Consider the following 57626-nt stretch of genomic DNA (forward strand, 5'->3'; position numbering starts at 1 on the left):
TCTTTTCATTTTCTTAAACCAAACAAATCTAACCCTAATTATTATGTGGTGCGTAAAACCCATCCAGCCATTTTATTGCCAAGGCTACATGTGCTTTCAATTTTCAAATTCTTTCTTTCTAATATAATACATTTTCCCCTTTTTTTTCTTATTTTAACTCAACTCCTACAATTTTTATCATTCAAATTTGAATTTTATTATGTGTATTTATACATGTGACGATTCAAATTTTATTTTAATTTTAAATCTCATTGCATATATGCTCTGTTCGAATATATTTTAATTATTACTCAATTTGGTTAAGCGGTATTTAAGTATGGTTGTAGTTATACAAATGTATTAATTGTGTTATTATAATAGTTATATATAATGGGGAATATTTTTTATTTTGTTTTTGCTTATTTAAATTTCAAAAATAAATGTTTAACTTGTACGCTAATTAAGCAAATTAATAGTAGCGTACCATGAATTCATGCATCAAAGTGAGTTTTCTATTTTAATATTTTGAACCAAATTGCATTTATTTTTTTAGATGATTTTAAAAATTGAGGACCATTTTTTGTTTCAGTGACAATGGGGTAGATCTAACATTAAAATTTTTTTGATAGCTTATTTATTTGATTGGTTTTTGTTTCTTTTAATATCACAACTACCTTCGTTTTCTAAAACTTGTTCAACTTTAGAGATGTTTGTAATATATATATATCTAAACTCTATTTTCAATTTTATGTCGGTTGTTATGGAAGAATCGTAATCATTATGTTTTTTCTAAAGGCAACATTAGTATACAAGATGTGTTGGATACAGGTTTGGCATGGGCAAGGGATTGTGATACATCCAGGTCATGAGTTACAGTCAAGTCCTATGGTGACAATGTCTCATTGGTCTCCACTAGAGAGTGGATCGTTCAAACTTAACATTAATGGGGCAATATCATTAACTAATCAATAGGCAACAATCGGAGGTGTTTTCAGAGATGCAGATGCGAACCGGATATGTGACTTTTCTATGGGAATGGGTAAGAATAATATTTTCAAAATGGAAGGGAGAGCTATGCTAGAGGGTTTGCGTGTTGCATGGGGGAGAAGATTGTGACAGGTTGAGATCGAATGTGATAATGCACTTCTAGTTGAATCATTGTTGACCAATGGATATGCCAATAGCAAAATGGTGGAGCTACTTTTGATTCATAGTATCCTTAATCGTGAATGGAAGGTGCGCATTCACCATGTTCCTAGATTCCAAAACATGGTTGCTGATCATATGACAAGACTTGCGATTTCTAGTCTTCCAAGTTTAGTCGTTTTTGAAGAACCTTCAATTTCAATCCAAGGACTTCTATTAGCTGATAAAAGGAGCTTTCATAGGTCCTAAGATGTCTCTTTTTCTTTTTTCTTTTTTTTTTGTAATTGCTTTATGTTGTTATTTTGTACCCAAAAAAATACATCTTTCCGTAAAAGTATAATGTCAAATTTAACCCTTAACGTTTATATATTATGTCAATTTGATTGTGTTCTTTTTTTAGCAAAATCTGATCATCAACTTTTTAAAAAAAAAATCAAATTCGATCTCAAAAATAGTTGAATTATTTTTTTAACAAAAATATGAACTAAAACATTAAATTTTTAAACATGATAGCTTGCATGGCCATCCAAATGTATTTCATGCTAATTTTTTTTCTAATTTTAAAATTTTTTATTGGCATGACATATAAAATAAATAATATTATGTTAATATAAAGTACGTATGGACTACCACACAGATTACCACGTCAATATCGTTAAAAGTTAATGCTTTAGTCAAAATCTTCGTTAAAAAAATTATTTAACTCTTTTTGAATGATTAAAGGTCAAATTTAACCAAAATATAAGATTTAAATTCACAAAAAATATACATTAAGAACTAAATTTGATATTATACCTTTCACAAATATATTTTAAATGTCAAAAAGAAATAAAAAAATTCCATAAAAGTTATTTGACAATAAAATTTTAAAATGAAAACTTGTAATTAAATACAAGTTGAAAAATTCAAAATATATTAAGGTGAGAATAGTACAGTATGAAGTCTCGAAATTTTGAATAGAAAAAAGATTTTTGTTTTTCCAAGTCTCAAACTTGATCGAGAGAGGTCCAAGTGGATATAGTGGGACTTGTTTTACTATTTAATAAAAAATAATGGAAAAATCCAAGACGGAACCCGTCGTCTACTGCAAACAGAATCACAAATGAATTCAAAATGTTAGAAGAGTTAGAGTAGAATAGTAAATGGTACAATAATATAAAACGGAAGTCAGCTCACACAAAACAAGGCAGTGAGTGAGAACTGAACTCAGCTGACTCATACTGTTATTATACATGATTTAACAACCCATCCCCCCCCCCCCCTTAATAAGGTGGTCCGTCCCGTTATTCTATGCTCTTTTTATATAATACAATCACGTACAAACTACACTATCAGTGATAGATGAACTTTGAGTTAAACTACAATTATTCCAAACATACTACAATATCATGGAGATGAATTTTGAATTCTTATGGTATAATCTATGACTTATATTTGCTTTAAAATTAAATTGCTTTCTTTTTGTATTATATATAAAATTAGATTTTGAAACCACCAATTCTTGATTCAATATGACATGACTATGTTTTGTGAAGTTAATGGTAGAACCTCGAGCACTCTATAAAATGTGACATGCGAAGATTTTAACTAGATCCTAATGTAATCTAGTGGCGACCCATGTGAAATTACATGAAAATTTTCAATTGGCTAGCCCTTTTTTAGTCAAAGTGGCTGAATTGGCAAAGTCCTTATCCAAGGTAGTTAACAGGTGCAACACATTGTTGTTGGCAAGCTTGAAAAGACAAACAAAAAGCCTGAAAAAGTGAGCTTGTAAAGATGAAGCTTAAACATGCAAATGGATTAAAACATGATTTTGGAAAAAGAGATATACTGTTTGCATAGTTTCTTACACTTAAAAAACTTTCAAAATTACTTATTCTAAGACTGCTTACTAAAGAGTCCCTTGAGACACGTGCAATATGTGCGATGTAACTAGTTCATTGCATCTCACATTCATACAACTTTGCACTAATGAAGGTGCAACATGTCATAATCTTATTAGGGATTGGAACAATGTGTTAATGATGGTTTTTTTTTTCATGTATTGATTGGCTTTGGTTCTCGTGTTCATTCAAACTTTCTAAGAACAATTCATAAACGAGGGTTTCTACTTCCATCCACTTGGTAAAATATTTAATCACCACCACAATAAACTCATTCTACACTTTCACCATTAAAAAAAGACATAGAATACCTGTTAACATTATGATTAATGGCAGACAATTTTAATGGAAAACAATCTAAGTGGTGCAAGTTTAGCACCCTAAAGTTGACTTTGAAAAAGTGGCATGGGATAATTTTTTTTGGTCCTTGAGATAATGGGCTATTTATTGTTCGGTCCTTAAACCTCAACTATAAATAGGCCTTCTCATTTCTCATTTCAATTCATCCCAACCAACCTTTCTCTCTTAGTTTTCTCTCTTCTCCCATTTGAGAATTCTTAAGGAATTCTATTTGTTTGTAGTACTTTGGAGATAGTAAAGTTATCATCTGGTGTTAGTGCCCGAGGACATAGGTATAATTTACCGAACCTCGTTAAATCTCTTGTGTTCTTTCTTGTCCTATTTTTCTTTCAATATTCGAGGGTATAATAGTAGTATTTAATTGTGCTATTAAATTACTATAGAAGGGATATTCTGTCTAAGGAAAGACTTGGTATTTAAGAGATCCACGTGATTCACCTTTCTTCCCTGGGAATTGAACTTTGTGTGATTTTTTAGTACAATAATTTACACGCTTCCGATCCTATTGGAACAATAAGTGGTATCAAGAGCCGAAGGTTAATCGTAGTATGCTCTGTGGTTGCAGTTTGAACTGATCTTCCACATCAGAAAAGATTTCCTTAGGTATATTGAAAGATTATGGAGAAAACGGTTGGTGTAGGAGCTTCAACATCGTCCATGTGGACAAGACCGACAATTGCAAATGCAAGACTGGCCGTGGAGATCTTTGATGGCACGGGCCATTTTGGTATGTGGCAAAGTGAGGTTCTAGATGCCCTTTTTCAGCAGGGTCTAGACATTGCCATTGATGAAGAGAAACCAGATGATGTACAGGAGAAAGATTGGAAGGCGATCAATCGGTTGGCATGTGGCACAATTCGATCATGCCTTTCTCGAGAGCAGAGGTATGCTTTTTCAAAGGAGACTTCTGCAAATAAGTTGTGGGTGACACTTGAAGAAAATTTTTTAAAGAAAAACAGTCAAAATAAGCTCCACTTGAAGAAAAGACTGTTTCGCTTCACATACGTCCCAAGTACCACAATGAATGATCACATCACCAAATTTAATCAGTTAGTCACTGATTTGCTGAATATGGATGAGACATTCAAAGATGAAGATTTGGCTTTGATGCTGTTGGGGTCACTTCCTGAGGAGTTTAAGTTCCTAGAAACTACTCTACTTCATGGCAGGAGTGATATATCTCTGAGCGAAGTCTGTGCGGCCTTATACAGTTATGAACAGAGAAAGAAGGACAAACAGAAAAACTCAATCAGAGATACAGAAGCTTTAGTAGTCCGAGGTCGTTCATACACTCGGAAGAAAACTCAAAAGGGGATATCAAAGTCAAAGTCCAGACTTGGGAAAGATGAATGTGCTTTTTGTCATGAGAAAGGCCACTGGAAGAAAAATTGTCCAAAGCTGAAGAATAAGGGAAAAGCTGCTGTAGATGCTTGTGTTGCAAAGCATGATACCAGTGACTCTGAACTATCACTGGTTGCATCATCATCGTCGTTCCATTCAGATGAGTGGATATTGGATTCGGGTTGTACCTATCATATGTCCCCTAACCAGGAGTGGTTCTTTGATTTAGTAGAACTAAATGGAGGAGTTGTTTATATGGGCAATGACAATGCCTGTAAAACTGTTGGGATAGGTTCAATCCAATTAAAGAATAAAGATGGATCAACCAGAGTTCTGACTGATGTTCGGTACGTGCCCAGTTTGAAGAAAAATCTCATCTCATTGGGAGCCTTGGAATCCAATGGTTCAGTTGTTACTATGAGAGATGGGGTTTTGAAAGTGACATCTGGCGCACTTGTGATATTGAAGGGCATCAGGAAAAATAACTTGTATTACTACCAAGGTAGTACAGTTATTGGAGCAGTCGCTGCAGCTTCCGGCAACAAAGAATTGGACTCAATGCAGTTGTGGCATATGAAGTTGGGACATGCCAGCGAAAAATCCTTGCAAATTCTGGCAAAGCAAGAATTGTTGAAAGGTGCAAAGGCTTACAAATTAAAATTTTACGAGCATTGTGTTCTGGGAAAGCAAAAGAGAGTGAAATTCGGTACTGCTATCCATAATACAAAAGGTATTTTGGAATATGTTCACTCAGATGTGTGGGGGCCTTCCAAGACACCTTCATTGGGAGGAAAACACTACTTTGTTACTTTTGTTGATGACTTTTCCAGAAGAGTTTGGGTGTATACCATGAGAACTAAGGATGAAGTGCTTAGAGTTTTTCTTAAATGGAAAACTATGATCGAAAACCAGACTGGCAAGAAAATCAAGCGGCTTAGGACGGACAATGGAGGGGGATATAAAAGTGATCCGTTCTTTGATGTGTGCCAAGAGTATGGAATTGTTCGACACTTCACAGTTAGGGATACACCACAGCAGAATGGATTGGCAGAGCGTATGAATCGAACATTGCTGGAGAAAGTTCGATGTATGTTGTCCAATGCCGGGTTGGGCAAGCAATTTTGGGCTGAGGCTGTGACATACGCTGGCCATCTTGTTAATCGTTTGCCATCATCTGCATTAGAAAGAAAAACTCCTAAGGAGGTATGGTCTGGAAAACCGGCTACAGATTATGATTCCTTACATGTGTTTGGAACCACTGCATATTACCATGTGAAGGAGTCAAAGTTAGATCCGAGGGCAAAGAAAGCTCTCTTTATGGGAATCACTTCTGGAGTGAAGGGATTTCGTCTTTGGTGCTTAAGCACAAAGAAAATGATCTGTAGCAGAGATGTTACCTTTGATGAATCTGCCACATTGAAAAAGGTAGCAGATAAAGATATTCAGACGAGCAATACTCCACAGCAGGTGGAGTGTACTCCAAAACAGGTGGAGTTTGAGCAGATGGGGATTTGCCCAGTTAATAAGTCTAATTCTCCAGCCACAATGGAGGAATTAGAGGTTGAAGAGGTTCTGACCCAAGAACCACTAAGTACACCAGAACCAGTTGCAGTTGCAAGGCCACGGAGAGAAATTCGTAAACCTACTCGATTTACTGATATGGTGGCCTACGCCCTTCCCGTTGTTGATGATATTCCTATCACTTATCAAGAAGCAATGCAAAGCTTAGAAAGTGATAAATGGAAAAGCGCCATGGATGAAGAAATGCAGTCTCTCCGGAAGAACAATACTTGGGAGTTGGCGCAATTACCGAAAGGTAAAAGGGCAATCGGATGCAAGTGGGTATTCGCAAAGAAAGATGGATCTCCTAGCAAGAAGGATATTCGCTACAAGGCAAGATTGGTAGCTAAAGGCTACGCTCAGAAGGAGGGAATTGACTACAATGATGTATTTTCCCCTGTTGTGAAGCATTCCTCCATTAGAATTTTGTTGGCCTTGGTAGCACAGTTGAATTTGGAGCTAGCTCAACTTGATGTTAAGACGACTTTCTTGCATGGTGAGTTAGAAGAGGAGATCTATATGATTCAGCCCGAAGGATACACAGATGCTGGTGGTAGAAATTGGGTTTGTAAGCTTAACAAATCGCTATATGGATTGAAGCAATCCCCGAGGCAGTGGTACAAGCGATTTGATAGCTTTATGAGAAGGCAGAAGTACACAAGAAGAAAATATGACAATTGTGTATATTTGCAGAAGCTGCATGATGGATCTTTCATTTATCTACTCTTGTATGTTGATGATATGTTAATCGCTTCGAAGAGCCAAAATGAGATAGATAAGCTGAAGGCTCAGTTGAATCAAGAGTTCGAGATGAAAGATCTAGGTGAGGCCAAGAAGATTCTCGGCATGGAGATAAGTAGAGATAGACCGAGAGGCAAGCTCTGTTTAAATTAGAAGCAATATCTGAAAAAGGTATTACAATGTTTTGGTGTAAATGAAAACACAAAACATGTAAGTACCCCACTTGCTTCTCATTTGAAACTTAGTGCTCAATTATCTCCGAAGACTAAAGATGAAAGAGAATATATGGCGAAAGTCCCATATGCTAATGCAGTTGGGAGTTTGATGTATGCGATGGTGTGTACGAGGCCTGACATTTCACAAGCTGTTGGAGTTGTGAGCAGGTATATGCATGATCCTGGAAAAGGACATTGGCAAGCTGTGAAATGGATTCTACGGTATCTTCGAAAAACCGTAGATGTTGGTTTAATTTTTGAACAGGATGAAGCACTTGGTCAGTTTGTAGTTGGATATGTTGATTCCGACTTTGCTGGTGATTTAGATAAACGTCGTTCAACTACGGGGTACCTGTTTACTCTTGCGAAAGCCCCAGTGAGTTGGAAGTCTACCTTACAGTCTACAGTAGCTGTGTCTACTACAGAGGCAGAATATATGGCAGTTACAGAAGCTGTTAAGGAGGCTATTTGGCTTAATGGATTGTTGAAAGACTTAGGAGTTGTTCAAAGTCACATAAGTTTATATTGTGACAGTCAGAGCGCTATTCATTTAGCGGAAAATCAAGTCTATCATTCAAGAACCAAGCATATCGACGTAAGATATCACTTTGTGCGGGAAGTCTTTGAAAAAGGAAAAATTCTACTTCAGAAGATTCCAACAGCAGATAATTCCGCAGATATGATGACCAAGGTGGTAACAACAATCAAGTTTAATCATTGTTTGAACTTGATTAACATCCTGAGAATTTGAGCACCTTCAGGTGTATGGCGCTCGAGAGTGCATTTGGAGGCACTACAAAAGATAGCTTTATCAAATTTAGGGAGTTGAAGGAAGTGTGTGAAGATGTGATTATCCTAATCAAATCTTCAAGGTAGAGATTGTTAACATTATGATTAATGGCAGACAGTTTTAATGGAAAACAATCCAAGTGGTGCAAGTTTAGCACCCTAAAGTTGACTTTGAAAAAGTGGCATGGGATAATTTTTTTTTGGTCCTTGAGATAATGGGCTATTTATTGTTTGGTCCTTAAACCTCAACTATAAATAGGCCTTCTCATTTCTCATTTCAATTCATCCCAACCAATCTTTCTCTCTTAGTTTTCTCTCTTCTCCCATTTGAGAATTCTTAAGGAATTCTATTTGTTTGTAATACTTTGGAGATAGTAAAGTTATCATCTGGTGTTAGTGCCCGAGAACGTAGGTATAATTTACCGAACCTCGTTAAATCTCTTGTGTTCTTTCTTGTCCTATTTTTCTTTCAATATTTAAGGGTATAATAGTAGTATTTAATTGTGCTATTAAATTACTATAGAAGGGATATTCTGTCTAAGGAAAGACTTGGTATTTAAGAGATCCATGTGATTCACCTCTCTTCCCTGGGAATTGAACTTTGTGTGATTTTTTAGTACAATAATTTACACACTTCCGACCCTATTGGAACAACAATACCTAGTTTCTAAATTACAAAAGGCCAAGGATTCATAATCAATTAAAGAGGCTCAACTAACATGTGATGCATATTGGCTCTTTTTTTTTGTAGAGATTACACATGTAAACAAGTTCTACTATATCATTGGTTATGGTTCACTATTAATACCCTACCTTAAGACATTTTGGTCCATAGTTCTTGCTCTCATAAGATGACCGCAAATGCCCTCATAGACTTTGCAAAGGAAGTAATTATTGTTATCTAACCCAATGAGACTTAATAGAAATGTCTTTCAGACAATTGAAGTCTACTTTACTAAGATTAAGAGGACCTGTAGCCACTTGGGTGTGTAGAATCAGATTAGACCTCTATTCTGGCAAAGCATCATTGAGATTCTTCTTGGTATCCTATTGAAATTTTCTGAAAGTTTCGTAATGGATTGGTGAAGACTTTTTAACTCTGCTTTGTGACTTTCCTCTTGAAACTTGAGCTTCTCCTCTAAGATAAACTTTTCATCATTCAAATGATTAACCTCCTCATTATATTGCTCACACTCAACTTGTTCATCCTTATATTTACCCTTCAAAGTTGTGACTCAGGTATCAAGCCTCCTAATAAAATCAATAGACTCTTGATATTTTTTGTGTAATTGGGCTAAAAAGTCCTCACCAATTTTTATAGTTTTTTTCCAACTTTGCGATTTTGTCATGTTGACGCTTACTAGCATCTTCGAGAGCACTACCCCAAAGACTGAGTTCCACTGATAAAGCCTTATGAACTCTTGTTATGAGTGAAAGAGGAGACCTTGCAGAATTTTTGGAAAGGTAAGAGGAAAAAGCCTCCATTATCTGTTGAGGCATTAAACTCTATTGTTGTTGAAAAATGGTATCAAAGTAGAAAAATGTTGGTACTGACTCCAAAAGATCATGCCAAGGAAAGTTCTTTCTTGTTCCAATAGAGGGAGCATCTTGTGGTTAAGTGAGAGGGATAGTTGATTGAATTAAAGGAATTACCTCCGTAGGATTCTCTGACAGTAAGGCATCAGAAATGTGTATGGAAAAACTTATTTGTTGGGCGAACGTTTTAGGAAATAATGAACCTTAAGTAGAGTAAGAATTGAATATGAGTGGGTAATTGCAGCGACAGGCTCTTTACCTAGTTTACACCTTTTTAATGGACGGCACTCACAGCTTTCAGACTTTTGAGTACTTTCTTCTATTCTAATCCTTTTCTTCATTTTCTTTCCTGCTATCATATTTGATGGAGTAATAGTAGTCTTCCCCTTAATACGAGCTTTCTTAAGTATAGAGGAAATGTCTATGTTCTGGGTATGAGAAAATGGTGAAAACCCTACACCATCAATAGGATAATTAACCTGATTTGAAGATGAGGTAGAAGTTGTAACAAGATTAGTAATAAGGTTCCAATTTCGTGGGTGGAGACCACAAATGTTATAAAAATAGAAATGAGGTTTTATTTTGTGCCCCAAAAAAATAGCTAAATCAATATTTGAACTGTATGGTCAAGCTTCAAAAGTAAAAGGCGCGGTGAGATCATTCAACCACTTCATAGAATCATTTGACCGATAACCATTGGTCTTAATTCTTGTAAGCAATATTGGAAAACATTTCTAACTGTAACAAGTTCCACCAAATCAAGTATGCACCATTTTCTTAACCATTTATATTGACTATTAGTCAACTGAGAATCCACTGACTGAATTTGTGCACAAATATTTTCCTTATGAATGGACCATATTGTGGGAAAGCCAAACCCTGATTTGAATTTACAAATAAGTCTTATAAACTTATCTTTCCTCTGATGAAGCCAAGTTAGAAATTTGGTGGACGAAATTTTGTTAAGGGAGGAGAGTTGTAACACCCCAAATCTGGTGGGTCCAAAGTTCGGCATATAGCCATAAATAGTCTATCTGGCGTAGTGTTATCCGCCAAAAGATTGTTTTGGCGTATACGTGTGGGCGTATAGCAACTGCCACAAAAGTGAGTAAGAATTTGATTTTTTGATATTCTGTCATGTATTAAAGAGAAGTTCGTGTTAAGAAATTAAGGATAAGTATAGGAGGAGTTCGCCAAAAGTATAGTACACCTGTTTTGTATGGAGTACATATGAAATTTGCATTGAAATTAATAAACATAATAAACCTAATACGAACTTACCTAAACGAAGCAACTACCAACACTATAACGGGAACTACTCAACAACTTTTCCTTTCCTGTTTTCATCAACTGGTTGATCCGTTTCATATAATAATTTAGCTCAATTAATCAATTCAATACCTTAAAATATCTAAATTCGTGTATTTGACCCTTTAATGACATTTTACATTATTACCCTGAGCTTTTACCTCTTATTCAAATTAGTCCTTTAAATCGAACCTTACACATTTATCACAATTAAAACAAAACTAAGCTAGTTGAATTCTCTCCTATACATTCATAGTCCATAATTATTGAAATTTCACAAGAATCTCATGCTAAATTTATTATTTATAGTTTTATCATTTTAGTCCCTAAACTTAAAACTAACCAAAATTACTTTACAAAATAATCCTTACTAACAACCAAATTTTAAATCTTTCATTTAACTTCAGGAACATAAAAAATCAACAATTGCAAATATTAAAAGCTTTAACATATTTACCAAATAGTCCCTAAATTAGCTAGATTAAGCTACAACGATCTCAAAAATGTAAAAATTACTAAAAATAGACTTGAATTACACACCATGCAATTGAACTAAAGCTTGGCCGAACTTGAGCTTTAGCTATGGTGTTTCTTTCTTTAATTTTTGGTGGGAATGAACTAAGGAAGATGATAATATGTTTATCTTTCTTTTGTTTATGTTTTATTTATTAATTTACTATTTTCCTTTAAAAATTAACTAAAATCTCATGAATAATTACACCTTAATCGTCCACTACAACGTTATAAGGTTTAATTATCTTTTAAAACCCTAACTTCATGTTTTTATAACCATTAAGCATATATAAACTAATAGTGATTAACTTTTACAGCTTTTATGATTTAGTCATTTTTACTTAATTATCTACATGTTAAAATTACCTAACTGAATTTTAATACGACATTCTAATAACCTTATAAATATTAAATAAATAATATTTACTAATTCACTGGTCAGAATTGTGGTCCCAAAACCACTTTTTCTGACATCATTGAAAATGAGTTATTACAAATTTTGATATGACACTCTAATAACCTTATAAATATTAAATAAATAATATTTACTAACTCATTGGTCTAAATTGTGGCCACAAAATTACGATTTCCGACACTACTGAAAATAGGTTGTTACAAATTTTAATACGAAATTGTAGTCCCAAAATAACTGTTTTTTATACCATTGAAAATGACCTATTACAAATTAACAATACACCAGCACTTGAATCATCTTTCCCATATAATTATCAACAAATAACATCCATTAGACTTCAAACATGGGTTTGCCATAATCAAAGGGTTTGATTTTGTATTCGATGCTAAAGATGGGACATCCACAATCACGAGCTTGATAGTTTCCTTCCTAGAAGAGCTTGATGTATCAAATTTTTAATATTATACAAATGCTTTAATTTTAATATTGATTAGGGATGTATTTTTGTTAATATAATATGTAAATTATCATAATAATTAATGTAATTTAATTATGTTTATTATTTATTATTTATTATTTTAAATAATATTACTTTACATTACTTATATTAAATAAAAAGTATATTGTTTAATAAATTAGAAATTTTAAATACATAAAATCACACTCGTTATGTGATGTTAGGAACTAATCTATTTTATATAAAAGGCATTGATCTCATATGTACAATTGAATTAAAATATGTTGTAAAAAAATTGAATAAAATATAAGTTTAAGATATTTAAGTTTTACTCCAACTAAAATATAATTTACTTTTATAGCCATTAAAGATATTACTCGAAGAATTAAATTTTTTTATTATTTTATCAATTAAAAAGGAAAAGGATTTTTTTTTAAATTAACATTTACAGGAGAAACATTCAAAAATTTCAAAGATAGAAAATACTAAAAAAAAGGTAAATGTATTTATGTACAAACGTTTGGGGTTAATGAAATTTACCTTTCGATTTAATTGAATATGATAAAGTTGATTACTTACCCTTTTGCTATGCCATTGTCTATATTATGATTATATCTTAATTCTATACAAGGGTTAGTTAATACTTTGGGCTTTCTCTTTATGGGAATACAAAAACGTGAGAGAAAGATTTGAAAATAATAATATTATTGCTACTCAACTTGTTTTTTTTTTTATTCAATGTTTAAAATTATTTATAACTCCTTCTCAATCCATAAATAAAAAAATAATACGCTTCAACGACTCGAATCCACGTCCTCCCACACTGGCCCTAATACCTATGTCAATCAAGCTAAAATTCAATCAGCATTGCTCAAGTTTTTGATGTTTTTCATCCTCCAAAACTAGAGTAACTCATGACTAAATTGGGTTGGGCTGAGTTAGGATATTTTAAAAAAAAAAAATTACCTAAATTTTGCTTGGGTGGACCTATAAAGTTTTAAAAGAATAAAATAATATTTTATATTAATATATTTTTATAATTAAATTTAATTTGGAATTGAATTTATAAAAAGAATTTTCCAACCATCAACCTACATGAGCCAAACAAATGGCTCCACTTAAATCTATGTTTTCTTTTCCGTGGTTTTATGTATTTATTTTTCAATTTATTAAAATATAATTAATATCAAATAATATTATTCGATATTAGAATACATCAAGTATTTTGAAATTACAATAATAATAAAAAGTACAAACAATAATTTAACTCTTAACTAAAAAAAACTATCAGCTATTTAAAAAATTATTAAATTTAATTATTTTCTTGTTCATATAAAGAATTTTTTAATTAGAAAAGTGATAATGAAATCATAGTTTAGATATCATTTCTAACCACAAAAAAATTAAATATTAAAATAAGAAAAACACTATATTTTAAGAATCAATTTCCCATTAAACCTCAAAATAAGATATATATATATTTGAATAAAATTAAATATAATTCTAATACCAATGTAATAGTATAGTGAATAATAATTTTATTTTGGTTTAATACATAATTTTGTACATGAGTTTGATAATTTTTTAATATGGTAATTGTGTTTGACCAAAGTTATATATTTTGATACCAAAAGGTTACGATGTTACCTTTTTAAAATTTAATTTGAGTTTTAGAGTTAATTTGATGAAAATTCATGATTAGTTAATAATATTAGCAATTAACTTTCATCAAATCAACCCTAAAGTCTAAATTAAATCACATCCGTTGGACAGTATTTGACAAATTAAACAAATTCATAAGTAACAATAAATTTATTCTATTAATAAGATTATGAAATTTTTAAACTTAATAATATTAACAATTAACTTTAATTAAATCAACCCTAAAACTTAAATTAAACACTAAAAAATTAACATAATTACCTTATAGTACCAAAGAATAAATAAATTTTGTCAAATATAGATACCAAATTAAATATAAATAGGAATGAAAGGAAGAGCGGAAGTTGAAATGAAAATGGAAAATGAAGTGTTTAAAAAATGGATAGAAAGAGTAAAAGGACAAATTTGGCGTTTAATGTAGAAGGTAGTGTTCACAAATTATTCTCTTCAATGAAGAGAGATTGACTTAGACCCTTCTCCCTCCATTTCAAATTTTAAATATTTTTCAATTAGATTACAAGGTTTTTCATTTTAATTAGAAATAGAATAATTTGAAAATGTTGGGAAATTGTTGTTGGTTAGTACAATAATGGTGAAAAGGGGGCCAGCCAGGTCAGATCACACAAAACAAGGCAATTTGTGAATTTCATTTGTCTGCCAACTGACTCACTGAGTCGCTGTCTGTCCATTTTTCACTTTTGACAGTGACAAAGTCCTTTACTTCAGTCGGAACACAGATATGGTATGAATATGATTAACAATTAAAGAAAGCCCGTGCCGTTAAAGCTATGTTCATTATTCTACCATTATTTCTATTTTTTATTTTACTCATTTTCTAATTACACCTATATCAATTTAATCCTTAACTCACACCTCAAATCTTATATACATTTAAATTTTAAAATTAAAAACTAAAACTAAAATTAAATTCAAAAGAAATAAAAGAGTTAACGATAAAATTTTTATAACCTCAAAAATAAGGTTTTTTAAAATATTTATTTTTATAATATTTATCTAAAATTACGTCACATAAAATCTGATATATTATTTAACAATTTTAATAATGTAAGGATCTAATTGATATAACTGATGTATTAGAACGATTTAAAGTTTAGGAACTAATCTAGAATAAAGATCATATTTTAGGGATGTTTTGTACAATTAACTCTTATACAAATTTAGATTTTCAGCAACAAAAAAAAAAGTGTTCATAATAATATTTTACAAATTGATTTCTATTACTAACAAGTGGTTGAAAATGACATTGTTAGAAATGACAGCCATGAACAAGCATGCAAAGTACCAAAACAAATATTAATTTTTATTTATTTACTTACTTATATTCTTTCATATATTAAAATTTTAGGTTAAAATATGTTCCAAAATCTATATTTTTCACACATTTGAAATTTAGCCATTTTCTTTTTAGAATTTAGTCCTACCTTTTTTAATTTCAAAATTCCGGTCTAATCATTAATTCTAACCAACTACTTCTATTAAATTTATTGGTATGACTTTTTAGAAAAAAAAACCTCAATTGGTAATCACATAACAAAAACAAAAAACTGTAATGAACCTAGATTGAGCAAAAGAATTTAACAATGTTAACAAATAAACTTGTATTTTTAAATTTAAAAAGTAGAGGAACTAAAGTCCTTAAAATAAAAGTAGGGGGCTAAATTCTAAATGTAAAAAAATAAAAAGACTTAGAGAAACTTTAACTTAAAAATTATTAATAAGCGTTAAATGCAAGTTCAAACTTGACATTGAGCATATTTAAAACATGTTAATCAATTGTAGGCATGTATGTAACTTAACTTGCAATTATTAGTTCCACTTACATAGGTCGTATGCAACTCCAATTGCAACTTACTTGAAATTGGCAAACCAATGAAACTTGTCATATTCGGTTGACATATTTTGATTTAAACTACGGGAGTTTTTATTACCACATCTTTGAGGATTTTTAATAGCAATTTGTTGAAGGTAAAACGTGGAAAATCAAGTCAAATAAAGACATTATGAAAATTTCAATGTGACCTAAGTTTCCATATTGGATGGATGAGACTTGATCTCCAAGGAAGTTTATATCGAGAAAATCTACGTCACTTTATTTCATATTAAAGACTTAGTTGAAGGCTACTTTTTGGGGAATTCGAGATTCACACCAATTGAATTTGTGTAAGCCATTAAACTTCTATTTAACAGAAGGCTAGTTTGAACTTTTATATGAGATTAAGTGAACACTTATCTTCTTCGTGTGAGGAACCTATTTTAGTGAAAAACTATTGTAAATAAAATATTCTTGCTGTTCACTTTACAACAAAGCTTTTAAGAGGAAAGTCTTTGTGGGAAACATTATCTAGACTGGGCACAAGCATGAGGTTGCAACTAGGTGAGTGAATTGGACTTAAATCACGTCTTATATTTGTTGATTTATAGTGGTTGAGTCTTTAGGCAAGGCCTCATAGACATAGGGAATTTTTAAATTGTATAACCAAAATTTGGTGCTTATATCTTATTTTATAATTGTTAATAAGTTAGTTCAGTTGCAATTGAATGAAAACTGGAAGGAAAAATCAGTAAACTCTTAATTGGTCTTAATGCTAGACACTTGACAGACTAAGTGAAGAACCTGTCATTTATTTGTTGTTGAGATGGAGGAGGAATCAATCTTAAAGACCCCTTATGTTGGATGGCATGAATTATGCCTACTGAAAAACAAGGATAAGGATTTTCATCAAATTTGTAAATGAAAAGCATGGCACTCAATTTCGACTAGTTGGAACCACCACCAACTAATGTATTTGGTGTGATAACTCTTGAACATGAAGTGTCATGAACCAATGATGAAGAAAATTTGGCTAATATAAATTCCAAGGCTCTTGATGTAATTTTCTTTGGAGTAGGCCCTCGTGAATTTAGGTGCATCTTTAAGTGCACAATTGCTAAAGAGGTTTGGACTATATTAGAAATTGCTCATGAAAGAACCAATATTATGAAGTAGTCCAAATTTCAAATGTTGATTACAAGGTTTGAGACCCAACAGATAAGGGCGAAGCCAGAAAATTTTTAAGGAGGGGCTGGAATGAAATTGTACTTTGTATGAGAGCTAAAATGTAAATTTACTATTTTATTAGCTTATATCTTTCTAATTTTTAAAGGATTAAATTAAAATTATATTATTCTTGAGGGTCAAAATATAATTTTACCATTTACTAACTTAAAATTATATAAAATTAAAAGGGATAAAAATTAAATTTTACATTTTAAAAAGGGTCGGGGCTTATCCCAGCCCCTTCCCTCCACCCCTGCTTAAGAATGTAAGACATTTGCACCTGGTGAAGAATACCTAAATTTGAAGCTGGTTAGAAAAGTTCTTTGATCTTTACTTGAAAATTTGCAATTAGTGTGACAGTTACTAAGAAAAAAAAAGATAATGACTATGGGGATTGACAACCTATTTGGTTCATTGCAAACTTCTGAAACGAATCTTGATGTAACAAGGAAAAAGAAAGGCAAGGTTGAGAAGATTATTGCATTGCAAGTTGCAGCTCCAGTTTCCATCGAGGGTGAAACTACCGTGAATGACCTATAGTAGCAGTTGGCACTACTCACTTAAAACATTAATAGGGTGCTTAAAAAGTTGACCAGAAAGAACAAAAGATTTGATACAAATAAAAATTTTGGGAAGATAAAGTGGAAACGAGTTATGATCAATTACAGTACACCCAAGGTGAAAAAGAAGAGGATACAGTGTCATAAGTGCCAAGGCTTTGGTGATATTCAAGATGGATGTCTCAATATATTGAAGAAAAAAAAGTTATAGTGTGTTACCTGGAGTGATGAAAACTCTTCAAGTAATTTAGAAGAGGATGAAGAGCATCTTAGCAACTATGTTGCCTTTACCTCCCAAGTTGTTCTTGTAGTTGTAATTGACTCAAATAACTCAAAAATGATATTGATACCAAGTCTAGTGGCATTATAAAGACTTAAATTATTATGATAGATAAATAGGAATGGGTGTGCAAGATAAATGGAATACTTGATTATGAAAGCTCCTTAATAAAAGTGAACCAGATCAAGGAAAAAAGAATATCTATTGAATGACAAGTCAACTAAATTGGAAACAACATCAAAGAAATTATCTACTGCCCAATTTGTGTTTAAAAGGCTATAATCTAGTAGTGATTAGCTAGATGAGATACTTGCAACTGGTAGAAGAACTCTAGTAAGGGTGAACTTCATTATGAGGATAAAGAAGATAGAATAACAAATTATCTTTGTCAAAGTTTAAAGAGCAGTTGATCTATCTAAGTGTTTCTAAAAGGTTGAGATTATTTGTACAAAGGATCATAGCAAGCACATTCAAATAATTGCATGTCATGATTGTGGTTTCCTATGTTATATTAAACTAAGGTAATTCAAAATTTTAAAGGATCTAATAAGAAAAGATCCAATTATTGTTATGAGCTAATGAGCTCAGGTTTAGTTAAATAAAAACATTTTTGTACCATAATCCTGATACATATACATTCATGTTTTTGGTTCTTCTGTAATTTTAAAACAAGAATGTTAGGGTATTTTAATAAAACAAAACAAACAAAACATTTTTTAGATATTAAAAGAACTATTTTTGTTATTTATTGCTGTAAGTTAACAAAGTATAAAAAGAAATATTTTTTAGATTGGAAGCTCATAGGTTTTTTAGCGAAATTTGGATTTTGTGGAATTCTTGTACCACAGTTGAGGTTTTAGAAGTAAATTTAGAGTTTATTCATCTACAATGCTTTTCTCATGATTTTAATAGAAGTTTTCCATGCAATTATTTATGCTCACCTTCACATTACGATGAGGAAAATGGTGTGGCAATCTTTAAGTAGTCTTTTGAACCAATACACGCTCTTTTAGTTCTTTAGAGGGGGCTTTAATTGCATTAAATAAGTAGAGGAGAGAAAAGGAGCACCCTTGGGTAAAAGTGAGTTTAGTAAAGTTTTCTCGAACTTTATGTTTGATGGTGGATTAATTGATTTGGGTTTTCAAGAACCTAAGTTTACTTGGTCTTAGGGAGCACTCTTTTAATGGCTTGATCAAATTTTTTTTTTGTAATTTAGAATGGATGGTGTAGTTTTTGTCTTCAACGATTCTCCATTTACAAAAAAAAGAAAGGTTCAGATCGCTGACTTATTATTTTGAGCACTATGGTAAATTCGAAGAAAATAAAAGACAAATTATTTCGCTTTTTCGCTACTTGACAGGATCATCCCCAATTCCTAGATTTTTTAAAAGAAACTTGGAAGCTAAATGCAAATCTTCAAAAAAATATTAGTTCATTTTTGAATGTTAAAGAATGGAATAAGTAGGTATTTAGGCATATTGGGAGATAATCGAACATTTCACATCGATAAATATTTGATGGTTTTGTACAAAATACTTACAAAGACTATTGTTAATAAACTTAAGCCTTTTTTACTTGGATGGTCCCACCCTAACCAAGTAAGTTTCGTGCCTGGAAGTTGCATAAGAAATAACATCATTATTGCTCAAGAAATCATACATTCGATGAAGAAGAAATCCAGAAAAAAAGGGGTTGGATGACTATCAAAATAGATCTAGAAAAAGCTTACGATAGATTAGACTGCACATTTGTCAAGGACTCTTTTTCTGAAACAGGTACACTATTATTGATAAGGGATTTTATTATGCAATATATCTATATAGTGAATATACAGGTAAATTGGAATAAGAGCCTTTCTGATGATTTTAAGCCTACAAGAAGGATACACTAGAGGGATCCTTTATCCTCATATATATTTGTTGTATGCATGGAATGATTAGTACATGCAATTAATAAAGAAGTTAGCAATGAAAGATGACGTTCGATTCAATTAAGCAGAGGGGCCCATTTATCTAGCGTCGATTGAAAAAATGCATACTTCTTGACATAAAATGAATAAGAAAAAAAAATAAAAATCTATTTTTCTAATAATGTTCCCGATGTGCTTAAAATTGGCATTAGTTGCGATTTTGGGTATGCTTAGGTTGATGATTTGGGTAGATATCTCGAGTTGCCTTTGTTACATCGTAGGGCCACTAAATAGACTTATGGATATTTAGTCTCTCAGATTAAAAGGGAACTAGTTAGAAAGAAGGCTTGCTCTTTATTAATGGCTGGAAGGGTCACACTTGCTAAGCCAGTTAGCTATACCTATTTATGCTATGCAAACCCTAGTTTTAGAAGTATCTACTTAGAGATCTATAGTATTATTCAAAACTTTATTTGGGGTAGATCAGATATGGCTCGAGGTATTAATTTAGTCAAATGGAGTGAAGTGTGTAAACCGTTGCTGGAGGGTGGACTTGGCTTTCGAACGATGGATAACAATAATAAATTATTTCTCACGAAGGTTGGCTTTCACTTAACTCAAAAGAATGTTCAATTGTGGTTTAGAGTACTAAAGTCAAAGTACAGATGGGAGGGTGAGATATCGAACTATCTAAAGTCAAGTGGAGCTTCTAGACCGTGGCAATGAGTGTATAGTATTTGGGATCTTATTAGAGATTGGATTGTGTGGAATTTGGTAAATAGAAATAATGTTGAATTTTGGTGAGATAAATAGGCTCCTATAGAGTTTCTGTTACGAGGTAAAAAGCTAAGTAGGAAAATAGAAACTAAAAGGGTCTTAAAACGATGAGTTTCACTTAAGTAAACGGTACATTTAATACTAAGAATAATTTTTCAAAATGGTGCGTTGGGACTTCAATTAATTAGTGAGTATTGTTACAATTGAATTTGCCACGTTTATTCTGAGTATTGTTACAATTGAATTTGCCACGTTTATTCTTTCTTTATTTTCCTTTTTAAGCATTGGTTGTAAGGAAAAAACGGTTATAAAATCACACAATGAAATTATTGAAATCTCTCTTTTCTCTTTGTTTTTCTTCTTTTCTCTACTTTCTTCTTATTTCAGATTTGAGGTTACATCAAAGGTATCAGAGCTATTACGATATCTGTGATGGCCAGTGATGGTGTCTCAACCCGATTGCAGAAGGAGATTGGGGGCATGCAGCAGGAAATCTCTAAAATACAAGAGGAGATGGTTCAATTAGAGGCTAGGATGGATACCAAGTTTCAGGAGTTTAAGGATGAGTTCCTTGGGGATTTACAAGTTTTGTTAGGGTAGTGTTTTGGACCTCAGCAAATGGGACCTCGAAAAAAGGAAAGAAGGGGGCTTCACATTGATTCCCTCTAAAAGATTCAGGGGCATCTAATGTACTAATTGGACAAAAAATGATACCTTTAGTTGATGTGAACATTGTGCATCTGCAGAATCACTCACTTGTGGTAGAAACATCTGAGAAGCCAAGTAAGCTTGAGTGTCCCAAGTTTGATGGTAGTGATTTTCGAGGATGGTGGAAACATCTGAGAAGGCAAGTAAGCTTGAGTGTCCCAAGTTTGATGGTAGTGATTTTCGAGGATGGTGGACTAAGCTTGAACAATACTTTGAGGCTGAGGGAACTCTAGAATCAAGCAAAGTTCATATATTAATGTTGAATCTGGATGTAATGACCCGAATTTTACCGTTGCTGAAAAAGTGTATTTTCGGGTCTCCGTTTCTGAAAAATAGATTAGTAAATATTTATTAAAAATATTTACGAAGTTAATCGAGTGGTTAATTAGAGTTTAATTAAGTGAACTAGCTTAAATTAAGGATAATGGGATAAAATGATTAAATTGAATGAAGTGTGAAAGTTTAATTATAGAATAAAAAAAATTGAAAGGACTAAATAAGTAAATAAGCCAAAAAGAATGCTAAGTATATGGCAAAAATAAAATACAAGTGTAATAAATATAATACACACATTTGTAATACATGTATGCATTTGTTTATTATTTAAGTAAATATTAGTGTATTTATTATTATTAAATTAATATTATATGATAAATAAATAAAAGTAAGACAAATGTGTGGTAATGATTGGGTACAAGTGTATTAATAAAAAAAATACATACACTTGTAATGCTTGTATTTAAGTATTAAAAGATATTTATTAATTAAATAATTATATTATAAGATTTTATATGATAAATATATTAGATAATGACAAATGTATGGTTATAAATGAATACAAATGTACTAATAATATACACATGAATAAATAAATAATACTTATTATTTAAATAATAAATACATGTGTATATATATATAAAAGGAAATAAAGAAGAAAAAAAAAGAATAGAAATAGAAACAGAATAGGCAAAACGAAAAGCAGGGAAAGAAAGAAAGAAAGGAGAAAAGAAAGAAGAAAGGGAAAATTCAAGGTTTGAAGCTTGAGATTTAAATAGGTATGTCAATTTAACCCTTTTTACTTAATTTTGATGTTTTAGAAACTTTAGAACAAGGTTTTGATGAAGTTAAGTTGATTTATTGTAAGATAGTTGATTATAAGACATTGTTCTTATTGAACAAAAAGATGAATTAAGGGCTAAATTGATAGAAATTCAAGTTAGAAATTAAATAAGGATTGAATTGTAAAGTGATTCATAAGTTTTATGCTTTAAGGACTAAATTGAAAGAATTTCGAAATTATGGTTTTATGATGAAAAATAGATAATTATGTGTAAGTTTGGTTAAAAATTGAGTAGAAGTAAAGTATGAATTAGGATAGAAAACTAAGTGAATTTAGTTAGGATTAAATTGAAATTAAAAGTAGAAAATCAACATTTTGCACTAAGACTATTTTGGACAGCAGCAGTAGTCTAAGTTTGAAAAATCACCAAAAATTGTAGAAATTGAATTAGAGGATGAATAAAATATAGAATTAAATCTTATTGAGTCTAGTTTCTTATAAAAGAAACTATATAAGCAATTTAATTGTAAATTATGAGATATAATGAATTTTGTGAGACAAGGTCAGAATGAATTCGGGTTCCCCTATTCTGACTTTGGAAAATAACCAAAAATTGGAGAAAAATAATTATAGGCCAAAAGTTGTATTTTTAGAATCCCTAATGAGTATATTTTCAGGAAAAATTAACGGGAATATTATCTGAGTTTTGTACTGTGAGATAATTAATTTTTAGTGAAGAAGGGTTGAAACTGTCAGACAGCAGAACAGGGATAAATTTAAAGAATAAACTGTACTTATTGGCTAAACCAAAAAATTCTAAAAATTTTATGGTAAGAAGATATATGAGTCTAGTTTTAGGGAAAATTAGCGGATATTAATTTGGAGTTTTATAACTCCAGATATAAATAATTTAGTGACTATGACACAGATGGACAGCTTGAATATCCATAAAAGTAAATAATAAAAATTATAGATAATGTTGCTTATAAGTGTGTTATATACATTAAGGATGTGGAATGGAGAGGAGGAGGAGGAAAAATATATATGAATATTCAGTTAGCATGGCTAATTTGCATGTTTTAAGCTCATGGACTAAATTGAATAAAAGTAAAACTTTAGGGGCAATTTTGTAAAAATGTCGAAAATGACTAAATTGAAGGGAATGAATTGTTTTATTATTTGAATTAATAAATTGAATGAAATTATCAATTTAAGATTGGGTGAAATTTTGGAAAATGGTAAATTACCAATATGCCTTTAAATCTTGGTATTTCTGCAATTTAGTCAGGTAGGTTCGTATATCCTGAATGAGCATGTAAATTGTAACGACCCCTAACCCTATACCGTCACCGGAACAGGGTTACGAGACATTACCAGTCAGTACAGTCCAATTTCGATTATTAATTAAAATAAATATTCACACACATCCTAGTTTTAAGATGTCGTCCCTTTAATGGGCCCTCGCGGTCCAATATGAACAGTAAATTCAATTCGAGACTAATTTAGAATCACTACGAATTTTTAGTAAATTTCAAAATTCATACTACATACCGTTGCCAACCATAATTTACTCATTTCATCAATACTTTTACAACTTAAATGACTCTCATTAAACATCCTGGGTACATGCCATTATCAATACTCAACATACTTTACCTTAATGAATTCGGGATCGTCTTGGGATGCTGATTCAACGTACTATCTTTACTTAACCTGCGCACGGAAACAAACCGTACGCTGAGTATGGTATACTCAGTGGTATTTCTATAATCCGAACAATTAATAATATAACAAATACTTAAGATCATAATAATAATTACAATTATTCAATTATTTATTCATAGATAAATTTCAACTACTTACCATATAAATTTTATACAGTTCATATAATAAACACAATAACATAATTATTCAATTCTTAAATAAATCCATTACTATTTACTCCGTTCTTTTACTTACTATTCGGTATAGCTTTCCTTAATTTACTCACAATTCAATATCATTAAACTATATTCAACTATATACTTATCAATCATATTCCATTTTAATTCATTTCAATAACAGTCAATTTCATTTATATCGTATCAACTTACTATCCCTGATAGCTTTCAGTATATACATACAATTCATATATCTCAAATCACATTTCAATTCATCAAGTGGCATCATATATCATCAATTCGAACTCCAATCATTTCATGAACCTTTGGTTCATATTTTCAATTTCATATCTAAATTTTCAATTCTCAATTAATTTCTCGTTTCATTTCAATAGCTTGATCAATCAAATTTATTCGATTTATCTTTCACTTATTTACCCCTATTAACAAACCCAGACTTTGACGGAAACACGGATTCCAACCCAAACACACCAGTACGGCACATTGTGCCTAAAACGGTACATAGTACCTGATCAGTATACGACACATAAAGTGCCTAAAACGACACACGAGGTGCCTTATATGACACACGAGGTGCCTGAAATACGACACATAAAGTGCCTGATCGATAAAGCCGGCAAATCCCGTACACTTCCAGATCCTATGGCATGCCAATTATATCCGACTCAGCCCGACTAGTTAATAGGGTATTTCATTCACTTTCTCAATTTAATAATTCTTTCATCAATATCTCATTCCGATAATTACACATATTTACCCATTTTCACAATTCATACAATTTCATTCAATTCAACAAATATATTTCAATTATGCACATTAATTCATAATTCAATACAATTCAATTTACTTTTCAATACCAAATATTCAAATATCACAATCTCATATATTCATATCAATTTCCTCATATTTCCAATCAATATATTTTTCAATATAACATTCATTCAATATTCAAATTTCTACATAAATCATATATATTATATAATTCAAACAATATAAATTCAATCAAAATAATTTCAATCAATATAAATTCAATAAATTCATCGCATACCAAAATCAATCCATTCCAATTGTAAAACATCATAATTTTAACACTAACAATTGCCATATGTATATAAATATAACAAATAATAACTAAGTTCGTATTATAGAAATACAAACCGTAATTTTTGAGCTAACTCTCGTTGACTTTGTCTTGTCCTTTCTTAGCCGAGATTTCCGGTACCACATTGACTATTAAAGCTTAAAGCTTCAAACCTTCAATTTTCCATTTTCTCCCCTTCTTTCTTTCTTTTTCTCCCCTGCTCTCTGTTTCTATTTCCTTTCATTTGCTTCTTTAGTTTATATATATAATATAATATAATATAATATAATTAAAACATAAAGTATCTTTATTATATAATAATATAATAATATAATAATATACTAAACATAAAAAAAAATCTTAGATTTTCTTCACGATAAACCGCCTCAATTTATACTTTTTGTATAATTGCCCTTTTAGTCCTTTTTATTTTCTTTTAATATATAATTCAACTTTCACACTTTATTCAATTTGGTCCTTTTACTTAATTACTCTTAATTAAATTAAATTCACTTAATTAAACTCTAATTAACCACTTTTACTTCGTAAATATTTTTAATAAATATTTACGAATCTATTTTTCAGAAACGGAGACCCGAAAATACACTTTTTCGGTAACGGTAAAATTCGGGTCATTACATAAATATGACAATTTAAGTATTGTATCGTATTTTATATGATATTTTGAATTGAATATATGAAAAGGATGTTACATGAAACATGAAAATGAATACTAAATAATATAAATTAATTGAAATTATTCTGAAAATCTCGGTAATGCCTCGTATCCTATCCCGGTATCAGGTACGGGTATGGGGTATTACACTGGAGGGTTGAGCTCTAGAATGGCACCATTTCTACTTTTACCAAAATGATGGTCTTCAGATGTTATCCTAGCTAGCTTACATGAAGAGTTTGCAAGATCGTTTTAGATTTGGACAGTTTAGGAATCCTATGAAAGACCTAGTTAATCTGAAGCAATAAGGTACAGTAGAACAGTATCAAGATATGTTTATTGGTTTATTAAATCAATTTCACCTTCTTAAAACATATTCCCTTAGCATTTTTTTAAGTAATTTGAAAGCAGAAATTGGTTATTATCTTGACTTGTTTGAACCACCTACTCTGATAAAAGCTTTTCAGTTGGCTAAAAAGATTGATGTGTTGTTTTCTTGCTTAGTAAAGAAGACTTCAGTTCCTTTGAATAGTTTCCCTAGATCATTACTTAGTCTATATGTGATATCGGTTATTCTTCAGCTCCACGAGGCCTATTTCTGCTTCATAGTCTGTGATTAGTACTTTAGTAAGAAAATCTACTTCTCGATCCATTTCACCAGCAGTAATGGTTGAACGGAAGTAGAAGGGCCTATGCTTCTAGTGTGAACCCAAGTACCATGCTGGACACAAGTGTGTTAAGTCCCAGCTATATTAGTTTCTGCTGGAACCTTTATCTGATAGTGAAGTAGAAGATTTTTAGGAATGCTTTGATAGGCTTGAGGAGAGTAGTCCTGAAGAGGAACCATCCAAATCCCCTGTGATTTCGTTACATGCCCTTATTGGTTTACAGAGTCATAATACTATATGAGTGGCCACTTGATTGGGGTCTATTTGGGAAATCATTTTGTTCGACTCAGGTAGCACACATAACTTCATCGATGCTAGGTGGTGGGTAGGTTATTACTGCCAATAGTGCACCAAGAGCAGTTGAAGGTCAATGTTGCAAATGAGAGTTGTTTGTTCACCAGGGGAATATGCAAAAGAGATCGATGGGAAGTTCAAAACTGCCAGTTTGAAACAGATTTCATGATATTACCATTGAAGGGTTGTGACATGATATTAGAGGTTCAGTGGTTATTGACCTTGGAGGATATTATTTGGAACTTTGGTTCCTTAACTATGTAATTTATGGTTAACGGTGAACGATATATTATTCATGGTATTGCTCCAAGCTCATTAGTAGTAGAAACCAATAGCTCAAATTCTCAATGCTTTATGGTTATGGGGCAAGTTTTAGGCTAAGGTAGTCAATGATAGTGAGAAACAACTTCAAGGGTTATTGAAAGACTTTGGTGATGGTTTTCAAGTGCCAAAAGGTTTACCACCACCTCGGTTGCAAGACCATAGAATTCCTTTGAAAGATGAGGGAGTTGTAGTTAAAATTTGACCTTACAAATATTCTGTCATTCAAAAGGGAGAGATGGAGAAATTGATTCAAGAGATGCTCTAAGTTGGGATAATTAGGGATAACAATAGCTGTTTTGCTTCTCCGATAGTGATGATAAAAAAAGGATAGAAGTTGGAAGTTGTGTGTTGATCACATATAACTAAATCAACATACAATCAAGGATAAGTTTCCCATTCTCATAATTGATGAGTTGCTGGACGAATTGGGGGAAGCTCGAGTGTTTTCCAAACTAGATTTGAGGTCCGGATATAATCAAATCTAAATATGGGAACCTGATGTACATAAAATACCATTCAGGGCACATGAGGGGCATTATGAGTTCCTAGTGATGCCCTTTGGCCTCACTAATGCTCTCTCTAGTTCAGGCTCTTATGAATTCAGTGTTCAGACCATTGTTAAGGAAGTTTGTGCATGTATTCTTCGATGACATACTGGCCTATTCAAAGTGATGGTCCGAACATTTACAACATTGGAGAACAATTCTTCTCATCTTAACAGATCAGCAACTGTTTGCAAAAAAGAATTAATGTTGTTTTAGTACTTCTAAAATTTAGTACCTTGGACATGTGCTACATGAGGGGACAATATCCATAGATAGATCCAAGATTGAATTTATTTCTTCATGGCCCATTCCTCAATCAGTAAAATAATTAAGAAGCTTTCTTAGGCTATCTGGCTACTATAGTAGATCCATTAGAAACTATGGGTTGTTAGCCAAGCCTCTTACAGACTTACTAAAAAAGAATGGTTGGGGTTGGTCTAAATAGGCAACATTAGCTTTCCAGTCATTAAAAGAAGTTTTGTGTGCAACACCAGTCTTGGTGTTACCGAACTTTTAGCTTGAATTCACGGTGGATCCAGATGCCAGTCATTTTAGAATTGGAACAGTACTGCAACAGTAAGGGAGACCAGTGGGCTTCTTTAGCAAGGCCTCAGGTGTAAGACACTAAGCCTTATTGGTCTATGAAAAGGAAATGTTAGTAGTTTTATTGGCTATTAGGAAGTGGCATGCCTACCTTGTGGGGAGGCATTTCAAAATTCAAACTGATCACCACAGTATGTGGTTCTTATCTGATTACGTAGCTATCACACCATTTCAGCAACAGTGGGTAGTTAAAATGTTAGGTTATGACTTTAAGGTCTTCTATAGGAAAGGAATCAACAAGAGGGTGGTTGATGCTCTCTCTAGACAACTTCAACTGGAGCAAGGTCAGTTCTTTCAATTATCAACTAGTTTTGTCATTTCAAGTCTCTTGGAGCAGGTGCAACAATCATATGAATTAGATGTTAAGTTGAAAGGGATCATATAAGGTATCAAAAAGCATAATCATCAAAACCAAAAGTATTCGTGGGATGGAAGATTTTTGCGAAGTGAAGGGAAAATTGTGGTGGGAAAGAATATGAATTTGCGAAGGGAACTGTTTCACCATTTTCATGCTAATGTAGTGGGGGGTCACTCAGGCATTCATGTCACTAGGAAACATTTAACTAGTTTGTTATATTGGAAGGGTCTAACAACTGATGTCAAACACTAAATTAGAGAGTGCTTGGTATTGGATTAGAGAGTGCTTGGTCTGTCAGAGATGCAAGAGTGAGACATTAGCATCTCCAGGACTTTTGCAGCCTTTACCTCTGCCTGATCGAGCCTCGTTTATTATTAGTTTAAATTTCATTGAAGGATTGCCGAACTCAAGAAGGAATTGTCGAACTTAAGAAGGAAGAATTCCATTCTGGTTATGGTGGACCATTTAACTAAATATGGTCATTTTTGGCACTATCCCACCCATATACAGCTAAAAATGTAGCACAGAAGTACTTGAATCATATTTATAAACTTCATGGCAAGCCTAATTAAATTATATCACATAGAGACAAAATTTTTGTCAGTGGATTTTGGCAAGAACTATTTCAAAGAGCTGGTACTAGACTCCTTGTAATACCCCGAAAATTTTTACTGTAAGATATTATCCTTGATATAGTAAAATAAGGAAATAAAGTGACAAAAAGGAAAATTTTGAGTTATGTCAAAATTGAGAAGTATATTATGATATATTAATTCAAGAAAGGACTAAATTGTAAAAGTGAGAAAAGTTTTGTTGCACAAGAGTAAATACTCAAAATTTGAGGGGTTAAAGTGTAAATATGAAAAACTTGAAGGACCAATAGTGTAAATATTTTAAGAGTGGAATGATCTAGAAACTAAGGAAAATGGATGAATTAGGACCAAATTGAATAGGTGAAGAACTATGAGGGACTAAATTATAATTTACCAAATTAAATGATGACTCAAGGATGGAATTTTAAAAGATAATAAGGGCAAAATAGTCAATTGAAAGAGAGAGAAATCTAGAAAGCAATGATGATGTTGGAGATATTTTAGATTAAATAAATAAATAAATATTAGTTTATTAATATTTTAATTTAATTTTTAAATGATATTTTATTATTTTATTATTATTTTATTTAGTATATATAAGGAAAGAAAGATAAAGAATCATCATCTTTTTCAATAAAGAATCATCATCTTTTTCCCATGCACCCAACGTATGAAGAGAAAAGGAAGAAAGAAACTTTCTTTTCTTTACAATTTGGTCCTTCTACCAAAAATTTACCATTTTCACCTAAAAATCAAAAGAATTTCCATAGCTACCAAGAGAGAAAAATGTTAAAGAGGCTATGGGAGGTTAAAATATCAAGTTGGATTCAAGAAATGGAAGCTGAAGGAGAGAGAAAATCAAGATGAAGGTTGAAATCAATAGAACAAGGTAAGAACATCATGATTTCAATATATTTTTAAGTTTGATATTATTGAAAAAGCATGGGATTGATGTTAATGTAGAGTTTCCTTAAATATGATCCTATGTTCTTGATATGTTAGTGAAGAGAAAATAAGAGAAAGTGATGAAAAATAGTGTAGAGAAAGAAAATAAGGGTGTTATAAACATGGTAATTAATATCTTGCACTAAAACAGTTTTGGACAACAGCAGTGGTCTAACTTTGAAAAATCATCAAAAATTGTGGAAATTGAATTAGAAGTTGAATACAATATGAAATTAAATTTTATTGAGTCTAGTTTTTCATAGAAGAAATGGTGTAAGCAATGAAATTGTAAATTGTGAGATATAACAAATTTAGTTAGATAAGGTCAGAATGATTTCGGGTTCCCCTGTTCTGAGTTTGGAAAATCATAAAAAATTGAAGAAAAATAATTAGGCTATTAAAGTTATATCTTTAAAATTCTGAATGAGTCTATTTTAATATCATCCTAATTCTGTATAATGAGATAATTAATTTTTAGTAAAGAAGGGTCGGAACTGTCAGACAACAGAATAAGGGTGACTTTAAAGAATAAACTGTACTTATTGGATAAACCAAAAATTCTGAAAATTTTATAGAAAGAATATATATGAGTCTAGTTTCAGGGAAAATTAGCGGATCTTAATTTGGAGTTCTATAGCTCCGGATATAAATAATTTAGTGATTATGACGCAGATAGACAACTTGAATATTCATAAAAGTAAATAATAAAAATTATAGATAATGTTACTTACAAGTGTGTATATACACTAAAGATGTGGAATGGAGAGGAGGAGGAGGAAAAATATGTATGAATATTTATCTAGCATGGCTAATTTGCATATTTTAGGCTCAGGGACTAAATTGAATAAATGTAAAACTTTATGGGCAATTTTGTAAAAAATGTCAAAAATGACCAAATTGCATGAAATGGATTATTTTATTATTTAAATTATAAAATTGAATGAAATTATTAATTTAGTTCAAGATCGGGGGAAAACATGTTTTAGGGATTAAATTGAAAAGTGTTGAAATCATGGAAAATTATGATATTTTATAGAATTCATGGACTGTTATCAATATGTATGAGAATAATAGCTGGAAATAAGGATTAAATTGCAAGAATTTTATTTTCCTGACCCTAAGGATGAAATCGTCATTAATTAAAAGTTTAGGGGCAAAATGGTAATTTTGCCTAGAGCATTAATTAAATGCATTAGAATATGAAATGAATGAAAATGATGATCAAATTTATTTATAAAGATCCGGAAGACTCAAATACGAGACTTGATCGAGGAAAAGAAAAGATATCAGATTAATGAAATTATAAACACAAACAAGCAATGAAGTAAGTTTGTGTAACTTGAATTGTATTTTTAAATGCTTGAAATATGTGGTTATGTGATGAAAATATGATTTGAATTTCAATTCATGATAATTGATGAAATATTGATAATACTCGATATAAATTGAAAATAAATCCCGGTTGAATGGAATGGAATTCGATGGATCATTGGAAAAAGGAATTGACGGTAAAAAGGATCTAGCCGAACGGGTGATCCTATTCTGATATAGCCCTCCCAAAGAATACGTATAAAATGGATTTAGCCCGGACGGGTAATCCGAATTAGGGTCTGAATTTAGCCTGGACTGGTAATTCAGATCCAAGCTCATTAGAGTAATTGTCGTTGCAAGGGATTTAGCCTGGACTGGTAATCCCGACAATACTCTATGAGTTTATATTACAGGGGATTTAGCCTGGACTGGTAATCCCGCTGTAAGGATGAGGTTCGCAGGAGTGTGCTTTCTGAAATGAAATGTGTAAGACCATGGTTGAAAGATACCATGGCAACGTGGCATGAAATGAATAAGACCATGGTTGAAAGACACCATGGAAACATGATATGAAATGTGTAAGACCATGGTTGAAAGACACCATGGCAACACGATATGAAATGTGTAAGACCATGGTTGAAAGATACCATGGCAACATGATATAAAATGTGTAAGACCATGGTTGAAAGACACCATGGCAACATGATATGAAATGTGTAAAACCATGGTTGAAAGATACCAAGGCAACAGGATATAAAATGTGTAAGACCATGGTTGAAAGATACCATGGCAACATGACGGGAATGAATAAGACCATGGTTGAAAGATAACATGGCAATGTAACATGAAATGAACAAGACCATGGTTGAAAGATACCATGGAAACCTGACAGAAAATGAGTAAGACCATAGTTGAAAGACACTATGGCATCATGTCGAAGATAAATAAGACCGTGGATGGGAGATGCTATGACATCAGTTGAACAATTGATATTCAAGTAATATGTATCAGATGATGAATGGTTATATGAAATGGTTCTGTGAAATGTTTACAAGAATTGGTCATATGGAAATATATGTACAAAATAGTTGAATGAAATAATTACGAAGATAGATAAATGAAATAAGTATAGGTACATGGAATTTAATTTATGTTAATTTTAATATGAGCTATTACCGAAATAAATATACATAAAATATATGGAAATTATGGTGCATGAAATAATGATATAACGAAATGAATGATATGCTTATGAAGAAACAGTAAGAGAATAATATGTCTCGTGACATGTACATATATGATTATCTTGAAATGTTGATACAAGGAAATTATGTAAGTAAAAGCAATTATTAAACTCAAGTGTGACACGTCGAGAAATTAAGTATATCAATGTTGAATTTATATGAAATATGTACTAGTATACTAACAATATTGTTGTATCAAAGCGGTAATTGTATCAAAATCGTGTAAATGAAATGATAAACAATTTCACCATAGGGTAAAGGGTCTCACCCTTCACAACATCCTTAAGTTATTGATCCTTCGAATCTATTCTCAACAATAATGTTATATATTTACAAGTTTATTACTATTAATTTATTCTGATTTTTTAAAAATAAAAATATGCCAATTTTAATATATAAAATTACTAAATAATTATTTAGGTTGAGACAAATTAGATTAATATTTCTAGAAAATTCAATAGAATAAATTTAGATCATGATTAAATTAGAATTAGAATTAGATAATTAAAGAAGAAAGAAGTTTGAATTTGAAAATAAAAATAAAAAATTAAAAATCTCGCTGAGACCTAACCTACTTTAATACGATATTTTGAGTATTTAATGAGGGCCCAACATTTTAGGGATTGCTCATATAAATGTCAAACCTTTCAAAATGGTCATATAAAGGTTAACCTTTACAAAAATATTTAAATAAAGGCTTTTCATGCACATCAGCTTAATTTTTAGTAAAAATTAAGTGAATGTTGATGTGTTTAGAATAGAACACATGACAACTAAATAAGATATTACTTGAAATGAAAATAAAGAAATAAAAAAATATAATTTGAAACCTAATATATATGACATTTGAAAAGCTATTATTTAAGTATTTGACTATTTTAAAATGTTTGACTTTCTTTTGAGTACTTCTATAAAAATATTTGGTTCTTATATGAATAACGACTAAAAAGTTGGGCCAATCCAATGATTAAGCCTATTTAATTTAGTCCAAAATGCTTCTATGTTCAATAGTATAGCTTAATCCAAGAGTAATTGAGCAGTAAACTGTTATTTTGGGTTGGATCATAACAGCATTCCATTTTTGCTTAGCCCAAAACCAACAAAATCAAAAGAAAGCCATTTCTTAAAACCCTAGATTCAGAATCTTGTTAAATATAAGTCTTGCTCTCATCGCCGCTTTTAATTGGACAGGAAACCCTCGCTCTTGTAAACACATACAAACCAATAGCAAAATGGCAGAAAGAGGCGGAGGAGAGCGTGGAGCTTTCAGGCGTGGCTTTGGTGGAAGATCCGACCGTGGCCCAAGAGGAAGGCGTCGTGGCCGCAGAGAGGAAGAAGAGAAATGGGTGCCCGTAACTAAGCTTGGGCGTTTGGTAAAAACTGGAAAAATCACGTCCCTTGAGCAAATATACCTCCACTCCCTCCCCATCAAAGAGTACCAAATCATCGACCAACTCGTTGGCCCTTCATTGAAAGATGAGGTCATGAAGATCACTCCAGTCCAGAAACAAACCCGTGCCGGGCAACGTACCCGTTTCAAGGCCTTCGTAGTCGTTGGCGACGGAAATGGGCACGTCGGCTTGGGAGTTAAGTGTAGCAAAGAAGTCGCAACGGCTATAAGAGGGGCGATAATATTGGCGAAATTGTCGGTTATACCGGTGAGGAGAGGGTATTGGGGGAATAAGATTGGAAAGCCTCACACAGTGCCCTGCAAAGTTACTGGGAAATGTGGGTCTGTCACTGTTAGGATGGTGCCCGCTCCGAGAGGTGCCGGTATTGTGGCTGCTAGGGTGCCCAAGAAGGTGCTCCAGTTTGCTGGAATTGAGGATGTTTTTACTTCTTCTAGGGGTTCTACTAAGACGCTTGGTAACTTCGTTAAGGTATTGCCTTTCTTAATAGTATTTTTTTTAAAATTCTTGGCTTCTGTTGTTATTAACTATTGATTTTGGATTTGTTTGTATTTATTTGGAAATGGGTTTTTATTGTTTGAGCAATTTTTTTATTTTTCTAATTCTTCCATGCTTATCAGTGATTTGTTGACTTTTTATTTAGGTACCAAGATTCTTTACTTGTTATTTGATCAAATGTGTTTGATTTGGGATGTAGGTTATTAATTCGATAGAAATTGTTGACTATTCCACTGATAGTGGTTACTGTTACATTGTCTGTCTCTAAATTTGGGATATTGATTATTTACGAGTGATCAAATATTTTTGGTTTTTAATTGTTCCCATGGTTCTTAAATGCTGATTTAGTCGAAACATATTTCATCTTTTTATGCTAAAAAAGTAATGTTATCTTGAATTTACGTCCTTGTATGTCATAATATAATAAATTGGTAATTGATGCATGGTTAAGAATTTTGCAGATATCTTAAGAGTTGAGTAATTTAATTCTCTAAGGAACTTACACTGGCTGTATTGTATCATAGTCAACGGTTTGATAATATCTGTATTTGGGTGTGGACATGCGTACATGACTATTTGTAAGACTGGCCAATCTTATTGAATGTTCCTACCAATGATTTGAGTCCTTTTCTCATGATTTGCAATTGTTGAGTAGGGCACAGTAGTTTGGTTGGAGGTTGTATATTTTTCTTACAATATATTCTTTGATGTCTTGAAATCCCCTACATTGTTGTGGTTGTAAATTCTATACCAATTGTTGATTCAGCACCTTTATAATTGATGTTGAATGTATGGTTTTCCATACTATTTGCAATGAAATATTTTGTTTGTGGTAGTGTGTGTGGGAGGGGTGTTTTGGCTATATGTTTGGTTATATGTTTGTAAATTGTTAACTATTCTTGAAGTTATTTGTATTTAATTATTGTGAAATCAGCCTGTTTTCGGTTCTAGATAGCTGTTTAAGATGTGTTTTAAAGATGGATGGTTGAGTTATTGGTGATGTCTGATTATGCGTTGATTTTGGAATATAAAATGCAGGCCACCTTTGAGTGTCTATTGAAAACCTACGGCTTCTTGACTCCTGATTTCTGGAAGGAGACTCGTTTCGCAAGGTCTCCTTTCCAGGAGTATACTGATCTGTTGGGAAAGCCAGCGAAGACTCTTGTACTTGAAGATGCAGAGAGGGTGGATGTGTGATGGTGATTAAGAGGGCTTTAGTGCCTAGGGTAGTAATATCAACTTCTTTTTTGCCTATCAAGACAATGCCTATGTTCACTTCTTTGCTTCTTCGGTTGTCATAAGAAATTTAAGCTCAAGTTTTGTTTTAATCAATCCGGATTTTATTCAAAGCTTATGGTTCATATATGAGTTATGTCTTGCCTTCTCAGCGTATGCATATTATGAGATGAATTAAACCCACAAATAACATTTGCTTATAATAAAAGAAAAAGAAGCCCAGTTGAGTATGGTGCTTGTAATTCATTGATAGCATCTCCTTCGGAAGGATCAACATGCTCAGTTAACAAGTTTTGACAGCTAGTTGCCTAATGAAATTGATATCTAGTGATATAGCTGGTTTGAGCTAGGGTAAAAGGTTTTTGAACTGCCGAATTTATAGCTTATGTTGTTGAGATATTTCAAGGCACCTTTTAATTTTTCTCTCTAAAATTGCCATGAAACGTCCGGATACAACATAGATCCATCTGGTACTTTGGGCCAAACTCATGAGCTTCACAAATTAGGCACTCGATAAAGGTCGCTTTCAAGGGCATCCATAAAGCACGACTAAGCAAAAGAGATTGCAGATAAAGCAACACGGGGCAATGACCCATTTGTCGCAGCATTTCTTTGGATAAGGAAATGGATAAAGGGGTTACCAACAATGCTTATTCCACGACTAACTAAAAATATAATCAACAACTACTCCAGCTTTCTCATCAATCACAAGCAAACCTAAAAAGAGTCTGCGCCCCTTGATACCACAGACGGACATGGCTTCAATGAGCATGACAGCCTCTCTCCTTCCGAGCTCAAGCTCCAGTTTGACTAGACTTCCTTCAAGAGCTGCTCGCAGAGGTGCGATTGTGGCCAAGGCGACCAGCGCCGACCAAGGAGACAAGGCCAGCTTGGAAATAATGAAGCAAGAAGGCAGCAATGGGAGGAGGGAATTGATCTTTGCAGCTGCTGCCGCTGCCGCTTGCTCTGTTGCAAATGTTGCGATGGGAGAAGAAGAGCCTAAACGTGGGACGGCTGAAGCTAAGAAAAAATATGCTCCTGTTTGTGTCACAATGCCTACTGCTAGAATCTGTCGGAACTGAACCTTAAGTTTCTCTGTATCTAATGTGGATTTGTATGTGAGATTCATGTACCGAATTGTATGAAAACTGGCATCTCTTTTTTATTGGAGAATCCTTATTTTATATATATATATAAATATATTCCTCTCCCTTTTCAATTTCTACTGCCTCAGGTTCTAATTATTTTGTGACAATTACTAAAATCTTGGCATTTTGAAGCAGCCATTTGTTTGTGTTGGGACATGTTTGTTACCTTAATTTGGATAGCCTCTTAAACTTGTATTAATTGTTGTGGAGGCTGGCTGAGAGTATTAAAAGTATGGTTTGATTGTTATGGTGGAAATTTTTTTTTGACAACTTCGGAGGCAATTAGATGACAATTTGGATCTTCAAAGTAATTGATAGAGCCAAAATGTTCTCATATTGAAGTCTAGGAAAGACCATTAAAGTAAGATTTTAGGTTTAGTTTGGGTTCAAGAAACTTTTTTTTATCAAATATTGTTCAATTAGTATAGTTATTATTGTAGTAATTAAAAAACATGAATTTAAATATACTTAAACATGTTTCTCATCTAATTTAAAAGTTAAGAAGCAATTATAAATAGAAATATATATTGTATAAAAAAAATACTTTTATTATCATACTGTTGAATAAACTTTTAAATTAGTTACTTCGTGTCCCCTTTCCTTATGTGCCTCCTGTTATGTCTCTATGTTCACCTTTCTTGGTTAGCTTGAAACATTAAAGTTTGTACTACACATCTTACAATGTAATACATAAAAAATATCATAAAAAAATATCAATTTGACATAAAAGTTTAAACCTTCAAACATGTTACTTCAATAGCAAGCATTAGTTGTTATTTTCATCCAATGAAATGCTAACACATGACAACAAAACATTCATGCAATCTACATGTCAACTTAACTACGTGTCAGAGGTAAGGTGCTCAACAAGCATTGCTGTTGTAGGTTCATTATTGTTATGATATGCATTGCATAGTCCTACTTGTGTCATAGGTTGTCCTGTTTAACACTGCTATCCTTAGAGTGTCAGGTGTTAGACGATCCCACTTGTCCTTGGATAAGGGGTTCTTTCAAAGGGTGCCTAGTAAGAGGTTGTCTTGATGGGTAGTGAAGGGTGGCATAACAATTGGATGAGGGGTACTCTCGGAGACTGCCCAGTGAGGGGTTATCTTGGTGGGTAGCGAAAGGTGGCATAACAATTGCCTCCTTTAGAATCGAAGGGAAAGTTATAAAGTGACTAGCTCTGTACCCTTTGAAAACTTAGAACCTAAATGGGCTTAGGCGAGGAGTTTTTTGTATTTTCGTTTTTGCTTGTATTTTGTAATTTTTAGATTTATTTGAATGAGAACATATTATTCTTAATATAAATTGTTTTGTTTCCTTGATGTTTATGCACACAAGTAATACATTTTAACCTTATTCATTGATTTTACTAGGGCTTGAATTTGCTAAACTTTTTAATGAATGACAACTTTGATTGCTCACTTTGACAACTTCATTGAATAAGAAACGTTTACAATTAGGCTTGCTTTTAAAGGAGAACAAATATTAGTAAATGTTAGAATTAAGTGACCCAAATTCTTATTTAAATAAAATACGATGGAAAATAAAATAAAAGTAAAATTCATATAGAACTAGACTTCTTTTATTTTATTTTCAGAATAAGGTTTTTAAACCTTATTAAACTCGATCTATTTTATATTGATTAGGATAAGGTGTTTCAATCCTACTAGAATATGGCTTTGCAAGCCTATAAATAGGCATAGTCTATTCCTCTTGTATTTGATTCAAATTTTTCGACATAGTGAATTTTTTTCTCCTCTGCCCGTGGTTTTTTTCCCGGAAGGGTTTCCACGTAAAATTTGTGTGTTCTTTATTTTATTTATTTTATTTTTTCACAAATTGGTATTAGAGCTTCCAGGTTATTCATCTCGATCACGGTAATGGCGTCTTTGAAGTATGAAATTTCGCTGTTGGATCGCAACACCAGATTTACGTTGTGGCAAATTAAGATGCAAGCAGTTCTTGCACAGATGGATCTGGAGGATGCCCTGCTAGGGATAGATAAGATGCCTTCGACATTAACAGATGAAGAGAAGAAGCGTAAGGATCGAAAGGCATTAACACAATTACATCTGCATTTGTCCAACGAAATTTTGCAGGATGTGATGAAAGAGAAAACTGCCGCTGCATTATGGAAGATGCTAAAACAAATATGTATGTCGAAAACTCTAACAAGTAAGTTGCATATGAAGTAGTGTCTTTATGCTCATCGTTTGGAGGAAGGTGCGTCTGTACACGAACACTTAACAGTGTTTAAAGAAATTCTCTCAAACTTGGAGGCCATGGAGGTTCAGTATGATAAGGAAGATCTAGTGTTGATTCTACTTTGTTCGTTGCCCCCGTCTTATTCAACCTTTAGAGACACGATTTTATATAGCCGCGAGTCTCTCACAGTTGATGAGGTTTATGATTCTTTAACCTCGTATGATAAGATGAAGCATCTTGTGGTTAAACCCGACTCTCAGGAAGAGGGTCTCATTGTTCGTGGGAGACAAGATTAGAATGCTGATGATGATCATGGTAGGACACGGGAACGGAATCCTCGTGGTAAATCTAAGGGTAGATCGAAGTCTTCAAACAGAGGTAAAACTTGCAACTTCTGCAAGAAGAAAGGGCACATTAAATCTGAGTGCTATAAGCTACAAAATAAGATTAAAAGAGAGGCTGCGAATCAAAAGGGAAAACAACCAGAAAATTCCGGTGAAGCTGATGTTGTAGAAGACTACAGCGATGGTGAACTTCTAGTCGTTTCTATCAATGATTCTAAAGTAAGCGATGAGTGGATACTTGATTCAGGCTGCACCTTCTACATGAGTCCCAATCGGGATTGGTTTACAACTTACGAAACAGTATCTGAAGGTGTTGTTTTGATGGGAAATAATGCTTCATGTAAAATCACAGGCGTTGGAATAATTAAAGTTAAGATGTTTGATGGAGTTGTCAGAACACTTAGTGACGTGCGGCATGTTCCAAAATTGAAAAGAAATTTAATTTCGTTGAGTACTCTTGATTCAAAAGGGTACACATACACAGCTGAAAGTGGGGTTTTAAAGATTTCCAAAGGGTCCCTTTTTGTGATGAAAGGGTAGAGAAAGATTGCCAAGTTATATGTTTTACAGGGTTCTACTATTACTGGTGATGCAGCTGTCGCTTCCTCTTCCTTGTCAAATGATGATATTACTAAACTTTGGCATATGTGCCTAGGGCATATGAGTGAGAATGGTATGGCAGAATTAAGCAAAAGAGCACTTCTTAATGGGCAAGGAACTTGCAAACTGAATTTCTGTGAGCACTGTGTTTTTAAGAAGCAAAAGAGAGTTCGATTCACTAGAGGAATCCATAACACGAAGGGAATGTTGGAGTATATTCATTCTGATCTGTGGGGGCCATCTAGAGTGCCTTTGAGAGGTGGAGCTAATTATATGCTAACCTTTATTGATGTTTTTTCCAGAAAAGTTTGGGTGTTTTTCCTGAAGCAGAAAAGCGATGTGTTTTCCACATTTAAGTCTTGGAAAATTATGATTGAAAAACAGAAGGGAAAACAGATAAAATACCTTCGCACAAACAATGGCTTAGAGTTTTGTTCTGATGAGTTTAATAGATTGTGCAAGTCAGAAGGGATCATAAGACACTTGATAGTTTGTCATACTCCACAGCAAAACGGCGTTGTAGAACGAATGAACAGAACGATCATGGAGAAGGTTCGATGTATGTTGTCAAATGCCAACTTACCGAAGGCATTTTGGGCAGAAGTGGCCTCTACTGCATGTTTTTTGATCAACCGATCTCCATCCGTTGCCATTGAGAAAAAGACTCCACAAGAGGTATGGTCTGGTAATCCTGCTAATTATTCTGATTTAAAGATTTTTGGGTGTCCTGCCTATGCTCATGTTGATAATGGAAAATTGGAACCGAGATCTATTAGATGCATTTTTCTTAGTTATAAAGCTGGTGTAAAAGGGTATAAGTTATGGTGTCCTGAAAATAGAAAAGTTGTGATTAGCAGAGATGTTGTTTTTGATGAAACTGCTATGCTACCTAACTTATCTCTTAAAGACTCTTCCAATAAAGAAAATCAAAAGCAGGTGGAGCATCAGATTAATACAGAGTCAACTCCTCAAGTCAGAACAAAAATTGAGAATAGATTTGCTTCTTCACCACAATACTCTATCGCCAAAAACAGAACTAGAAGAGAAATTAAACCTCCAAAGAAGTATACCGAGGTTGATCTAGTTGCTTATGCTTTAAATGTGACTAAAGATATAGATGCGAATCAAGAGCCATCTAATTATTTTGAGGCGGTTAGCTGTGAAGACTCAGAAAAGTGGATGTTTGCTATGCAAGAAGAGATGGAATCACTCCACAAAAACATAACATGAGACCTTGTGAAACTTCCTAAAGGTAAAAATGTTGTTCGTTGTAAATGGGTGTTTAAAAAGAAAGAAGGGACTCTAGGAGTTGAAGAACCCAGATATAAAGCAAGGCTTGTTGCAAAGGGTTACAGTCAAATTCCAAGAGTGGATTTCACAATGTGTTCTCTCCAGTTGTTAAGCATAGTTCGATTCAAGCTTTGCTTGGTATTGTGGCCATGCATGATTTGGAGTTTGAGTAGTTAGATGTAAAAACTGCATTTCTGCATGGAGAACTTGAGGAAGATATTTACATGCAACAACCAGAGGGTTTTATAGTCTCAGAAAAAGAGGACTATGTACTGAGAAAGTCCCTTTACGGTTTGAAACAGTCACCAAGACAGTGGTACAAGAGGTTTGATTCCTTTATGACTTCTTATGATTTCAAAAGAAGTAGTTTAGACAGTTGTGTTTACTTTAAGAAAAACAGTGATGGTTCTTTTGTGTATCTACTTCTTTATGTTGATGACATGTTGATAGCAGCAAAAGATAAAGGAGAGATAAGAAAGGTTAAAGCCCAACTAAGTGAAGAATTTGAGATGAAAGATTTAGGACCAGCAAAGAAGATACTTGGTATGAAGATTCTCAGAGATAGAAAAGCAAGTAAATTGTACCTAAGTCAGAAGGGGTACATTGAGAAAGTTCTTTGCAGATTCAATATGCAGGGTGCTAAACCTGTTAGTACTCCTTTAGCAGCCCATTTCAGACTTTCATCGGCCTTGTCTCCTCAATCAGATGATGAGATTGAGTACATGTCACATGTTCCATACTCTAGTGCAGTTGGATCTCTCATGTATGCTATGGTTTGTTCACGTCCAGGTTTATCATATGCAGTCAGTGCAGTTAGTAGATATATGGCAAATCCCGACAAATAACATTGAAAAGCAGTTCAGCGGATTTTTAAGATACTTACGAGGCACTACTGATGTTTGCTTACAGTTTGGAAGAACTAAAGATGGAGTTATAGGGTATGTTGATGCTGATTTTACTGGAGACCTTGATAGAAGAAGATCTCTCACAGGTTACGTCTTTACAATCGGAGGTTGTGCAATTAGTAGGAAAGCCACTTTGCAAACTACAGTCGCTTTGTCTACCACTGAAGCTGAATACATGGCGATTACTGAGGCTTGTAAAGAAGCTATTTGGTTGAAGGGACTATTTAGTGAACTCAATGAAGACCTTCAAATCAGCACAGTATTTTGTGACAGTCAGAGTGCCATCTTTCTTACAAAAGATCAAATGTTTCATGAGAGAACAAAACACATTGATATTCGGTATCATTTTGTTTGTGATATTATTGCTCGTGGTGATATTGTTGTGAGCAAAATTAGTACTCATGAAAATCCTGCAGATATGATGACTAAGTCACTTCCTATAACCAAGTTTGAGCATTGCTTAGACTTGGTTGGTGTTCATTGTAAAAGTTAAACCCTTAAGGGGTTTTATGGAAGAGGTGGAGAACTTGTTTATTGAAAGTTCGCGATGAAAAACTTGTTCATTAAGAATTTGTGTCAAGGTGGAGATTGTTAGAATTAAGTGACCCAAATTCTTATTTAAATAAAATACGATGGAAAATAAAATAAAAGTAAAATCCATATAGAACTAGACTTCTTTTATTTTATTTTCAGAATAAAGTTTTTAAACCTTATTAAACTCCATCTATTTTATATTGATTAGGATAAGGTGTTTCAATCCTACTAGAATATGGCTTTGCAAGCCTATAAATAGACATAGTCTATTCCTCTTGTATTTGATTCAAATTTTTCGACATAGTGAATTTTCTTCTCCTCTGCCCGTGGTTTTTTTCCCGAAAGGGTTTCCACGTAAAATTTGTGTGTTTTTATTTTATTTTATTTATTTTATTTTATTTTTTCACAGTAAATGTGTAGCTATGCCTTTTATGAGTTTTGTGATAGTAGGGGCAACCATTCAAGATTATGCAAACATGATAGTAGGTGCAATCATTTGATATAGTTGTTCGAGATTACACAAGGTGTAACTGTTTAGGATATGCAAATATGATAGTAGGTGCAATTGTTCGGTATTGTTCGAGACTACATAAATATAAGGAGAGGTGCTACCATTCATGGCAAAGCTGTTCAGAATCACGCAAAGTGATAAAGGTGTCATTATTCACGGCAAAATCGTTAAGATTACGCAAAATCGAGGAAAGATGCCACCATTCACGATGAAACCATTTGAAATTACATGAGTGATGAATGGGGCCACCGTTCATGGTGGAGCAGTTTGAGATTACAAAAATTACAGGAGAGGTGCCACCGTCCACAGCGAAGCCGTTCAAAATTACACAAAGTGATGAAAGGTTCCATTGTTCACATCGACACTGCTCAGAATTATGCAAATTTGAGGAAAGGTGCTATCATTCATGGTGAAGCCATTTAGAATTATGCAAAGTGATGAATGGTGCCATCGTTTACGACAATGTCATTCGAGATTATGCAAATTCAAGTTAATAATTACAATAGGGGTTCCAATGTTGGATAAGCCCTTCAAAAACTAATATATACATATATAGCTTGCATAAAAGAAACAAATATAGAAGGGTGAAGCCTGAATTGTTGATAACGAGGTAGGGATATTTATATAAAATATACACGTTCCACATGCGGGGCTTACTTTTCAAAAAATATTTTTAATTTTGGGATAATCTTAATCACCAAAATTTAAGAAAAATAAAATAAGTTAAATACACAATTTGTATTAGATATCATAATTATTAAATTTTATTTTTACTAAATTAATATTTAGATATTACTTTGTATTAGTTTACGGAATTAAACTAAAAATATTACTAAATTTATCATTAAAAATTATAAATCCTCTAAAAAAATTAAAAAGAAAAACTTTAAAAAACTTTAGGTGCCAAATATAAATTTATTCTTTTTTAACATTAATTATAGCATTAAAAAAATAAAATTTCAAAATTCAAAGTACCTAAAAGAAATATGACAAAGCACCAAGTGAGGGATGTGAGTTCTCAAATATTGTTGATACACAAAATGTATTTTGTGGCGAGGGCTCATATATATTGCTCCTTAAACGGTGCCACATATGAAGCCAAAATAATACTTGCTTTGATGTAGGAGTTCTGTTCCATCACTAGCCACACGTTTTTCCCCACTTAGGTCATACAACATGCTTTAATTATTATTTAATCAAATGCTTTGATAAAATTTGGTTTCAAAGTATAGTGCTTTTTACACTTAGCTATTTTAATTATTTTAATTAAATAAAAGAATTATATTAAATATTAAATACAAATAAAATAAATATCATTTTATAATATTTATAACTGTCTTTCTTCATCTTCATCCTCTTGCCCTCCCTCTTCCATCCCTTAGCCATAGGAACCCTCCACAACTTCATCACCTTTCTCATTCCCAATTTTCGGTTCCTGTTAGCAGGTTGCAATGATATTACATTGCTTAAAAAGAAAATCTTATGAGAAAATTTTAAGTGCTAAGAACATTGGGTTAAGCCTATTTATTAGGTATTTATACATCATGTCGAAAAGATAGACATTTGGACTATTATTTTATGGATAATTATCTTATACATTGTTAATAGAGTAAAAAAAAAAATTCACAAGCGGGTTTGGATTGATACCATTTGTTTTTAGAGTTAGTATTTGATACATTAATAGTGTATTTTTTTTTTATTTTACAAACAACTTTCAAAAATCGTCATGTCATCTATTTTTTAATATTTTACTATATATTTATAGGATATTTTTCAACCACTAACCTTATTTATATTTTATCAAAATAAAATAATTTAAAAAGATATTTAGCATTATCTTAAATTCACTTGTGAAGAGTCTTAAACTAAGGATTTGAGTGATAGAATTAGTCAAAATCGATAATTTGCCGGCTCGACATTGCCTTCTCTTGCTAGTTGAAGTGTTGAGGCGTAATAATATTTGGTATGGTAAGATTGGAGGGTTCTTTTACAATTCAAGGAAGGGAGGTTTATAGTATGAAGATCTTTTGTGTAATGTTTGTTGCTTATGTTGGGTATGCTGAGGTTGATATATATATATATATATATATATTTTTTTTTTGCTTGTGACATTTCTTTTTTAAAATTTTTAAGTATATTTATTTGCTGCATATTTTGATTGTCTTGAATTTTTTATAATTGTTTATGGAACGCTTGTATCTCATTAATTAAGATTTTTTTCCTTTCACATAACACAGTGATTCAAATTAACAGAAGATGTAGTGAAGATGTAGTGAGGGATGTAACAACATTCAAAATAAGTTCCTGCCAATATTCTACCTTTCCTTGCGTACGATTGGTGGAATCAAATTGAGAGGTGTTCCTTTCTTCTTCTTTTTTTCCCTTAGGGCAGGATTTTAATTAAAGTTTTTGCTTTCTTTTTTGTTAGTCAATTTTTCATGGTAAGATTTTGTTAGTCAAATATACAATTTTCCCCAACAATACTAAGGCAGTCACAATGGCCATTTTCTCTTTGCCTCAGTATCAATAAATCATTTGCATTTAACTTCAAAACCAAGAAGTCTATGAAATGCTCCATTATTTTAAACATGAACTATCTACTAATAGGCAATTAAATGTTTCAAACACTAAACAATTGAACTATCTACTTTTCAATTTCATCAGACCATTCCAAATATCTCCTTCACTCGTCTAACTTCAATAGGACAATAAAAACAAGTTCTTCATTTCCTTCCATTTACTTTGAACCAATCTTGGAGTCCTCAAAAATTGAAAATCCCTTAATATTTATTTTTAACACTAACGTCCCATAGGAATGGAAATTAAGCTTCACTGATATCAACATTGCAAGAAGTTGGGATAGAATTGTATTCACTTCTACAATAACCAAAAACCAATTAAACATTTTTATCTAAGACAATGGAAAAAATATACAAAGTTTCATAACTTACCTTGGCTGTTGACGCCTGCCACATGTGTGCTTTGTATGACATTTGCAATTGCAAAATGAACATGTTTTGCTCTTTTTGTTACTTTCCTCAATGCTACTTGTTTTTCTTAATGAAGTAGGATGTCCTTTGGTGACAGCATGTACAGGATCTCGCAAAATTATATCGTCTTCAATAATTATGGAATCATCAATAGAAATTGACTTCTTAGCTTCATCAATTTCATCAATGACTAAATTATCCAATTTATCGAACAAGCTTTTGATACCACGGATTGCAAGATCGTACGCTTTTTCAAAAAGTCCTATAGAGTGTATTATAACACTATTAAATCACAAACTAGATGGCTCACTCACTTTATCAACAATCACGTTCTGTATTTTTTATTCTTTATGAAAACCATTAACACATGTCAACATAAAATTCTTATGAATTCAAACTTGTGACAATTACAAACACTTGTTTAATGATACGTAAACGGTTATTATGTACATTGACTTTTCCTTGTTAAACCCATGCACCTTGTATACTTTTGAACCATCACTAACACCAACTCGATCAATAACATACTCTTGAGCATGAACTAACTCATCTTGAAACATCTAAATAACTTTTCGAGTGTATACTTGAGAGGCCTCCGCTCCCATAGGATATAATGTTATCAAAATCGGTTATGAGTTCATAGTCTTGAAATTTGTACTCACTGAAGTACTAACATTGACCTAATCCCTGAAGAACTTATTCAAGCTTTCAGTTCTTTGAGTTGTTGGCATCCCAGCACGAAATGTGTTACGTTAAAAACCTGGTACCCACTTCTCATGGATAGAGTAAATTTTTTCCAACCATGAAATATTATGTAAATTATATGTTGGAATAATTCTGATCCAAGCATAGTCAAATTCATCCGGTGTAAATGTATTATGAATGCAACTATCGAACTCCTTAAAATCAACATTCTAATGATAACCATGACTCAAAATTTGAGAAAATTTCTTCTCAATATGCCACATGCAAAAATGGTGGGCAGTATGAGACAACTTTTGCAACTGCATTTGTAATTGCAGCATCATGGTCCGTGATGATTATTGATGGTGGGCATCCATGCATAGCTTCGAGCCAAGTCTTTAATAACCAAATGAATGTTTTTTCAATTTCATCTCATAATAAAGCACACCCAAATAAAATAGGTTGATAATGATGATTTACCCAGCAAAGGGAACAAACAACATCCTATTCGTTAAATAAGTAGGATAAAATGCTACCACATCACCAAAATGCTTATAAGTCATTCTAGATCTTGCATCTGCCCAAAAACAATTTGCAAGGCAACCATCAACATCGGTTTGAATAGCTTAGAAAAGACCCGGATTTTTTGATTGACAGTTATGAAAATAATCTAACATGATTTGAGCATCTCCTTTCTCCAATTGCATTTTTCTTTTACGACTTAAATTATCAAAAACATCACGGTCAGTCATATTAAGATTATCAAGCCCAAAAACATCACGGTCAGTCATATTAAGATTATCAAGCCCACCGGATTCATGAGATAGAACAGAAACTATCTTACTTGGATGAATACCAAACTCATCAAGAATATGCATGAGATCTTTTTTATTTTTTGTTATTGTTGAATGGTTAGTGTGTCTGTCTTCTAAAGGGTGTTAAATTCTCTATTTATATGATGCGATTTTTATTCTTAAATGTGACATCCTAAGTATGTCAATACGTACTCTATTATAAAATTAATACGTGTTCTCAATATGGGGATGCGCCTACATGATGGTGCGAACCCATCCCGTGCTAGTTCACAAGAGGATCCTAACTCATCACGTACAAACTCCCATATGCGAACTATGTAGGCCACAAGTCGGTCCTAGTTAGATAATTGAGTAACGGATCGGTAATAACAAACACCATAACAGTGTTCTATATAAATAAATAAATTTTGTGCTATTTGGCGAAACTAGTACATGGTTGTGTTCTGCATGAAATCGAGAAATAACCCATTTTCCTTCTTTCTTGGATATTAGAATCATTTCCTTACAACCTTCTCTTGTTTCTTCCGATGTTGCATGAACTCTATCTTCTCTCTCAAAGTAAATTTTTTTTTTCCCTCACAACTTTCGAACAAACAAATTCTTGAGCAGTCATTTCTTTACTTGTTCTTGATCCAAAAATCTGATTTTTACATATGCCAAAACCTTTGACTCTCACATAGCTATTATAACATTGTTGGGTATGACTCAAATTTCATACTAACATATGGTGTTGATGAATGGAGATAAAAATAAATTTATGAGAAATTAAAGGAAGTTTCAAAGCATGTATCAAGGCCACTTTTTTAAGGTTTTATTACCTCCAACTTTGTTATGGTGTGCAAAAGAGTTATTGACAAATAAACTTCGAGAATATAATGAAATTCAATGACTGTTGACATTTTGTACTGACGGAAACAATCCACAACAATCTTAATTTCTATAATGAATTTTTGTAGTAATTTTTTATAAAACAATCTAGGAATATAAAAGATGGTAGAAAAATATAAAGAAACTTTTGATGTATTTTCTAGTGTATCCTGCAAATAAAATTTCACTCCTATTTATAGAGGTCCCATATCTCTTTATAAGGATATAATTACCTAAATGAATAGTCATATCTTTAGCCATAAACATAATTATTCTTTTTGGTTAATTTGCAATTATTGAAACATTATATATATTTTGAAAATATTCTAACATATGATTCTGGTATAACTTCAACTGTTCATCTTCTTCAATTTTATTTGTTTCCATCAAATCTTGTACAAAATTGTTGTACGTTTTAATCCTTAAATAATAACATAATTATTTAAATCACATGACAAGAGGCACTTCTTTAAAGTGAAAAGAAACAATATTACCTTATCACACAATATGAAATATTCAAATTAAAAGCATGTAGTCTGTAACTCCTATTTAGCTCTACCTAGTAGTTATTATTAACCTAGAATAAATTCCTCATTTAACTTGATAATCATGGCTGTAACAAATACAGTAAAACTAACAATATGCTACAAACCCTTACAAGGGAAGATGAGTAGATGACACAACATGCTACCAGCATCCATGTCAACAAGGTAACGGTAATTTAGTCTGATAACATAATATATATAAGAACCTCCTTAATTCTAGTTATGACAAATATTTAAACCCTACATCGTGTATATAAATAAAAACATATATATATATAGAGAGAGAGAGAGAGAGAAAATCAAGTTTGATTGTATATATATAGAGAGAGGATTAAAAGAACGAAAAAAGAAGCTGATTGAAAGAACAAGAATCAGAAAGTTTTTGGTCTGACTTTTGAGTGAAAACTCTATTCGTGAGTTGGTAGTATTTTAGGGTAGAAAACCTTTAATTTACTTTGACTTTCTCATTAACCTTTTTTTCAACCGTCGATATTAGTGTTTCACTCAAATTTTTTTAATACGCCAAATGACACTCAAAGAGACATGTTAAAAGACTCCATTACTTGTTTATGGAATAATAACCCTATATTAATTAATTGGATCTTGATCGAATAACAGTCATATACCCATTTTTATTAATTTTTAAATTTTAAATTTAAAAAAAAAATCAAATCCATTGAACCAACAACAATACGATCATTGATTCGATTTTAAAAAAAAAAGAAAAATTCTTCCCAACAGACTAAGTCTGTCCTTTTGGAACTTGGCAAGGAAAAAAATCATTTTCATAACTATTTATGTATTCTCATCCTCAAAAAAATTGGAAAAATTAAACCGAAAATAAATATCTGGATGGATTTATTGGGTTGAGACCATGGTGTTCATACAGTTGAATCACTCCAGGCTCCCATTTGAAGGGCGTGGAATTTAGTGAAATAGAATTTACTCGACTAACGTTGTATTAAAATCTTTGAAGCAGTGGTTAAAATGAGTTTGGTCAACTGCTCTAGGATGCATTAGTAAGCAAGTTTCCTCAATTAGTTGATGCATACTTTATTGAATCCACTCATGAACAAGCATGATAAAAGAATGCGAAAAATTCACCAAAATCATGCACATAACATCATTAGGCAACTACCTTTAGATTCAAGTAAGATTGGACATTCCATGATGACTTGGATAATAAAATAAATCTAGGAATTACCTAAAAAGCTCAAAGTAGTTGTATCTTTTAACAGACAGCACAATGAAAGCAATTGAAACAGACAAATTGAATACCAGAGATACAGAGACTTCTTTTCTTAACGATAAAGACATGTTGACAGACTGTCGACTAAAGCCTAAGTCACATTCATATTTACAACCACAACCAAAATTGTGGATCATATTTAACCATCACTTCAGATTTCCATCTAAGTTCTTCAACTACTAATTCATCACAATGATTCCGAATTCATCATACTATATATAACACATGACATCAACCTAACACTATCCACCTCAAAGGTTCCACTTGACAACAAATTGGAAAATTAAAAAGAAATTGACCGATATTCAACCAAACAAAAATCAAGGATAATCTTTGTTTTTCCCTCTTTTTCCCCCCTTCCACAGCAAGGGTACTTACTGCTCTTTGATTCATTCATTTCCATTAGACTTGTACTCAATTGCCTAATTGCAATGAACCATCTCTCATCAACTTCAAGCTTAGACTGTTGAATCTTTCGCGTGAATATTGTCTGGATGCTTTTCTCCAATCAGTACCAGCTTTCATCATTGCAACAAACTCCTCGTAACTTATGCGCCCATCCTACAACATAAAAGAATAAGCTTTAACTTCCAATTAAATGGGATTAACGATTTGGAGATGTTTTGGTTCAAGTGGTTTTGAGATGATTGTCACCTTGTCAGTATCAACATCATGCATAATGGCATTGATAACTTCCTCACTGGTATCAACTTCATCGTTTAAGGAATCTCGCAGATCTTCTATCTCTAGGAAACCACTTTGATTTAGATCAAAGAAGGCAAAAGCTTTATGCAAGTGCTCATCGTTCGCCATTTTCCTGAGGTGAACTGAAACTGCTACAAACTCCCCATAATTCAGAGTTCCATCACCATCAACATCAGCCTGTTAAAAGCAGATTGCAGTTATTACATTGATGAAACTAGAAGTTTTAAATATGAAACGTTATAGGACATGATATGGTCTGTGTAAACAGACTTTATGCAACAGAATGAAGGAGCGGAATATAGAGTTCATGCAAGAACTGTCCCCCAAAAGGAGAAGAATCCAACGGAACAGTAGAGCATGTAGGAGCCTACTTTCAATCATCCTCCAATCCCACAACCACACATACCGGTTGCATTAGTCATAAGTTCTTAGATAGGCAGGGATCAGAAATAAAATACAAGGGTCATATAATCTTACAGCTTCCACTAGGATCTGCAAATCTGCATCAGGAATCTGTTGGCCAAGCTTTTGCAACCCCATCCGAAGCTCCTCAAGGTTTATTTTACCTCGTTTTCCAGTGTCCATAACATCAAAAGCCTCTTTTATGCCAGCTACTTCCTCAACTGACAAATGCTCAGCAATCACCTGGAAATCAAATTAATTACAGTACAGTCATTAAATGTAGAAACTATAGGTCCATGCAACTTAAAAGCATGAAAACTACAACAGCTATTTGGATTATTACCCTTAGTGCTCTCTTCTTCAGCTTGTTCATTACAGAAAATTGTTTGAGCCTAGCTTTCACAGTCTCACCCAATGGAACATTGGGTGCTTTCTTGGCATTTTGTAGCCATGGATGTTCTGCATACAATAGATGGGATGATTTTTCATGCATATAAAATATATATCAACATATAAAGCATGTAACATTTATAGAAGGTTACCAAGCACTTCCAGTGCTGTAAGACGCTGCTTTGGATCAGGATTAAGCATTTTCTTTACAAGGTCCTTTGCATTATCTGAAACCTTAGGCCATGGGTCCCTCTTAAAGTCAATAACAGAGCGAATAATTGCTTGTGCCACCCCCTGCTCAGTCTCTGTATGCAAACACGAGAAATGTAGTTTATATCTATTTTTCTAAAAGTAAAAGAGCAGATAGTGAACCGTATGCAAAAGAATACATCAAACTCCTGATACATAATATTAAAGATAATTTAAAATTTTTTTCTTTATATCTCTCTTTTCTTTATCCGTACTCTGGATGCACACATTGTCTCTATATCTATCTCAAGATATAACCTTCATGATCTCATAGAAAGACAAACCTGCCCAGAATGGTGGCACACCACAAAGTAAAATATAGAGGATAACTCCAGCGCTCCAGACATCAACCTCTGGACCATAATTACGTTTAAGAACCTCTGGAGCCATGTAATATGGGCTTCCCACAATCTCATTGAATCGTTCACCTGTTAAAAGAGAGCATTCTTGAGCTGCTTGAGCATAAATATAAAAAGGAGATAACTGAAGCAGTCCTAAATTAATTTCCACCAAAGATTGGAAAAGTACAAAAACACTTATAACGTTGAGATAGCCAATAGTTAATATGCAATACCAGGTTTAAAGAAGACTGACAACCCAAAATCAATTGCCTTCAATGGCGCATTTTCCTTCTTATTTCCAAACAGAAAATTCTCTGGTTTGAGATCACGATGCATTACTCCATGTTTATGACACATCTGCAACATAAATGTAATACAACCAGTTATTTATCTTCACCTGAAATAAAAGTACCATTATCCAGACAGAGAAAAGTGTGTGCAATTGCATACCAATAAGGGGAAACCAGAAAAGAAGTTGAAGTACATATAAGAGTTCATTTCTTTATTATCTACCTTGAACTATTAAAAATTATCTTTTTCTCACAAATAACTGTTAAGCAATCAGAAGGAATGCGTGGACTTGTACACATATGTGGCTTTTATATGAAATGACAAGATTCAATCTACCAAATGGGTTATCAAGTACAAAACATAACATCAAAAAGATAGATTATACACCAAACCACCTAAAATGAACCAAATAAATGGATTGAGTATATAATTTCACTTCAAAGAGGCCCATTTATCATTGAAAACATATTTAGAAACTAAATTGAAAAACTAGACCTGGGGTTCCTGTAATGTTAAAAGTCTTAAACTCGTTTTACAGCAAACATATGAAAAATCAATGTTACCAAGAAAGCAGATCATTCCCATATGAGGAACAGAAACTAGAACACAATTCGCTACCTCTGTAATACCTCATTCAATAGGGGTAGTTTTCTCCAGTTCGCTTAGTAGAAACGATATACAATTTATTGGAATGTGTGAACTTTTTTTTGTAAACCTATGTATGTTTACATAAATATAATCCTAAAAACAAGTTTTGAAGTTTGTAAATTGTTTGCTTTACACAATAATTTTATAATGAGCTATATGCCAATGGGATATTAGTTTTACTGAATTGGATCACTAGTATTTCCTAACTGACCTCACGTAAGACCATACATAGAATGCAAGACTATGCCAATTCAACAACATATATATAGTTCAGAATTCAACCTGAACAACTTCGACAATCGTCCTCATAACCACTGCAGCAGCCCGTTCAGTGTAGTGTCCCCTTGCAACAATCCTGTCAAACAACTCTCCTCCCTCACACAGTTCCATTACAATATGAACAGCATCATCATCCTCATAAGTATCCTTCAATGTCACGATATTAGTATGCTTGGGCAAATGCTTCATAATCTCTACCTCCCTCCTCACATCCTCAATATCCACAGCAGTCCTGAGTTTCTTCTTGGATATCGATTTACAAGCATATTTCTCACCTGTGTTCACATCGGTGCACAGATATGTTACCCCGAATTCACCACGCCCCAGCTCACGACCCAGATCATATTGAGATGAAATATCTTGACCAGTGAGTTCCTTCAAAACCCTTAGCTTGAAGGTAGTAGCAGATCCATTGGAGACAGCATATTCATCTCCATAAAATGGGTTCGCTTTGTTCTTTTTTTGCCCTTTCTTGTTCTTCTCAACAGGAGAACCAGGAGTCGCACAGCAATTTCCCATGAATCAAAATCAAGGCAACGGCTCTCAACTATTTTCGAAATTTCCTGAAATTTCATGAAAACTCCCGTAAGCTAAACGGACGAAATAAGGAACCAAATTCAGATTCTTAAGAGGTAACCATAGATAGCCAAAGTCAAAAGCTTAGATCCACAGCATAAGGTAATTTCGAATTGAATTTTTCTGCAAAAGTAAAAATTAAAGAAACTCCAAAAGTTGGAAGATTGGAACTATGAAAGGTATTTCACATACAAAAACCAACCCAGAAAACAGAAAAATAAAATTATCAACTAAGTCCAAACAACCCTCTCCAACAAGAAAAAAGAAGTCCCAGAAAATCTGTCAAAAAAGGGGATCAACTAAAACAAAGACAATAAATAACAAAAGCAAAACATTTTTAACTAACCCACCTTTTTCTCTAACAAATTTGAGCACTGAGAAATCTGAAGTAACCCAGCAGGGTTTTGAAAATGGAACCCCTTCCAGTGCCCAGCAAAATGACAAGGTTTTCTATTTTTTAGGGGTGAAATGTGAAAGGAAGGAGATTCAATCAATGCCGCTAAAAGAAAGAGATTAAAGAGTCAAAGCTCTCTCTTGCAAAGACTTTCTCTCTCTCCTTTTTTTCTCTCTCTTCGAATCAAATAAGAGAGAGACAGAAGAAGAAGTCGCTTCTGTTTTCTTTTTTTTACTCTACATATGTTGATTTTTTTGTATTTCTTTTATTACTTTGTTGCAAATTACCCAAACTTCAAAATAAAAAAATAAAAAAAAGGTGAAAATTCTCTTTATTTATTGTTAATTCCAAATGGAAGTTTTCTGCTTAGAGAAAAAAAAGAAGATAAAAGTACTTTTCATCAATATATATATATTAGTTCTAAATGAAATGGAAAAAAAAAATGAAAGATAGGTGAAGGAGATGGACTTACCAAATTCAAGTGGAAATTTGGAGGCTGATAAGAGTTTAAAAGTTTAAAGCCCCTGATTTTTTATGAATGATTATTAAGATTTTTATAATGCAACCTTTTAGATTAATCCAAACTTAAGAACATTGTTTAGGTCAAATTTTGGCATCTTTGCTTGGACTTTTCCGTGCTTATGTTTAAGTTAGGGTACCTTTGTGAGATACAAAGGATGTTTGAAATTAGGGTGTGCATCGCCTAGGCCAGGTTTAGATTGAGTTCAACTAAAATTTTAAGTCCGTTTGTTAAGTTCGGCTCGGCCCAAAAAATAGGTCAAAAATTTTGTCTAAATTTAGTCCGGACAAAAATGTTAAAACCCGGGCTTGACTCGGCCCACCCATATTAATTTTTATATTATTTTTTATATAATTTTAAAATATATATAATACATCAAAAATACTAAAACATCAAAATAAATATTTTCTAACAAATTGAAAATAAATTTTTAAAAATATATATACTTAAATAACACTAAGATAGATACAACTTAACAAGAAAATGCCTATAAAATAATAACAAAATTAACAAATGTCTTTAAAATAATAACAAAATTAACAATAAATAAGTTTTATACAATATCCAAATAATAACAACAAAATAGTAGCAACATAATAGTAAAATGATAGTAAAATAGGGAGAAAATAATATTAAAAAATAAAAAAAAAAATTTTGTCCTTTAGTGAATTCAGGCCAGACCCGGGTCAAAAATACCTTACTTGAGACCCGGTCTATTTTTTAAATAGGCCTTATTTTTTTGTCCAATCCCATTTTTCAGACTTATATTTTTATTTAAACCCTCTCACATTTCAGGCGAGCATTTGGACTGTGCCAAATAGCCTAACCCATGAACAAGCAGGTCTATTTGAAACTATGGAGAATTATTAATTCTCTAGAAAGAAATATGGCAAGGGTTATTTGGTGGGAGTTGACCCATTATGAGTACCTTTGAAATTATTTTTCAATTTTGTGATAAAAAAATTTGTAAAATATTTACCAGCCCTCTAAATAGGTTGCAAAGGGAGAATATTTTCCCATAATAAATATAAAAGAGTTTGCATATTGTGTGCTTTCAACCAATGACTTATATGTTTAAATTTCGATCAAGATCGATTTAATTTAGTTAATTATTTAATTTGATCGGAGATTAATTAATAATTTTTTAAAAAAATTAGTTATCAATTAATTCAACTCGAAATTAAATAATATATATCATACAAATATATATATTAACAGCCTACTACCCAAAGCTCACCTAAGTCCCAACCACTATCCAGCATAGGCCCCCTACTAACCCAACCCAAATAAACATTTAAAATTAAACTCAATTCAAATAATTAATTTAATTATAAAATTAATTTATATTAAATAAATAATTTAATAAAAAAATACAATTCCTAAAAAAAATGAAAATAACTTAATAACTCCACCCTTTGCTAAAGAAGAGGTTCGCTTTTTTTGACAGACATTCTCTATATATTTACCTCTTTTTTTTCTATTTTTCTATTTCCTTTGCTTCACTTTTTGACTAGAAATAAGTGTTTGAATGTATTTTTAGTTGAGATTGGTTTTTTGTTTGGTTTCCGAGGAAGTGAAGGAAAAGTGTCGGGGATTTTGGTTGATAGAGTTTGATAGAGCTAGGCATTTTACTTCAAAGTGGAGATAAGTTCTGAGAAATGTGAAGGATTTTTTATTTTTCAAATTTTTAGGGTTTAATAGGAGAACTCTAATTTTTATTTTTTTTTTATGATTTTTCAAATTATGTGTGAAAATTCGATGGTGGTTTAAAATGTGGGGAATGGTAGAGCTTTCAGTGAATGAACGTTGCTTTTGGGAAATGCCATATGATTGAAAAAGTAAAAATTGGCATTCAAGTAGGCCATTTTGAATTATATATGTAAATATAAATTAGAATTAAGAAAACTTGTTAGAATTCTTTTCAACTATTGGAAAAATGAAGGTTGAAGGTTTTTAGCTAATATGATTTTTGGTTTAAGATGTGGTAAGCTTTTGGTCTTATTTTGAGTTTTAGTCCTTCTGTTTGATATGTTTTATAATTGTTTTAACCAAAAAAATAAAAACATATCAATTTTGGTTAATCAATTGAATTAACTGAATATTTCAGTTTTGTTGATTTTTTTTTTAAAAAAAATTAGTTTGGTAATGATTAAATGATTAAAAAGTTTGATTAATTTAATTAATGCTAATTCGGTTCG

General features: G+C 32.4%; 3 protein-coding genes across 3 annotated transcripts; 2 read left to right on the plus strand and 1 right to left on the minus strand.

Annotated features, from left to right (window-relative positions):
* Nucleotides 1-33930: 33930 nt before the first annotated feature.
* LOC107889330 (40S ribosomal protein S2-4) lies at nucleotides 33931-37108 on the plus strand. Its single transcript, XM_016813706.2, has 2 exons — nucleotides 33931-34680; nucleotides 35746-37108. Exons 1-2 carry the CDS (start codon nucleotides 34033-34035, stop codon nucleotides 35902-35904), a joined length of 807 nt encoding a protein of 268 aa, XP_016669195.1. The 5' UTR covers nucleotides 33931-34032; the 3' UTR covers nucleotides 35905-37108.
* On the plus strand, nucleotides 36699-37108 carry LOC107889331 (photosystem II 5 kDa protein, chloroplastic-like). Its single transcript, XM_016813707.2, has one exon. It carries the CDS (start codon nucleotides 36699-36701, stop codon nucleotides 37023-37025), a length of 327 nt encoding a protein of 108 aa, XP_016669196.1. The 3' UTR covers nucleotides 37026-37108.
* Nucleotides 37109-50659: 13551 nt separating this feature from the next.
* Nucleotides 50660-55150, minus strand: LOC107889332 (calcium-dependent protein kinase 7). The gene is made up of 9 exons (XM_016813708.2): nucleotides 54865-55150; nucleotides 53942-54501; nucleotides 52954-53077; nucleotides 52664-52807; nucleotides 52283-52435; nucleotides 52084-52199; nucleotides 51816-51983; nucleotides 51288-51515; nucleotides 50660-51194 (listed from the first exon to the last, which is right to left on the minus strand). The coding sequence occupies exons 2-9, from the start codon at nucleotides 54455-54457 to the stop codon at nucleotides 51048-51050; spliced, it is 1596 nt and encodes a 531-aa protein (XP_016669197.1). The 5' UTR covers nucleotides 54458-54501; nucleotides 54865-55150; the 3' UTR covers nucleotides 50660-51047.
* Between the last annotated feature and the right edge of the window lie 2476 nt (nucleotides 55151-57626).

Source organism: Gossypium hirsutum, chromosome A09 (genome assembly GCF_007990345.1).
Source record: "Gossypium hirsutum isolate 1008001.06 chromosome A09, Gossypium_hirsutum_v2.1, whole genome shotgun sequence".
Classification (NCBI taxonomy): domain Eukaryota; kingdom Viridiplantae; phylum Streptophyta; class Magnoliopsida; order Malvales; family Malvaceae; genus Gossypium; species Gossypium hirsutum.

What these genes read in the sequence shown, in the direction of transcription:
- LOC107889330 (XM_016813706.2), top strand. Translation starts at nt 34,033, where the DNA reads ATGGCAGAAAGAGGCGGAGGAGAGCGTGGAGCTTTCAGGCGTGGCTTT. An exon ending in CGCTTGGTAACTTCGTTAAG is followed by an intron (nt 34,681 to 35,745) that starts GTATTGCCTTTC and finishes TATAAAATGCAG; the next exon opens with GCCACCTTTGAGTGTCTATT.
- LOC107889331 (XM_016813707.2), top strand. Translation starts at nt 36,699, where the DNA reads ATGGCTTCAATGAGCATGACAGCCTCTCTCCTTCCGAGCTCAAGCTCC.
- LOC107889332 (XM_016813708.2), bottom strand. Translation starts at nt 54,457, where the DNA reads ATGGGAAATTGCTGTGCGACTCCTGGTTCTCCTGTTGAGAAGAACAAG. An exon ending in CGATTGTCGAAGTTGTTCAG is followed by an intron (nt 53,078 to 53,941) that starts GTTGAATTCTGA and finishes TTTATGTTGCAG; the next exon opens with ATGTGTCATAAACATGGAGT. An exon ending in GTCAGTCTTCTTTAAACCTG is followed by an intron (nt 52,808 to 52,953) that starts GTATTGCATATT and finishes CTCTTTTAACAG; the next exon opens with GTGAACGATTCAATGAGATT.